Consider the following 72089-nt stretch of genomic DNA (forward strand, 5'->3'; position numbering starts at 1 on the left):
TGAAAATATCTTCACTCTGGTGTAGGTAGTTTCCGCAGTGTACCACAAATTGCTTCATTATTCACTTCGCAACAGACAAAGTATTTGATAGCACAACACGTCGGTAACTATGCAATGGCTACTACACTGCTGTAGAACGTACTCATTATTATTATCATCATTATTATTATTATTATTATTAGTGGCAGTTGTTAGACACAAGGCACTGACAGCCAGAAGTGTCCCAATTTCTGTAAATTTAGGAGTCCAGCGGTCAACTGATTTACGAACAACATGTGTAGTACACACGAACTATGCTGATTTTAAATAGAAGTGTAGGGAATGGGTGAAGCAAGTGTCGCTAGGATGTAAAGAGGTGCAGAGGGAGCATGTTTTAAGAAGTGTCTACCCAGAGTGTGGATACTTAGCTTTTCTGAGAAGGAGTTGTAGGTGTAAGTCGTGATTCACTGAGAAGTGCTTCATCATTCTATAAAAAAGGTTGTCATAAATAAGAGGTACTAATTGTCTCATTGACTCATTAGTTCGTGGTTTAATGAAACAACTACCATATAATTTATATTTGCGTTATTTTAAAAATAATAAGTTTTGCTTCACGCTAATGTTGTGATGATGGGACCAGGAAAGACAGAGTGTACTAGACAATACCAGATTACACTTTGGGATAATGGTCTTAGAAAGTTTGGGAACCACTGGTTTAGGGAAGCAAGAACAGATAAAACTGTGTCATATTCTTCCACAGAAGACCTATTTTCTCTTTCCACCTCTAAGATATTGTAAGCTAATGCAAACAACGTGGAATGAAACAACCAGAGATACAATTCTGAGGTCTCGATTTCAGAGAATTTCCTTGTCAGTACTGATACGCATTAGATGGCTGGGGGTGAAAATCCTTTATAGCTTCGCTACAACAGAAAATAAGGTCAGCCATCTACTTTTGCAAGAATTCAAAAGCCGCTCCTAATTAATAACAAAAAAAGCAGAACTCTTTACGTTCTTCTGTGCCAACTGAATGAAGTTGTTGAAAATCTTCAATACTGTCCATTCTCCCATTATTGGGAAAGCATTAACGATATGCTGAGGGTAACGTGCAAAATATAGACCTGACGTCCAATTTATATGTGGGTTTTGTTTAAGTTACGTTCCACTGATGAAAATATGTTATTACTTTCCGAAATTCTCATTCCCATTATCCCCAGAAAACGCCCTTTCACGAAATTTGATACTTTCCTAACGTCTCAGAAATGTATTAAAAGTTTATCTCTGATTTTTCAGTAGTGCGGGTATCCAACTCAAGAACTTTCGTCTGAATACCATTATTTTTCTAATCAAAATATTGTATAATTATATACGAAATATTTTCAGACACCAGTGCTTACTTGCATCAGTAATTGAACCGAAACTCGGTATACTTTCATTAAACGCATCAATAAATAGTTAATAGAATGAGGAGCAAGTATGCTGTTTATTAATGCACCTGTTTTGTCCCAAAATAAAAGGCTCTACATTCTTCAATTTTGAGGTACAAACCATTTTCAAGACTGATGATGGCGCACTGCATGAAATTCCATAGTCGCCTCTACAGCCTGAACTTTCTTCAGAAGTGGCGAACTTTTTTCTATTATTAAAATGATGCGATATTTAATGAAGTAGCTATTACTTATACTAATAAATTTTTTGTGGTTTTCAACTCACATGTCTCTCAAGATACAACGCGTCTTTGTTTCCAACAGGCCCTTCTTACATAGTTGTGACACACTTCTCATTTCGCCTTACTTTCGCAACGCCATCCCTTAAAGGAAAAACATATTTTTCCTTAATTCATATTAAAATTTACACTTAATCTTCTTTACACTGTTAGAATCACTGCCCAGCGATCCTGAACACACTTCAGCCTACTGCCGTTGGTAACTGCAAGCGCATAACAGTTTCAGCGCCGTAGACACGCAGGTCACTGTTCACTGCTAACGTGATAAATGCGGCAATTTTTCCTCATGCTCTAACCATCGTCAGACTCCAGCTGTCCAACAATGAAACGCTCGAAAAGGAAAATAATCAGAATCGTACATGCCTAAAAGGAGACAAATTAAACAAAACTAATAAAACAAATGAATCAAAATATTTTAAACATTAAATCACGTAGAGTAAAAAGTCGATGATTTTACGAAAATTAAAAATGCTGTCGGATTCTACCAATACGAAAAAAAGAGGACATATCCTCCTTACGCCTGATGAATGGTAACCCTACACGAAATTTGCTCGTCTCCTTTAACCCACTACCGACAGTAGGAATCACAAAATCATGAATAATTGGAATTAAAAACCCGTCCATTCCAATCTCACGTGATCGGTAGCTCGTATAGTTGGTACTCGGCTACCTAGATTTGCTACTGCATACGAAAACGAATAAATTAAAATGTACGACGAATTTAAAAACAAAATTGTAATGATATATTTTGACAAACACGAACATTTATTTTTAAACGCTCTAAATTCATTATCTGCGTTTTTTAAGAAAACCCAGCTATTGACAATGTATAAAATCAGATGGGAAATATTCCTTCACAATTCTCGAACTGCCGAGTTTGTATAATAATATTCCATTTCCTCAATTCGATACCTACATTAACACAAAACCTTAATTCAGTCTGATAACATATAGTGGCATAAATATTAATTAAAAGCAGTAAACGACGAAGACAGCATGATAAACATGTGAAATTAATAATAATTGTAAGACAGTAGTGGCTCGAAGGAGAGCGCAGGTGCTAAAAAGGAAGAGAATATCTTTTCTAGAAATCTCGTTCTATCGTCAATTTTCTAACAGAACCACTGTTGCAGGTGGTAATATACAAACATTTTCAGCCAGAGAGAAATGTAACAGCGCACATGATAAAAGACATGTATTCGAAATATTAAGCGTGTTTAGTGTGATTACATTGTTATTTAACTTTTGCTACAGTGACAGTTTTTTGATTACTGTAATTTTGTGGGTATTCTTATATGCAACTTAGAAATGAGAGTGTAGTATTTGCTCCATCTACGAAATTTCTTCTCATAGTTGTTTAATAGCGCGTAATTAGCTGTACATCTTATGGTAAACACTGGTGCCTCCCTTGTCTCTAATTCTGGCCAGCGTCTCACGTAGCTTCTCAGTTCATCTAAACAATACGTGTGCTCTGTCGTAAATGCCACAACAGCGATTTGCTATCGCCCTTTATTTGCCGAAAACTGGTAAATGAGTTACTAGACCGTTCGCGTAACGAGCGCCGCTGAGAACATGCCAAGGAAGCAGGCGGCATCTGTCGGCAGCGATATGAACTGACACCTCGGTAGGCGTGACCGCGCTCGGGACACGCCCCTCCCTTCGCTCCGACTGCGCTGCCATCTAAGAGCAGATCTGTAAACTTGTACTGCTCTGGATCCTACCTCTTCACGCTTTCTGATGCCCTGTTACAAATCAAGAGCAGATTCTGACGACTACCAGCGGCAGTGTTGCCATATCGCTCACTTATTTACACACACCATCGTTCCCCGTAGAAAATAAATAATGTGATTATACTTGTTAGATATTAGTTATTATCACGACTTTTACCTTATGAAGCAAACAATAGGCTCATCAATTGAACGAAAGTTATTCAAGTTTTTGAGTCTACGGAAAAGGAAACTGTCAAAGTGACGAACAAAGGACGATCTACTTGCTTATACTTTTCTTTTCAAATTAAGAGTTATACTTTTCTTTACAAATTGAGAAAGTTTTCTTTTTATTTCAAAACTTAAACGCGTGTCTGTTGATAGTCTCTCGATATTTCTTACAGCACACTAACAGGGCAGGTTGGAAACCGATCCGGCGATGTATTGCACGGTTAAAAAAAAAAAAAATGGCTCTGAGCACTATGGGACTTAACATTTGTGGTCATCAGTCCCCTAGAACTTAGAACTACTTAAACCTAACTAACCTAAGGACATCACACACATCCATGCCCGAGGCAGGATTCGAACCTGCGACCGTAGCAGTTGCGCGGTTCCGGACGGAGCGCCTAGAACTGTATTCTACGATATTTTAGTTATCTTAAACCTTATTCTGCCATTGTGCGACGCAGAACTAATGGATTTAGGTGATCCCTGCATTGCTTCTTTCGTTCGTCACGAAAGAGGTTTACTCCCACCTCAGGTGAGTACACTTTTACATCAAAGATAGGAAAGACTCATAATCTGGCGAACATCTATCAACCCAATCTTTGTGTTTTTAGGGAGCAGTGAAGAGTTATACTGGTCCAAACCTGAGGAAGAATATCGTCATTTCGACGGTGATGAGTGATTAGGCGGGATTCTATTCCGACTAATTGTGATCTTTCTGAATCAAATAACCAAATAATCGTTTTGAAGAAATTCACTGCGCTGTGGCCATTGGTAAAGGACGCTTATTTCGCAAGTATTACGCCCGTCTTCAGTGGCAGCTACAGAAAAGATAAATCATAATGTTACTGCACGAAATATTGTGTCGACGTTATTTAAAGCAGTGAACAACACAGCAGTACCCGAGAACGATGATAAGTACCGGTTGTTCGCAGGGAAAGATAAGTGATGCGATCTGATCTCTCGCCATACAGTCTGACGGACTGGTATTTTTGGCTCAGATCGCATGGCTGCTCTGGTACATAACGTAGAAAGAAACTATCTAACTACTATCTAACAGTGCGCTGCATATCAGCGACCTAAACACTGCCAAAAGCAATCATAGTAGTAATATTAACATAATTTATTGTATTAGTAGTCGCTGTTGTAAATCAACGTGGCGCTAGCAGTAGTAGTTGTAGCAGTAGTAGTAATACACTGAAGAGCTAAAGAAACTGGTACGCCTGCCTAATATCGTGTAGGCCCCCCGCGAGGACTCAGAATTGCCGCAACACGACGTGGCATGGACTCGACTAATTTCTGAAGTAGTGCTCGAGGGAATTGACACAATGAATCCTGCACGACTGTCCACAAATCCGTAAGTGTACGACGGGGTGGAGATCGTTCTGAACAGCACGTTGCAAGGCATCCCAGATATGCTCAATAATGTTCATGTCTGTGGAGTTGTGTGGCCAGCGGAAGTGTCAAAAGTCAGAAGAGTGTTCCTGGAGCCACTCTGTAGCCATTCTGGATGTTTGGAATTGCCCAAGTCCGTCCGACGCACAATGGACATGAATGGATACAGGTGATCAGCCAGGATGCTTATGTACCTGACACCTGTCAGAGTCGTATCTATACGTATCAGGGGTCCCATATCACTCCAAATGCACACGCCTCCACCTGCTTGAACCGTGCTGACATGCAGTGTCCATGGATTCATGAGGTTGTCTCCATTCCCATTCACATTCATCCGCTCCATACAATTTGAAACGTGACCCGTCCGACCAGGCAACATGTTTTCAGTCATCAATAACCCAATGTCTCGTGCGGTAGCGTTCTCGCTTCCCACGCCCGGGTTCCCGGGTTCGATTCCCGGCGGGATCAGGGATTTTCTCTCCCTCGTGATGACTGGGTGTTGTGTGCTGTCCTTAGGTTAGTTAGGTTTAAGTAGTTCTAAGTTCTAGGGGACTGATGACCATAGATGTTAAGTCCAATAGTGCTCAGAGCCAACCAATAACCCAATGTCGGTGCTGACGAGCCCAGGCGAGGCGTAAAGCTTTGTGTCGTGCAGTCATCAACGGTACACGAGTAGGCCTTCGGAGCCAATACCGATGGTGTTTCGCTGAATGGATCGCACGCTGACACTTGTTGATGGCCCAGCATTGAAATCTGCAGAATTTTGCGAAACGGTTGCACTTCTGTACCGTTGAACTATTCTCTTCAGTCGTCGTTGGTCCAGTTCTTCGAAGTTATTTTTCCAGCCGCAGAAATGTCGGAGATTTGATGTTTTGCCGGATTCCTGATATTCACGGTACACTTATGAAATGGTTGTACGGGAAAAGCCCCATTTCATCGCTACCCCGGAGATGCTGTTTCCTATCGCTCGTGCGCAGACTGCAACTCCAATTTCAAGCTTACTCAAGTCTTCATAACCTGCCATTGTAGCAGCAGTAAACGATCAACAGCGGCGCCAGGCACTTCTCTTATATAGGCGTTGCCGACCATAGCGCCGTATTCTGCCTGTTTAAACATCTCTGTATTTGAGTACGCATGCCTACACCAGTTTCTTTGGCGCTTCAGTGTAGGACTTACTACTCTTTGTAATAGTAATGATTGTCGTTTTAATAATTGTAGTAAATGTACTTGAAGCATGTTATTGTAATAGCACGTGACAAAGGCAATTACAAAATTAGTTACAAGGGACTGAACATTACGAAGTATGTATGCATGGCCGTAAGGGGCAAGATGAGGCATTTGCCCACCCACCACCGTAACTTGAAGCTAAAAATCTGCGTTCATTATGTAAAAGAAATGTATTTAGCAAAATTAATAACAAGGAATTTATATGTTAACGTACAATATTCAAAATTACCACGCTAAATAACGCATTAACGATGATGCACTGTCGATATGCCCCCCTCCGCACGCAACCACATGCGCTTCACGAGCGACTCCTGAGTTGTCAAAATTTAAAGTGCATCGATAAATTAACTGGGATCATTCCCGATGTTTCTCAAGTTTTAGTTGTTTTATATGTTCTTAACGTTCCTGCTTGTGAGTGAATTGTGATATATCTATTCAGTTCAAAGTAGTTTCAGTTAAATTGCAGTCTTCTGACTACGTGAAAAGGATGTAAGACACTTTTCCAGCACTGCAAAAGATAAGTACATACTTGTATTAATACAATTTTCGTAACGTATTCATTAGTTATGTAACGTTTTAGTCTTTCGCTTTTGTTTGGTTTGGATTATTTAGAGGAAATTATGTCGGTGGGTATTATACCTACTTATGAAGATTTGTAAGGAGATCTGGGTAAAGTGAACTAATCTAAAGCCGGCCGCTGTGGCCGAGCGTTTCTAGGCGCATCAGTCCTCAACCGCTCGAGGTGAAATTCAACAGTTTATTTTACGTTCAAGTTTTTGAGATGAACGGCCTAGCTATTGACCGATGTCAGTAGATTTGTTTCTGTGCATCATGTCCGAGTGGCTGCATAAGCTCACTTGACACAGATTCCGTGGAGGCAGAAACCGTTAGTGGTGCCATTACTGGCGCCATCGCTAGCTGCTGCTACGTTCTTCTGCTTCACCTCTTCACCACCGCTATCACTTCCGCCACTACTACAGTTAGAGAATAAAAAAATGATCATGATAGGAAGTAGGTATTACTAACATTCCGCCTCACAACTTCTCCCGCGTTATTCGATTGCCCCGTGGGAATGAGATATCTTCTCGCAGTGAAAAGTAGCCTCTGTCTTACTCTGATGCATAAGCTATAATACTGCACAGTTTCATCAAAATCCGTTCTTCATAAAATTTTGTGTTTCTGATATTAATAAGATGAGATATACTTTGATTGCAAAAAAAATTGATTCTGACAAAAAGTATATAGACGTCTCATTTAGATTAGTTCAAATCAAATGGCTCCATGCACTATGGGACTTAACATCTGTCATCAATCCCCTAGACTTCGAACTACTTAAACCTAACTAACCTAAGAACATCACACACATCCTTGCCCGAGGCAGGATTCGAACCTGCGACCGCAGCGGTCACGCGGTTCCAGACTGAAGCGCCTTTAACCGCACGGCCACACCGGCCGGCCCACTCTGAGGGATCTGCGCCGAATCGCCGTTGTGGAGTGGGACAATCTGGACCAACAGTGCCTTGATGAACTTGTGGATAGTATGCCACGACGAATACAGGCATGCATCAATGCTACAGGACGTCCTACTGGGTATTAGAGGTACCGGTGTGTACTGGAATTGGATCAACACCTCTGAAGGTCTCACTGTATGGTGGTACAACATGCAATGTGTGGTTTTCATGAGCAATTAAAAGGGTGGAAATTATGTTTATGTTGATTTCTACATGTTTGCAGTCATCAATTGCACAACGTCGGTGTCGACGGGCCCAGTCGAGGCGTAAAGCTTTGTGACGTGCAGTTATCAACGTTACACGAGTGGGTCTTCGGCTGCGGAAGCCCATATCGATGATGTTTCGTTGAATGGGTCGCACGCTGTCACTTGTTGATGGCCCAGCATCGAAATCTGCAGCAATTTGCAGAAGGGTTGCACTTCTGTCACATTGAACGATTCTCTTCAGATATCGTTGGTCCCGTTGTTGCAGGATCTTTTTCCGGCCGCAACAATGTCGGAGATGTTTTACCGGATTCCTGATATTCACAGTAGCGTCGTGAAATGGTGGTACGGAAAAATCCACACTTCATCGCTACCTCTGAGATGCTGTGTCCCACCGCTCGTGCGCCGACTGTAACACCACGTTCAAATTCACTTAAAAGTTGATAACCTGCCATTGTACCAGCAGTAACTGATCTAACAAAAATGGTTCAAATGGCTCTGCGCACTACGGGACTTAATATCTGAGGTCATCAGTCTCCTAGAACTTAGAACTACTTAAGCCTAACTAAGCTAAGGACATCATACACATACATTCCCGAGGCAGGATTCAAACCTGCAACAGTAGCGGTCGCGCGGATCCAGACTAAAGCGCCTAGAACCGCTCGGTCACAACGGCCTTCTAACCGATCTAACAACTACGCCAGACACTTGTTGCCGACCGCAGCGCCGTATTCGGCCTGTTTACATTTGAATACGCACGCCTGTACCAGTTTCCTTGGCGCTTCAGTGTATGTCGACTTTTTTTTTTTTTCCCCTGCTGTGCACTGTTTTCGGAGACACCATCTCACCTGTCGCGTTGTAACTCGATGCTGATGAAGGAGTTTCTCGCGAACTTTGTATAAACATTAAAAAAAAGAAACAGACATTCGAGAGGATATTTAAGTGAAACACATCGATTTATTTAGACATTTTCAAAGTCCTTAAAAGTTTAAAACACTGTAATCTATGTAATATTCTGCGAGAGAGGTCGAGCTTTCAATTGAGTAAATGTGACACGGCAACAAAGAAGTTGGAGAATAGTGCAGTCGTGCATGAGCGAGGCAGTGGTGCGTTTACAACAGTAGCTTTAAATGTTTTTTCCTGTACGCATGACTCAGGGTGTGTCAAAAAGAATCATCCCATTTAAAAAAATCATTTCTGTTATGTTATTTGAGATATGTGCGTGAGCAACGTAATGCTGGAAAGAGCGAACTCTCGAGTTTTACATGGTTCCCGCTAGGTAGCAGCAAGGTGCGACCACTTCACATCTAGTAAAAATGATGTCAAGCATTCTGAGTTCTAAGATTTGCGCAGTGCGGATTAGTAATAACTGTTTAGCCTGACCGGTGTGGGTCCTCCTACAGCACAGAGCATTAGACGATAGCATGAACTATTCCGAGAAACTGGTTGTGTAAAAGCAAGTAGCTGGGCCGTCCCCGAGTGTCTGACACAGACGTCGAACGCATCCACCACAGTTTCACAAGGAGTCCGCAGAAATCCGTTCGCAGTGCAGTTCGACAGCTCAACATGCCGCCGATGTCCGTCTGACATTTGTTGCGTCGACACATGAAACCATACAAAATTTACCTACTGGAAGCTCTTCGTAAAGGTGACAAACAACAACGTGTGGAGTTCCGTAATTTGAATACCGCATTGACATATGCCTTGCAATGAACACTTACGAAAAAGTATGAAAAAAACTTTTTGAGTTTTTCCCTCACCAAGAAACAAAATTCATTGCATATATTTATTAGTTTCAGAAATATAAACGTACCAAATCGGATGATTCTTTTTGATACGCCGTGTAATTTCGATTCACATACAAAGTAAACCTGAAAATTGCGCTGTGCAGGCTGTGGTGTAACGCGCTTACTGAGAAAACTGTTTTCGGTGTATAACATGAACTGTTTCCGATCAATGGACGTATATATAAAAATTATTGTCGATGTAAACTATTTTATCAGAACATAACACTGTGAAAGCAACGAAGTCGGTACAGTGAAGAGAGAGGTTTACCAAGATGACTGCATTCGATACACAGCACAGACAGTGAAATTAAAATATGTGTATGCTTCTTGCCATCAAGCAATATTTCATAACTGTTGCGTATTCGGTAAGTAGACTGTTTCTGACACTGAGCACGTTCTGTGAACTGTAAAAATAATTGTAGAGGATATTAGGTCTGCACTGCCGAACACAGGTATTTCAATCACCAGAGAAACTGTAGGCCATTCGCTTACTATTGCCTCGCTACACAAGTTCCCAGTTTCAGGAGTGCAATTACAGCTGCAATTCTTAATAAGCATTGCGTTAATGTGGTCAGTGGGCTGTCAACGTCGAAGAACAACGCACCATTTCATCATCAGGCATTATGACTATTAGGCAGCTCTCCTCTTGCAAATTTGTTTTCTTAAGGCTTATGTATTACTTGACAATTTTTCTGATGATGTCAAGTTTACAACTTGTAAGATGTCGTGGTCTCCTGACCTTCATTGCTTACATATTCCGCCCTCACAATCATATTCCGCACATCAAGACGCTTCATTCGAACCCGAACTCGATAAGATAAAGTCAATGTTGTTTGAATTCATGTAAACGATATGCAAATAACAAGTATGCACCGGGGTTGAAATACTCGCGGCTGGCGTACACACATACATTCCAGACACGATGGTCACAGGAGCTTTTAGTTCGAGAGAGGCAGACCACACACCGGGAGGCCGGTCCCTTCAGAGGACGAGTGAACCTCGGCCGTCCATGGGTCAGACAGCGTGTGCCCGAGCGAAAGGGGGAATGACCCCGTGTTCAGATTAAAAGCAAATTCTACTACATTGTGTGGGAGCGTCCAACCTACACATTCTTTACACATAGCACGCAGTTTCAGAGATTTTCACAGGGAGACAGCAAACGCTAAACACCGATACTACAGATTTCCGGATTGGTCACCTTAAACAAAACGTCATTTTCCCATTTTAGAAGAGCAATGCTGATTGGCAGACGATATTTCTGACGCCTTGAGCTGAAGGAGTAATGAAAGAGACCGAAAGGTATACCCCTTCATGTCTGGTGTGGAGAGGCGCCATTCTGTTGTCGCTCTTGGAGCGAGGAACAAGTCTCTCCTCAGTACTTCACTGGGAGAGCACCTCTGACGAGAGCGAATCGAAGTGCAACTCTATACTGAGTCCTTGGAATTAAGTGTTGTTCACTGTGTTGGCTGACACACTTATTGTGTGGTGTGAACAGACAGAGTTATAGTTAAACGCCTGCAATCGAATTTTTGAGCGGCATCGCGGTGGACTGGTTATCTGACCGGTGTACCATGCCAATAGTTAGACTAGGGGCAAATAGGAATCCTTGACTTCATCAAGGTGTAGGGAGAGTTTGATTGGCGAAGGTCAATCCAGATAGAACGAGAGTTATCTTATTTGTCAGCAGCGAGAGGCGCAGACAGCAGTCATCGCAGCTTACGGTATTGTGCGCTACAGCTATTGCGAGCCCCATATTTCCTCCACAACAGTACACTTCACTGCATTTCACACACGACAGCCTCGACCGTACCTAGCAACATTCTAAAGGATAATTATTCAAGTTGAGTAGGCGCGCCTCTCAGCCATTCCGCCAAGTCAATAACAATCTTAAACTTTGTATAGAAATTTCATTATAGAATCCTATCCTTGAAAGGTAACTTCACATTCCGAAAAGAACCAGGATATAACTTGTTCAATTCTTAACTAAAAGTGCCATTGTGATTTCTCAGAATTTTTGCAAAATAAATAGCAATTTTCGTTAGTTTCAAGTTTTTCTTACACTAACTAGCACTACTCCAGTAACCAAGTATCCCACTAGTTACATAAGAAATTTTGTGAATTTTTGTGTCATTTCCTTACAGTGGACGACTCCAGAAGATATTTATTGCTGAAAGTTTTTCAGGTATTTCTCTTTAGAACGTTAGGAGCGTCTATCTGACTTCTGTAGTAGTATGGGGGTGGAAATTGCATCTTGCAGGAGCCACAGGGTAAAGGGTACATCTCAGATTAAACTGTTGCGCAGAATAACAGAATAGCAGATCAACCCCACGCTCACAGAAAATGGTGACCCTGCCAGGATAGGTAAAATAGGTAAGCTACCAGGATAGGAAAGCGTCAGGATAGTTAGGTACAGCAGGTCGCAGCAGTAGCACTTTGAAGAACTTTTTCTCATGTATTAAATAGTTATTTGCAAAGATTGGAATCAGAATAGATACAGTTAGTGAAGAAAGCAGAAATGTAGGTAAAAGGGCGTGTGTTATTGTGTTGAAAAATTTTGCATTTTTAACTGTTTTTGTGTAGCTGTTAGGGCATAGAATTTTCAGGTTATAGGCACAGACACAGAGTGACACAGCATCATATAAGTTGCCAGCCGCGGTGGCCGTGCGGTTCTAGGCGCTTCAGTCGGGAACCGCGTGACTGCTACGGTCGCAGGTTCGAATCCTGCCTCGGGCATGGATGTGTGTGATGTCATTAGGTTGGTTAGGTTTAAGTACTTCTAAGTTCTAAATTCTAGGGGACTGATGACCTCAGAAGTTAAGTCCCATAGTGCTCGGAGCCATTTGAACCATCATATAAGTTAGAATTAAGAAATAACATTTTTCTCCCTTGTAAGAGGTGTATTACTCCTGCGATATGTAAGCTATAAGGGAATCTGAGACCAAAGAGCAGTGTTGTATGCAGTAGGAACTGAGTAGCAGTAAGTTGTTGCTAGCGAGCAGTCTGGTGTATCGTGTTGGCTGGGCCGGTCGTGGTGCAGCGATGGCGGAGCCTGAGCGCTATAGTATAAGATAAAAGCAGCCTCGCGCATATCTAGTAATGTTATGTGAACTCCCATGTAAATCTTTTAGAAATGTCCTAATAATAATCTTTGTGATATAAAGTAATTTTTAAGAAGCAATAATTTCAATTTAAAGAATTTACTAATTTCTTCAATCCATGGTCATTCCTATTGTTGCAAAAGAAAAATCAGTTGCTTCCTTTCATAAATGAGGAATCTATAGGCCAGCATTGCACAGAGCTGTGCCGGAAAAAGCTATTGTAAGAGCAGATGGTTGGGGACTTTATTGAGGTAAGAATTTTTTGCTTTTTTTATTCAGAATGATCTTACAGGGCCATGACGCAGTGCTGCTGTCGTCCAAAATTTACCAGGTTACTGAATTTATTTTTTATTACGAGGTTTAGGAAGTTTTCTGTTTCGAGCTTACATTAAATGAGGAAAGAATTTTGTGGGTACATTAAATGGGAAGCAAATTTTGTGTGGAGGTTGAATGTGAATGAATTTCTGTGGGGAGGTTACACTAAAATTAGAATCACATTCATATTATTATTATTTAATAAATTTTGTGGGGAGGCTACACTTGGCGACAACCGGCCAGGATCGTATTTCTTTGTGAATTTCTGAGAAGTAGTCATATATCTGCTCTTATTTACTTCAATGTAGTTTGCATCCGACGCAACGCATTTACTAATTTGTCACTCTTTCTTTCACAGATCATTGGCAATTTATTGCTCTTTGTTGTAATTGTGTTCGTTCCAGTTTTTGCTTTGTCTTTGTTTCATTTTTGTGCTTATTTTTGATTTGTGAAAAATGCCGCGAAAAACTCTTAACAGTACATCGCGATGTGCAATGAGTGAAATAGCCGACTCAAATAATTTGGCCGATAATAATTGCGACACACAGTGTAATAGTGATAGTCCTCTAATTACAGATAATCAGTGCCTGCCGATCACTAGTAATGATTTTGATCCTAATGATGAACAAACAAATTCAATGATGTCCACAGTAAATGTAACGATTGATGACGCAGCCCGTTCCGTTACAATGAACGCTGCCCAGCTTGACACACCCGATTTACAAAATTCACGTAACGAACAGATAATTGTTTCTAACGAAGGAGAACAATGTACTCAAAATATGTCAGATTTGTTTAATTCTGGTGTAGTGACCAACAGTGCACGTCCGATTGGCAAACCTTTCCAAGAATCACAGAATAACCAAATGGTTACACAAAACGTGACACATGCAGATACACCATCACAAAGTATAGAGAATAGAGCCGATAATTTTGGCTGGGAGTAAGTTGTAGCGTTATTACTACAACTCAAGAAAGAACAAGACGACCATTTCAAGCAACTTAATGAAAATATCAAACGAATTAATGAATCGTACAAACAACGTAATGAAAATATCGAACAGCGGAATGAAAAACTAAACAACAATTTCAAACAACTTAATGAAAAACAAGACAACAATTCCAAACAGTTGAATGAAAAACACGACAACCTTAACGAACAGAACAAACAACTTAGTGAACAGATTACAGCCGTTACTGTGCAACGTCATGATACTAAATAACAATTACGTGAGGAAATTAAGGCTTGTGCTAGGAACAGTAGTGAAGAAATTAGATCTGTTGCACAAGAATTATGTAATACACATGTAGCCACAACGAAATTACTTACAGATAAAAGTAGTGCAGTTGCTAAACAATGTTCTGAAAAAGCAACACAGTTACGCGACGAGTTTAAATTAATGTCATCAGAAGTTTCACGGGAGTTGATAAGAAATTTGAACAACAGATCAGCCAAATTGACGACCGTTTTAAAGTGACAGAAATGAATAATGTTTCAGTCACTAACACGTCACAGCATACGCCACATTCGGAACATTTGACAGACCCACACAGCCAGCGTAACTTAGGTAATTTACAGAGACTACGTGACGTAGAATCCGAACAGACACAGATAAATAGATTCTCATGCAATCCTGAACCTGTTCAGACATACAGAGACGATAATTTTTATTACAAACACTTTCTATCTGTTAGGAAATTTAAAGTGCTTAATAATGACAGAACACAGATTCACCCCTTGGATTGGATACAACAATTTGCTTTTGAATTTTCAACGGCATTGCCTGTAACGCAGAAACTAAAATTTATTTGCAGCGCGTAATTGACCTCAGGGGATTCATTACACTTCAATGAATATGTGCCGTAGCGTGCACAGGGCACCGAGCTGTAGTAGTGCTGTTTCATCTTTAGTTTTCTGCACTGCTGCCTTCTCTTCTACTATTCTTTATATCTATCAAAACAGCTCTTCAACTATCGATCTATCTATGATAAAGAATGAGTAAAGAAAACCTGATATGACAAGTTTTACTGAAAGTGAAAATTTTCATTAGACACTCCAGAACTACTAGCGTAATTTTAATAACAACAAAATTTTAATTATCAGTATGTACAAAATTTTCAGCAGTCGCAAACGCATTTTGGCAACAATAGAGGGTTTTTCCCGCAACAGCATCAAAGCAAAGGTATGCTAACCTATCCAACAATGTAATGTGCAAGGTCAACCAAGCTTTAATGTTTCACCGCCTACGCGTATAGCGTCGGTTCCACCAAATAATAACGCACAGCAGCAAGGAAATCACTACGTACAGAAGACACATCATGTCAACTCGTATCGCAACGCGCCGTATAACTATGTACAGAAAATACACCATTTCAACTCATATCGCAATGCGCCAAATAGCAATGACTATCATGACAGACGTAAAAATAATGAGCACAATTTTCAGCGTACATTTAATAACAGTCGGTCTTACCAGCAGCAAAATCATCCACAAAAACAGATTATCATGAATGAACCAGACAGTAGATATCATCCCGAACGTAATACGTCAGGACGAAATAATGGAACAGTTCAAATAGTCGAAATGCTACAGCATCCTCCCGCAAATAATAGCACGTCAGACAGAATTTGACTAGATACAGTAGAGGTTGCATCTTCCAGCAACGTAAGCAATACTTTTGACTCACAGACTCTCGTTCACGAAAATGTTATTACTTTTGACGACATTCGAGACACTCTTTTGCATGAAAAACCAGTTATTCAAAAAACCATTTCCCACCCTGTCATTGAAATAAAGATTGGATCATGCAAATTTTCAGCAGTAATCGATTCTGGATCACCTATGTCAGTTATAAATGAGGAAACTTTCAAGAACGTAACAAAGGTAATACCTATCCTACGTTATCATTAGGTAAAACTAAAGTAAAAGGAGCAGTATCTGGTAAAGGAGTAGATGTAAAATTACAGACACATTTATCATTTTGTATTGCAGGTCATACATTTCACTCAAATTTTTGGATTGTTCCCTTATTGACAACAGATGTTATTTTAGGTACGAATTTTCTGGTACAACACGACGCAATTATTGACTTTCAAAACTACTATTTAATGTTAAAGGATGATGGCCTTAGAATTTCAGCACTCTCTATCTGCAGAAGAACAAACAATTAATCGTACAGTGGTCATTTCCGCATCACGTAACATAGACTGTCATTCCACATTGTTCACAGATACGTACGTACACAACTATAATACTCCAGACGAAGCCGACTATGACGTTATACAAATGATTTCTGATAAAGTTAAACAGAGCAGTGCAAGTACAGACGACGAACGCACGCAACTACGCAAAATTCTTTTACAGCAAGCTCCAGTTTTTGACAACGTCCTGGTACTACGTCCGGTTTTATGTATGAATTTCAAGTTAAACAGCACGACACATTTAAAGCCAAACATTATCCCATTCCGTATATTCACAGAGAACAAGTTCAGAAAGAATTGCAAGCTATGCTTGACCAAGGAATTATTGGACCGGCAGTTAGTCCGTACATAAACCCACTTTATATTGTTAAGAAAAAGGATGGTTCACTTCGCCTCGTACTTGATTCGCGCCACATCAATGACATTATTATTAATGAAACAGATCGCCCACAGACACTAGAAGAACTTCTACAGAAAATTCATGGTACTGCTATTTATTCCACGTTAGATTTGAAATCGGGATTTTGGTAAATTCAGCTCCATACGGACTGCAGAAAGTACACGGCTTTTCTCTGTTTTGGTGACTGTTACCAGTTTTGTAAATTACCGTTCGGTTTAACTATTTCTTCAACAGCATTTATTCGCGGTTTGAATAGTATACTTCCGACAGAACTTAAAGACAGAATCACCACGTATGTAGACGACATCCTTATTGCAGAAGTTAACTGGTCTGAACACAATCTGATTCTTGAACAACTGTTAAGAACTTTTCGTGCACAAGGACTCACAGTTAATCTTAGCAAATCACACTTTGGCAAAACTTCTATAAAATTTCTTGGACATGTAATTTCAGCAGAATGCATTGCGCCTGACCCGGAAAAACTTCAAGCTTTACGTGACATTACTATTCCTACGACGAAGAAACAACTACGCAGCTTTTTGGGAATAATTATCTTTTTTCGTAAATTTATTCATTACTCTGCTTTAGACACCCCTAGATTATGACAATTGACGGGTAAAAACACTATTTGACCCTGGGATAGCCAAGCACATTCTGAATTTGTGAATCTGAAAGAAGCTTTGTTGAATGCACCACTTTTATCACATCCAGATCTTAATAGAAATTTTTCCATTGCCACCGACAGTTCTAAAACCGCTTTACGCGTACACGTTTTTCAGGAAATTGAAGAAGATGGTACTACAGTAATTAAAAACATCGCGTTTGAAAGTCGCTTTCTGTCACCTGCTGAACGCAATTATTCTGTTTCAGAACTTGAAACATTATGTGTTGTATGGGCATTTACGAGATTTCGGCATTGTCTTTATGGAAGACATACGACCGTTTACACAGATCATAGAGCGATACAGTTTTTACTTTCAGCAAAATTTACACACGATGTTTTAAGCAGATGGACACTTTATTTACAGGAATTTAATTTTAGAATTGTTCACATTCCCGGTACACAAAATATTGTAGCAGACGCACTATCCCTTTCTCTCAGCAACAATCAGCAAGACATCGCAACCAACTTCTGCAAAGCAAATTTCAGCGTCATGTGTATTCAACAAGTTGCATTTGAAAATTTCATTTCGTCGTCATTACGAGACATAGCACAAGAGCAGAGTAAAGACAACGTATGGAAAGAAATTAAACACCTTTGGCAAGATAGGAATAATTTTACCATCAGAAACCATTACACTGTACGCAATAACATTCTGTTTCGCCGCTCTCACCCTGACAGCAACAACTGGTTACTATGCATTCCTGACGAGCTTGTTAACAAATTAATTTGGTATACTCATTTAAGTTACGCACATTACGGAGCCAGAAAATGTTTTCTTATGCTGAGACAGAACTGTTATTTTGCCAATATGGAGAAACGTATTCGACGAGTTTTAGCGTCATGTAAAATCTGCCAGAAAGCTGTCAGATACGACTTCACATATTCCTCCATTATATCCCATTGTACCTGTTAAATTGAGACACATGGTCGCTGTAGACATTTTTGGTCCGATTCCCAGAACTAATAGAGGTTTTTGCTACATCTTTGTCGCAGTTGAACTCACTTCGAAATTTGTTACCTTCACTCTGTTACGCAAAGCTACGGCTAAATCTGTTTCGAAAGCATTTATAAAACATTTTCTATTTAATGTAGGACATGTATTGAAAGTAATTTCCGACAATGGATCACAGTTTCGATCTGCTATATGTACACGTATGTTACGAACAAGAAACATTTCTCCGATCTGTATATCCAAGTATCACGCTTCCTCGAACCCTTGTGAACGTCTAATGAAAGAAATTGGTAAACTGTGTAGAATATACTGCCATAAAAAACATATTGATTGGGACACACACATACTCTCATTACAGGATGTAATTAATTCCATACCAAATGAATCTACTATGCTTTCTCCGACTGTTATACTGAAAAACGTTGAACCACCTAACAAAATTAAAGAATTAGTATCCTTTCCTACATCTCGTCGACTACGACACCATGAAATAATTGACATTGCGCTGAACAACATCAAACGTGCCGCAGAGCGCCGGAGAAGACAGCAAAAACAGGTTTGTAAACGCCGTGACTTTCACATTGAACATAAGATATTAGTACGTACACACTATTTATCCAACAGAGGAAAGAATAGATGTAGTAAATTTGAGCTTCTATATGCAGGTCCATATCGTATTCGCAGCATTCCTCACCCCAATGTAGTACACGTCGAAACTCTGAGAACCAGAAAAAATAAAGGCAATCACCATGTCTCCAATATTAAACCCTTTATTGAATTAACATACTTTATGATTTATCACACTGTAATGCCATTTCCTGATTTTAATATGACCACTTATGCAATTATATTTATATGATTACTTACTGATGATTATCATATTTTTCTTGGCAAGTGCCCGGCAAGGTAAGGTTAACAGGTTGCTTTTCTTGTCGTTACACATCAGACTGTGCACATTTTTCCAGATAAACTTACACATTTTATGACCAATTATGCAATTCTATCTAGTGACATATTAATTTTATCAAATTCTTTCTCCATTAAAGTCTTCAACTCTCGCCTCTATCAACTACACAACATACAAGCTGAACGCAAAGAAAGTCATTTCTTGTCGTTATATATCAGACTGTGCACATTTTCCATTTTTCATGTATGTATGATTGTTTTCCTGTTTTGTTTGTATGCACTACGAAATCTTTAAGATATAACAAACACCAGTTGACTTTGACATTTTGCCTTACGATATCTCAACATCGTGACTATTTTACATTTCTTTTGCTACTACATTATGATACTCTGTGTGCATTTTTGCTCCTCAACACTGTCTATGTTTTTAACATAATACGTTTTCTGTCATGGTATGCTGTATGCTTAATTATATCACTAGAAACCAGTTTTTATTTAATGGGTATATGATTTAAATGCAAGATATTAATGCTTATTCAACATTTTCAGAAAGCAATTACGTGTAAAAGAAATAAATTAAACAAACCACAGTGGATTACTATGAAATGGGAATTTCACCTTCGGAATGAACGAAAGAAGATGCAATACATCGTCACGAATAGTAAATGGATCAGAATTAACAAACACTAACAAGAATATACTATACACATCGTATGATAGCAGTCTTAACTAATTTTTTCTTTCAGAATACGATGTGATTGATGCAGGCTGTCAGACAGAACTACACATCTTAGTTTTAGTGATGAAATATGCTAGAAATAAGAAACTCCATACAATGAATAGTTGTATGAAGTAAATGGTAAAATGAATAATGAATAATGCAGTGTCTTTTTTGCAGCTGATAATGAATGATGATGAATAGTTATATGAAGAATATGCTGATATGAATAATGAAGTTTTTCTTTGTAGGTGATGATAGTAATGAAGTTATGGTAATATGAATAATGACGTTTTTCTTTGCAGATGAGAGAAGTTTATATATTTACTGTTAGTTTAGAAATGCTATGTAGTTACTTAAGTATTTGTTGCAGTTCGTTTTGACAGTATGTCTTATGTCACATGGTATAATGACTGAATGTTTTGGAAAGGACAGCTAGAGTACATACATATTGAGTACACGTGTCATTCATTACCTGTTAATTCGAAGTTCACTACTTTTTAGCGTAATATGCGTTTCTTCTTTCAGCTCAATAACCCATTTTGTATTTTTTCCAGATGAAGCTTTTCATGCTATTAATATGCTATAAACACTTTGTTATGAAACCTGTTCCAGTAATTGCATTTTTTTCACCCAGTTGTGTCTATCATTGATGAATGTGATCACATATACTCCACTTGTTTCATAACCTTGCTACAGCTGACTCATGACGAATGACGTTACAAATCGTTATTTGCAGCAATAAGTCAAAAGCAAATATTTTCATGCCCCAGCAATTAATTATCGATCCCAACGCAATGCATTGGTAGCACAAAAATAAAATGTATTACCAGTCCCAAATAATGCTACCAGTTTAAGAGAGTTCTGAGTAATACTGAATGATGTTTTCTAACCACAGACCTTGAGTAATAGTTACAGTGTGTTACATTTTAAATATGTCTTATGTCACTGGAATGATGAGTTCTGAGTAATACTGAATGATGTTTCCTAACCACAGACCTTGAGTAATAGATACAGTGTGTTAAATTTCAAATATGTCCTATGTCACTTTAATGATGAGTTCTGAGTAACACTGAATGATGTTTTGTAATAATGCATAAATACTATGCCAATAATTTCTGTAAATAATATTTTTGTTATACTCTATAAATGCTATGCCAATAATTAACTCTCATTTTGAATGATAACTTCTGAATAATACTGAATAATGTTTTATAAAAATATAAGAATACTTTGTAACTGACCAATGAGTGCCAATAATTATTTTAAATATGTCGTTTGTCACTTGAATGATGAAAAATGTTTTCTAATATTCAATACTTGCTACATGTTTAGTAACTGGCCACTGAATGCCACTGTTTCTTATATTTTAAATTTGTATTTTGTCACTTACACGCTATTATATATAAATACCAGTAGTTACATAAATACCAGTAGCTTGATGCTACACTCATTAGCTCCTGTTTTGAATGTTGACTTCTGATGGTTTATAACTGGCCAATGAGTGCCAATGATTACTATAACTAGATGAATTATGTAAATGGTATGCCATTAATTAACTCTTGTTTTGAATGATCACTCTTGAATAATGCATAAAAATGGTTTGTAACTGGCCAATGAGTGCCAATGTTCATTGTAATCAGATGACTTATGAATATTATTCTGTAATACTTCATACATGGTACAGAAATGTTTAGTAATTAGGCAATGAGTGCCACCAATTACTCAAATCGATTGATAGACTAGTGTAATTCTCAATGATGACTAGCATAAGACTTAATGTCCTTCACCTTCTGACCTAATTACCAGAAATTACTGCAATATCCGTTTGTCCTGTCCATCCTTATGATCATGGAGCACCATATTTGGTTTTTGCACTAATTCTACGTTGGTGAAAAAGTGTGATGTTGACACATCATGCTGTCCACCACCTTGAACAATGGAGATGTTATTATGGTTATACTATTTGGTGTACTTAATGTACTACCAAAATGATAACATACAATATTAATACAACATTTCAGTGTCTTGGCTACACTGATAAATACTTCAGGAAGAGAACTTCAGATTGTCTCACTTGGTGTTGTGCTCCTGTAGAAAGATATGGACTTTCAGTGCAGCTACGTGCAACCTACTGTGCTACAACCATGATGCAATCCTTCCCATTCCTTTCCTAGTTCTTGTAAAATGGTAAAGTCTTATACAGTGCGTTTAAATTCTTGTAAAATGATAAAGACATATACAGTGCGTGTGCACTTCATTTCATTTTTTAGCAAGATCAGTTATCTTAAAAATGCTAAAGACTTTTACAGTGCGTGTGCACTTTATTTCACTCCATGATATGTTATGTAAAAATGCTAAAGACTTCTACAGTGCGTGTGCACTTTATTTCATTTTTAGGGTAATCAGTTCTAGTAAAAATACTAAAGATTTATACAGTGCGTGTCCACTTTATGTCATTTGTTAATATATTTTGTATTAGTGCGTGTGCACTTTATTTCACTTCATGATATGTTATGTAAAAATGCTAAAGACTTATACAGTGCGTGTGCACTTTGTCATTTGTTAATATCTTTTGTATTCATTGCACATACATTTTGTCTTTCTTAATATGTTCTGCACTTATCAATAGTGTATATACTCTGTGACTGTCAACTTAGTTAGTTAAGTAGATTTTAGAAAAATTTGTTGCTCATGGCAAGTCCAATTGACTCACCATCGCTGCCAAATTTTATGTTATGTGAACTCCCATGTAAATCTTTTAAAAATGTCCTAATAATAATGTTTGTGATATAAAGTAATTTTTAAGAAGCATTCATTTCCATTTTTTAGAATTTACTAATTTCTTCAATCCACGATCATTCCTATTGCTGCAAAAGAAAAATTAGTTGCTTCCTTTCATAAATGACAAATCTATAGGCCAGCATTGCACAGAGCTGTGCCGGAAAAAGCTATTGTAAGAGCAGATAGTTGGGGACTTTATTGAGGTAAGAATTTTTTGCTTTTTTATTCCGAATGATCTTACAGGGCCATGACGCAGCACTGCTGTCGTCCAAAATTTACCAGGTTACTGAATTTATTTTTTATTACGAGGTTTAGGAAGTTTTCTGTTTCGAGCTTACATTAAATGAGAAAAGAATTTTGTGGGTACATTAAATGGGAAACCAATTTTGTGTGGAGGTTGAATATGAATGAATTTCTGTGGGGAAGTTACACTAAAATTAGAATCACATTCATATTATTGTTATGTAATAAATTTTGTGGGTAGGTTACACCCTTTGCAAGCGCACAGGTAGAGAAGTCACGACGTTGTTGTTGTGTTGATTCAACCAACTGGTAAGTGGTTGTACAGTTATGTAGATAGGGTTGTGGTGTATTGAAAGACTTTCCATGTTAACGAGAGCACAAGCCAAAAGGTTACCTGAGAGACAGCAAGTAGACAAGATGGGGGAGAATCAACCAGATAGACAGCAAATAACGAGCTTAGTGAGAATAGGACAGAAGGTGAACCTGAGAATAGGACAGACGGTGAATCAGAGAATAGGACAGCGGGGGAGCTGCAGAATCAGGAGGCTCAGTTAGACTGGGATAAAATTGAGACAGATCGGACAGATGGGAATCGAAGGGATGAGAACATCGAATTTCCAGAATATGAAATTCCAGGTAGGGCACAATCTGAGCCATAAATAGACAGCCCACGTAGGAAATGGCAAAGATTAGAAGCGAAACGAGCACAGGAAACGCGTTTGTTTGCCGCATATTCAGACACAGAATACGCGTCAATACAGCCAATGAACCGGCAGTTAGCTAACGTTCAAAGAGAAGTAGACAGTGAGGAAGAGGGGGAACATTTAGAATACATCGAACCTAACGTACACATTCTAAATATGCCCCAGCAGCAGACACAGAATTTTGCGGAGCTACGAGCGCCACGAAAAGGTTCCGTAACAGACGCAACTGTACCTGCAAACACAAGACGTACGCAACAGAGAGGGCAGAATGCGGAGTTGTTTGCGCCACGTAATGGTTCAATGACAAACGCAACTAGTCCTCAACACAGACAGCACGGGTTATTGCAGTTATCAAACTTAGAGACGCCACAGCATAGCCCAGTAAACGACGTAACTGGCCGAGTGGAAAACAATAGATCGAGTATACATAGTTCAGCAGAAGGTAGTGTTAGAGGACAGGACGCGATCATGGAGATGTTACAAAAAATGAACGCTAGGATGACGAAACAGAATCAGGATATTAATACACAGATGACAAAACAGTATCAGGAATTGAAACAGGACAATCAGAACTTGAGACAAGAGATAAAGACACAGATTCAACAGGCCAAAATTCAGATGGAAGAAGGGATTGCTAGAATTGATAGTCAGATCACTCAGATAAACAAAGACGCGAAAGAATCTAGAGAAAGAATTCGGGAACTAACACAAGGTCAGCAGCAATTACGCCCTGACGTGGACAAGGTCCAATTGGACATCATAAACGTTGACAAAAAGGTGGAACGTTTTACGAAAAAAGCCACTCGAACAGCAATACAAATTTCGGAAGAACAAGCAGTTCAAAGCAAGGTCGCAAAGGTTGCACTGAAAAAATATGATCAGCGGATCAATAAAATAGAACTTCAAAACAAAGATCAGTTTGAAAAGCTTCGAACAGAGTTGATAGAAACTATCGAAGAGAAGATCGAGACCGATTACACCTGTAGCGAAACAACTGACGCGTCAAGCATTAATTCAGTACACGAACACGCGCCGTCTAAGAAAGTTCAAGTAGACCCAAGGCTAGACGTAACACTCGCGCAGAAATCGCAACAGAAAACCCCGATTAAAGTAATACATGAAATGCCACAGGACCAGGCACAGTACCTGGAAAAACGGAACACATACATTCAGCCGATACCAATTGAAAGACAGGCAACTGAACCAGTAAATCCAACGACACAACATAATAGCAGCACAGGTACTATACCACGAACGACGAGAGTAGAAACACACGAACAACACTTCTGTTCACCAATGACACGATATGACGCGGATGTTGTTGTTGTTGTAGTCTTCAGTTCTGAGACTGGTTTGATGCAGCTCTCCATGCTACCCTATCCTGTGCAAGTTTCTTCATGTCCCAGTACCTACTGCAACCTACATCCTTCTGAATCTGCTTAGTGTATTCATCTCTTGGTCTCCCTCTACGATTTTTACCCTCCACGCTGCCCTCCAATGCTAAATTTGTGATCCCTTGATGCCTCAGAACATGTCCTACCAACCGATCCCTTCATCTCGTCAAGTTGTGCCACAAACTCCTCTTCTCCCCAATTCTATTCAGTACCTCCTCATTAGTTATGTGATCTATACATCTAATCTTCAGCATTCTTCTGTAGCACCACATTTCGAAAGCTTCTATTCTGTTCCTGTCCAAACTATTTATCGTCCATGTTTCACTTCCATACATGGCTACACTCCATACAAATACTTTCAGAAACGACTTCCTGACACTTATATCTATACTCGATGTTAACAAATTTCTCTTCTTCAGAAACGCTTTTCTTGCCATTGCCAGTCTACATATTATGAGTCAGGAAATTGAGAATAGGCAGACAGGCAGTAGATTACCAGAGAATAAACACGACGACACAAGCAGTGGCAGATTATTTGAGTCCATGAATCAGCCACAAACCTGATTTATGAGTAGATATGATACAGATCACTTCTTTACAGTTAGAAAATTTCAACATTTCAAGGAAGAAGGCGGTAGCTTTCTTCCATGCACACACATTCGTCGACCAGTTTCAAGTAGGCTTACCAAACCACTGGAGCGTAGCTCACAAACTTGACGTCATTTGTGCACACACGTCAGGGGCAGTGGCAGAGGTGATGCAAAAGATCGCGGCTACCTGTACGTCTTACCTGCAGTTCAGAACAGCATTTCTCGAAAGATATTGGTCCAAGTAGGCGCAAAACAAAATTAAATACGAGTTACTTCAGATGATACCATATGAAAACTCAGGAGAGAAAAGCGTGGTAAAATTCTTTGATACAATGGACAAAAAGAATCAATGCCTAGACAAACCATACAGTAACGGAGAGCTGATACGTCTGTGTAAAATGAAATTACCGGTAAAGTATCAACAGGCGACAGTAGGAAGAAATGGAAATACCGAAGAATTCAAAGAGGTTTTAAGGGAACTTGAATTTATGTTTAAAGAAGATGAAGTGAAAGGAAAAAGAAAGTAAAGGGAACAGCAAAAGGAGAGGACTAGGAACGAATATTTCAATAATAATAACAATCGTAATCCTAACACTAATTATTTCAGGCAATTTAACGGACAAGGACAGTGGCACAATGGAGACAATTGGCATCGAAACGATAACCAGAATAATTGGTAGCAAAATAGGAACGGTAATGGACACTCATACAGTGGCGGATATAGATTTAGGAATCAAAATGCCAACGGTCAAGGGAACTTAGAAGGAGGTCATGTTGTTAGAAACAGCAACTGGCGAGACCAGGGCGCGAATAATTACCGAGGAAATTACGGTCCACAAAGAGAAGAACAACACAGCGAAGAGAAACCAGATGTTGAAGTTAGGCCACCGAATACCGCAAAACGTAAATATTGAAGTGAAAAATTACGGAAGAGGTTAGGCAAACGAATGTCCCCCCTGTCTTATACTAACCACTAAATAAAAGTTAAATAAATAGAATCAACAAAAATGACACATTAATAAAAAGAAAAAGAGACACAATACACACTAACAATCTCTTGTAGTATCAAGTACATTACAACATGCACACAAACAATAAATGGCGCACAACACTTAAAAGTGGCAGGACATAATTAGAATAAAGAAAAGAAATCATATCTATACAATAATTTTTGCCACTGTCAGAAAATTTTTGCATTATATAAAATCTGAGTTTTTTTGTGAATAAGAAATATATGTAAAACAAAAATTGTAAATATTTCTACGCGTCAGAGGGACATCGCCACGAACACCAATCACCAGCTCCCTTAACACCAGATGCTTCGAAATAGCAACGGAGAGGGTACAGACATGTTGAGAAAGCACTTAGGGCAATAACAACAACATGAAGACCAACGCCACACTGGAAATACATGTTGCAACCAGGTTGGACTTCAGGAGGACAACGCGCAGCACGGACATTTCATATGTCACGACACTGCTACATAACAGAAGAGCGTGGGGAGAATCATAATATGACGAGACGACAATGAAGGTACAAAAACTTACTAAGATCTACAAACTCATCCAGTAACCGTTGGAAAGGCAGTCAGATCCTACAAATCCTGTACCACTCCTGCACTAAAATTCACATATTCCTAGCCCAAGAAGAAGAGAAGAATGCAAGAAAGAAGAGAAGAACAGAAGATGCAAGATGAAGAAGGGCAGAAGACAGCAACATACCTTTCTTTCCTTTTCTACAAAACAAATTGCTACAAACGTCTATCCATGAACTTTGAGGCATAGCAACTACTACAACCACCTCTCCAAAAATAAACCTGAATCGTCAAACAAATACAAGCGAACGGCAAACGGAATATTAAGTAGTACCAACCAACATTTTCTAGAAATAGAGTCAGCAAAATGAACAGTATTCTCCCTACCACATCATCAAATTGCCATACAGAAACAAGGTGTGAAGTACCAAGACGTCACAGCACAATATTGGGTGACGATCGTCAGTAGTCAACTACAATCATCGAACTGCCATATCGTCCCAGGTGTGACAACAAAGGAGTACCAAGACATCACTGTTTATGCAGTAAACCACAATCATCATCATCAGTTAAAAGTACCACTCCATGATGGCAATGTCAACAAGTAAGACCCGGCATCGCTTGCTAGAGTGCTTCTCTCGTGATTTGTGACAACCATACAAATGAGTCGACGCCTTCCAGTATTTCAGTGGGGATCGTCAAGCACAGAAACTGACGCAGCAAAAAAGGGAAAAAGTCATAAAACACAAAAGTAGAGTTAAGAAAATGATATATTTGTAAAAGTATCTTTTTCCTTTCTTGTAAAAGTAATTATTTTTATTATGAATGTAATGTCCACAATTTATAGACACCTTAAACCTTTTGTAAAGAAACTTAGTTAGTATAGTTATATAATCTCACAAACTCATGGAAAGTCTATTTATTTCTTTTATAGGTAAAATTAGAAACGGATTTATGTAGGAATTTTCCACTTTAAGTAACATTCAAAAACACCTTTTTGGGTACCATATTAATACCGAGGATAGAATTAAGAGGAAACACTACTTCATTCTTACAAAAAAAAGTGACACATAAAGAAAAAGATAATGCCTAAATAAATAAAACAAAGTAACACAACAGAGCTTTTGCGAACATTTAGGCGAAGCTTAACTAAAGAAACGATATGACCACATTAAAACATGATACACTGTACACTAACGAGTTTAGAAAAATAAATATCGTAAAAACAATTTTTGGAAATGAAAAAGAAAAACAGAGACACGGACTGGCAACAACAAAGAATAACAACCTTTGTATAGTCTATATTTGCCTAACAACAAAACATAAATTGTAGAATTAAAAAATTGAAACAATAGCTATAAAGAAATCATTAGAAAAAAAATTGTTAAGAATGGCTGAGAAAAGTTTATTGCAAAATCTAAAAGAACAATTTTTGACTGCTTTTGTTAATGTTTTCCTCGGCATTGACAAACCCCAGAGAAAAATTTTGTAAGAAGGAGGGAGGTATGTAAGACGTCGTGGTCTCCTGACCTTCATTGCTTACATATTCCGCCCTCACAATCATATTCCGCACATCAAGACGCTTCATTCGAACCCGAACTCGATAAGATAAAGTCAATGTTGTATGAATTCATGTAAACGATATGAAAATAACAAGTGTGCACCGGGGTTGAAATACTCGAGGCTGGCGTACACACATACATTCCAGACACGGCGGTCACAGGAGCTTTTAGTTCGAGAGAGGCAGATGACACACCAGGAGACCGGTCCCTTCAGAGGACGAGACAACCTCAGCCGCCCATGGAGCAGACAGTGTGTGCCCGAGTGAAAGGGCGAACGACCCCGTGTTCAGCTTAAAAACAAATTCCGCTACATTGTGTGGGAGCGTCCAACCTACGCGTTCTCTACACGAAGCACGCAGTTTCAGAGATTTTCACAGGGAGACAGCAAACGCCAAACGCTGATACTACAGATTTCCGGATTGGTCGCCTTAAACGAAACGTCATTCTCCCGTTTTAGAAGAAAATTGCTGATTGTCAGACGATATTTCTGACGCCCTCAGCTGAAGGATTAATGAAAGAGACCGAAAGATATACCCCTTCACGTCTGGTGTGAAGAGGCGCCATTCCTCCACAACAGTACACTTCACTTCATTGCACACGTGACAGCCTCGACCGTACCTAGCAACATTCTAAAGGATAATTATTCAAGTTGAGTAGGCGCGCCTCTCAGCCGTTCTGTCAAGTCAATAACAATCTTAAACTTTCATTATCGAATCCTATCCTAGAAGGTAACTTCACATTCCGAAAAGAACCAGGATATAACTTGTTCAATTCATAACTCAAAGTGGCATTGCGATTTCTCAGAATTTTTGCAAAATAAATAATAATTTTCGTTAGTTTCTTGTTTTTCTTACACTAACTAGCACTACTCCCATATCCAAGTATCCAGCTAGTTACGTAAGAAATTTTGTGAATTTTTGTGTCATTTCCTTACAGCGGACGACTCCAGAAGATATTTATTGCTGAAAGTTTTTCAGGTATTTCTCTTTAGAACGCTAGGAGCGTCTATCTGACTTCTGTAGTAGTGTGGGTGTGGAAATTGCATCTTGCAGGAGCCACAGGGAAAGGGTGCATCTCACATGGCAGATTAATCCGTTGCGCAGAATAACAGTATAGCATATCTACCCCACACCACAAACTTCGCGTTGTTGTTAGCTATCTCACCTATCTTACTTACAAGGCACTTCACATCAGTTTCTGTAACTTAAAAAGATTAAACTGAAATAATATATTTCATTAAATGATTTTTTTTATAGAAAAATACTTCATCTTTCGACGTTACCATTATTCTTGTGGAATTTACGCCTGCTATAGACCCAAATGCAGTGGTGCAAATTTTTAATGTTATATTTTCTTCATCTTTTGCTAAATATAAAAGCGTGATTACAGTGTTTGTGGTTACTCCTTTCGTTTCCATGTTATGCAAATTGCGTATCGAATTTGGTACTGTTTTGTGCAATGTGCTATTACAGTAAAATTTATACGTCGTGTAGCGTCTGCATTAAGCTAGTTAGCTACTTCGAATCAGGAAAAAGTAGCTGGATTTTCAAAATTTTGAATCTCACAGATTCGCATTGGCTGGCATCTGTTTACAGTTCAGAACTCGTCTTGATATGGTATTTCGGTGTCATTGTGAGGATTTGCTTACCGGCTTTGCTAAATATTTGTAATTTCTCAGAGTGAGTATAATATTAATTGAATCCGGGGGATGGTACAAATTTTATGTATTTAGTTATTCCAGAACTACAAACTAGAGATCTTATACTCCTTTCATTAGAAATGTAGCATGGTTCCAGCCTTTTTAATGTTTTTTTTTCGGCCGAATTCTGCTTCACATTTAAAGAGCAGTTATCTTTATTATAAACTCTTTTGTATTTATGGTATAAATAATATCACAGAATCTCCCGTATCATTGCAAGCCCTCCAACGCTTAATAAAGTAACCTGAGGGGTTCGAAACGTGGGGAATTTGCGTTAAGGCAGTCAATTTCCGTATTGTCTTCAGGAAATTAGAAGTAGCCAACCGATAGCAGCATAAATTTCGCAAATGTGATACGTACATCTACAGAGCGGGTGGGGGGTGAGTTGCCGTATCTGCCACGTAACATTCTTAATATAAAAAAAAGGTTCAAATTTGGTGAATTAATTGCTATTTGTGATCTCTATAAGTATCCAGGGTGTTTAAATATCTGAAGCCATTGTTGCCAAGAATTTTGTGTATTTTTTTTTCCTTGCATGTCGTCAGTTTTGAAACTTAAATAGAAGGAAGACAGCGAAAAAAAATGTGTTGTAGTATGTTTCAAAGCAAGGATATCTTACAAACAAATAACATAGCGCTTTATTCTATCCCGTGAATTAACAATTTGACAAATTTAGTGGTTATACAACTGTAGGCATGAAGGTAACGGCCTTTTTCGTAGTACGAAAAACAATGTTATGGTTGCCCTGTGCAAGTCTTTGTTCACACATTTCTTAATCCACACCAAATTGCCAATGTGTTAGGTAGGCGAAAAGCCTGTTTCACGTCTCTGTAGGATGTGGTTGTCGACGTTCTTCCCTTGCTTCTCCTGAGCTACGTTGTAAGGCAGTTCCCACATTTTCCATCTTGGCTGTCAAGTGTCAGCACACTCAGTCACAACTACAGCTCACTAAAGACTGACTATGTTCGCTCAAACACCCTCTAATCAAGGCAACGATGCTGAAGTGACGTGGCTCGGAGCATTGTGATTGGTGCATACAGGTTGCAGATTTTGAAATGGAAGAAATTAAATGTTCTATTCACGTTACGAGATTTGCAACTAGCCCCAATATTCAGAACATTATATTAGAGAAAGTGATAAACTTATGCAAGATTGTTTTTCAGCACATGGTGGAGTTTGATACCGATAACCGGATGGCGTGCATAGCTCAGTATGACCGACATCGTCATTCTGAAGCTCAATACCTCAGCTACGGACAGCAGAAACTAAAATCCGGCGAATGAGGAATAGCACCATCACTTGTTGTTTGAATGGTTACATTTATTTAACGGCCAGCATGAATAAATAAGTACAATAATTACAAATAATTATGAGCGACAGGGCAAGGCTAATCAGTTGCTTGCAGCAATAATCGGATTTAACAACTGATTTTATCTCAACAAGCCGCAAAACACAGTGTCAGAATAAATATAAAACAGTAATTTTTTTAGGAAATAATTCTTTGCTTATAAAACAGAATTATTAATTATTTATTATTATTAATTATATATTAAACTCGATAGTAGAATTTAAATCTGTCAATGAAAGGCTTTCAACATTAACCTTCAAATCAGTAAACAAACTGTATACCATTGTAAACTCACATGCACCAACAAATGAGAAAAACAGAACGCAAAAAGAACAAACAGAAATTTTTTGGCAGGAACTGTCAAACACCTTAGACCAGATTTCATCCAAAAACACAATAATATTGTTGGGAGACTTTAATGCTCAAATCGGCAAAGAACGTCATCACCAATCCATAGTAGGCAAATTCCCTGCACATAAAAGAACCAATGCAAATGGAGAAAGACTTATTAGTTTATGCTGAGATCATGACATAGTTCTAAAGTCTACATATTTCAAAAAACTCCCTAGAAAACAATCTACATGGGTATCCCCGAATCCAGTCTGTGGGGAGAAACAACTTGACCATGTTGCTATAAGCAGACTGTCTGCATCAGAGATACTCAATGTAAAAGTTGCTAAGAGTGCAATTTTAGATTCAGATCATTATCTATCTGTCGTTAAATTCAAAATTAGACCAATATATAAAAGAAAGAGCGAATATCAACCTAAAAAGTTTGACACTCAGAAATTAACCAAGGAACACAATTTCAGGACACTTTTGGAAAAGAAAACACCTAAAACATGGGAACAACTTCATAAAATATAGTACAGACAGCAGAAGAAACCATTCTCCTTACTAAAAAATGGAAACATGCCTGGTGGAATGATGAGTGTGACAAACTAATCCTAACAAGACAATGAGCTTGGAACATTTGGAATGCCAACAAAAATGATAAAAATAGGAACTCCCTAAAAGAAGCCCGGAAGCAAGCTTCAAAAGGCCTTAAAAAGATCCAAGTTCAATACATAAAAGACCAACTAGCATCAATAGACTCCAACTTCAAACAGAACAATGCTAGGGACTTTTACAAAACTTTCAAAAGTAACTTAAAGAAATACTCTCCTCCTAGTCTATTTTTCACGGACCCAAAAACGCAGAAAACTGCATACAATAGCATAGAGAACTGTAGAATACTTGCTGAATATTTTGAAGAACTACATAACTGTTATCCACCGAAAGAAAAATTTAATTTCAATATTGTAAACCCAACACCACCAGACTCCAAGCCGCCAACCACAGAAGAAATAAAAGAAATCATAAAAGAGCTTAAAAATAATAAAGCCCCTGGAGAGGATAATACAGTTGCTGAACTATGGAAGTACTCCAGTGACAACATGATACAGTGTCTATCAGAAACACTGAAAGAAATCTGGACTACACACAGATTACCACCAGACTGGACATCTGCATTAATACATCCACTACATAAAAAAGGGAAGAAAACAGATCCTAGCAATTATAGGGGAATCTCCCTCTTACCAGTGACCTATAAGATCTTGTTTAAGGCGCTTTTAAAAAGAGCAGAAGAGATACTTGACAAACAGCTAGGAGAGCATCAGGCTGGATTTAGGAAGGGAAGGTCATGTGCAGAACAAATACTAAATTTAAAGGACATATTAGAAATGAGGAAAATCAGGAACTTAAAATATGTAATTACTTTTGTGGATTTTAAAAAAGCCTATGATTCAATTGACAGAAATACACTGCTTGATATCTTAAAAGAATTGGGACTCGATGCTAAAACAACTGCAATAATTAAAGTACTTTGACAAATACAAAAATCGAAATTAAAATTTAGGGGAGAGCTCTCAAAATCGTTTGAAATAAAGTCAGGTGTTCGACAGTGAGATGGTCTGTTACCTCTGCTTTTCAATTGTGTCTTGGAGAAGGTAGTTCGAGAATGGAGGAAGGCCATCAATACTAAAGAGATTCAACTAGGGAGAAATCCAAACAAGATCACTGTCGACTGTTTAGTCTTCGCAGATGACATGGCACTGATTACAGTTTCACTAGACAATGCCCAAGAACAAATAAGAGAACTACAAAAACAAGCAGCCAAAGTAGGACTACAAATATCCTATGAAAAAACAAAGTTTATGACAAACATCTGTGATGCTCCTCAAAATATTGCAGTTGACAACAACACAATACACAAAACAGATTCCTTTAAATACCTAGGAGAGTGGATTACATACAATGCCAAAGAAAAGATAGCTATAGAAACTAGAGCGCACAAAATGGAAAGAGTGTTTCATATGACCAAAATCGTTTATAATAAAAAATCCTTGTCCTGGAACACGAAATTAAGACACTACCAAACAGTGGCCAGAACTGAAGCTCTCTATGCGGCAGAAACACCTAAACTAACAAGAAATGGAGATCTTGAGAAACTAGAGAAGGTCGAAAGAAGAATTTTAAGGAAAATACTGGGAGCTAAAAGAAACGATAATGCTGAATACAGGTTAAGACCAAACAGAGAGCTATATCTGAAAACGGACAAACTAACTGATGTAATGAGGAAGAGGAGACTACAGTTTTTTGGACATATATTCAGAATGGATAACAACAGACTAACCAAGCGGATATTCACATTACTCAATAGCTACAAATCCAAGCCAGCATGGTTCATAGAGACTGAAAAGGACATTGAAAATGCTGGAGTTACAATAGACACAATAGAAAGCAGAACACATTTCAGAAAGGCAGTTCAAAAGGCAGAATTTCAGGAGAGAAAGAAAATAACTAGACGAAAGTGGACTCAAGAAGAAAGGGAACAACACTCTAAAAGGATGAAGGAAATTTGGAAACTGAAGAAATCTAATACAATGAAGAGTAGTCAAAGTTGATTCATCGTACCCTCCAAATGGGTTATTCGAAAGAAAAAAAAAACAGAAGCTACTTCAAGAGCAAACAGCAAAGATAACTTTAAGACAATTTAAGAAAAGGCCGCTTAAGGCCTTCAAAGCATTTTTGGAAAAGTAATTATTTTTTTAATCGAAAGGCTCTTAACACACAAGACGGCAAACACTCTGCTAGAACAAGCATAAAATCTACTGGGAGTTTTATCAAATACCAAAACAGATAAACAGATCAAGGTCATACACAGATGGGGCAAGTACAATCCCAATCTATGCTGAGACCAGCAATTATGGTTAAATGATTTGTAGATATTTGCGTAACGTTATAATCAAGATAGTACCTTGTGCTCAAGCAAGCTTAGAAAAACTTAGCGACCTGAAATTAATAACATGGGCAATACAAGTTTATCCCAAAGGAGATGTACAACTTACATAAAACCTTAAATAAGATTCTATAGATCAAAACATTAAGTAATATAGCCGCTACTTACAGGGCAACAGTTATTGAACTACATGAAATAAAATAGTCATAACTTGTGAATGGTTTGCGTTACAACATTGAAACTGCACGGTTGGCCGCAGGGCGTGACAGGAATTACGTGCCTTGTTTTGGTTTAGCGACGAAGCCCACTTTCGTTTGGATGGGTTCATCAATAAGCAAAACTGGCGCATCTGGGGGACTAAGAATCCGCATTTCGCGATCGAGAAGTCTCTTCACCCTCAACGGGTGACTGTGTGGTGTGCACTGTTCAGTCACGGAATAATCGGTGCGATATTCCTTGATGGCACGGTGACTACCGAACGGTACGTGAAGGTTTTGGAAGATGGTTTCGTTCCCATTATCCAAAGTGACGCTGATTTCGAGAAGATGTGGTTCCCATTGAAGTAGGAGAGTGTTTGATGTTCTGGAGGAGCACTCTGGGGACCATCCTCTAGCTCTGGGGTACCCAGAGGCCACTGACATGGACCCCGATTGGCTGCCCTATTCTCCGGATCCAAACACATGCGACTCCTTTTTGTGGGGTTATATTAAAGACAAAGTGTACAGCAATAACCTCAAAACCATTGTTGAGCTGAAAACAGCCATTCAGGAGGTCGTCGACAGCATCGATGTTCCGACACTTCATAGCGGGTCATGCAGAATTTGGCTACTGGTCTGCGCCACATCATCGTCAATGATGGCAGGCATATTGAAAATGTCACAACCTAAATCCGAACATCTGCAGTGACGTTTACATGTTGAATAAAGTGTTTGGACGCCATAGTTCGCAACTAATTTACTTTTTTTCAAATAGTTCAATAATTGTCACCCTGTAACTTAAAATTTATTGACAGGCAGCGTAAACCAGCGCGCTAAGACAATTGCGGACCCACCTCGAAGGCAGCCAATAAAAACCAAGGCGACGTGTAACAGCAACAATTCCCCGTGCCACTGAAAACCCAGCCGCGAAACTCAGAAGACTAAGTAGCTCTGTTAACATAACACCACTTATATGAACCATAAGCCAAAGGAACAATTTAAGCAAATATTAATGGCCACATTCTCGAGAAATGGTCAGCATAAGGCCTCTTTATATGCGACCAAGTTTCAAAAAATTTACAAAATATCAAGAATTCGTCGGGCGGAGAAGGTAATGTCTCTTAAAACATTTATCTGAATGAAATTAGATACAGGAAAACTTAATAAACCCCCAGACGACAGGATCTGACGGTAATTCAGCCAAACTGGATGTCAAGGAACCTTGCGTGAACCAGACAGTTACGTAAGGAAAATGACAACCTACCTCTGCGAGGTGGTACTTAATAATTAGATCTTACAAGTAATGCTTCTTCCATGGTATTTAGACATGGAAATCTATAATACAATTTTAACACGTATATTAAATACAAGAAATTAGAAAGTACCAGAAATTAGTTATATATGGTAACTTCAATATTAATTTTGTATATCATTGTGGAAGAAAGAGGATGTTGGTAGATCTCCTAAATTCATATGATCTGATGCAGACTGTGTTGTATCCGACTAGGGTGCAGGGTAACAGTAGCACAGCCACAGACAATATTTTTATTAATTCTTCAATGGTAGATGGGCATTCTGGTAGTAAAAGGGTAAATGGCCTTTCAAACCATGATGCTCAAATTTTAACACTAAAAGGCTTTTGTACTCAAACAAATGTCACATATAATTACAAACCATGTAGGAAAATTAATCCAACGGCAATAGAGGGTTTTTTAAACCTCGTCAAGGAACAAGAGTGGCAGGATGTTTATAGTGCTGATAATATAGATGACAAATATAATGCTTCCCTTAACACATTTCTCATGCTCTTTGAGAGTTACTTTCCATTAAAACGTTTTAAACGGGATACTTACATTAAAAGGCATCTTGTGTGGCTGACTAGTGAGATAAGGATATCATGTAGAAGAAAGTGGTAATTGTACCAAAATTTTAAAAGTAGACACAATCAAGCTACAGTAGTCCATTACAGACAGTACTACAAGGTGCTTAAAATGTTATTAGGAAGGCAAAGAGTATGTGGAACGCAAATAGAATAGCTAATTCACAGAATAATATTATAACCACATGGTCAGTGGTAAAGGAAGTGTCTGGTCGGCAGCACAAGGTCGACGATATAAAGTCAGTTTGTATTAAAAATATTTGTGTTACTGAGAAATGAGATACATGTACAGTATTTATTTTCTGATTATTGCTGGAGAATTAAACAACAATTTAGTTTCTACAGGGAATCATATAACTCTCTTGACAAATGCCTTTCCGATATTGATGTCTGAAATACTTCCCTGTGACACAGACAAGGGCGAGATTGAGTCAGTAATTAAATCACTGAAGACTGAGGACTCCGATGGATATGGTGGAGTGCCTAGCAAAACATTAAAGTATTGTGCTGCACGTGTTGGCCCTGTATTGAGCCACATTTGGAACTTTTCCTTTGGGAATGGTCAGTTTCCTGAACGATTAAAGTACTCAGTAGTAAAGCCGCTTGATAAAAAGGGAGAAAGGGACAATGTAGACAATTTTAGAGCTATTTCTATACCATCAGTGTTTGCTAAAGTTATTGAAAAGACTGTTTATGTAAGGATAATTGATCATTTGCTATCAAATGTACAGTTTGGCTTTAGAAGTCGTTTAACAACTCAAAATGCATTTTTTTTCTCTGCGAGGTACTGGATAGGTTAAACAAAAGGTATTGAACGCTAGGCATATTTTTTGATTTAACTGAGGCGTTTGATTGTGTTGATCGCAAAATATTGCTGCAGAAGTTGGGCCATTACGGAATACGGAGAGCAGCTCACAATTGGTTCACCTCTTACTTCAGCAACAGCCAGCAAAAGATCATTATTCACAGTGATGACAGTGACTGTGATGTGGGGTCTGTGTGGGGTACGGTCAAATGGGGGGTACCCCAGGGATCAGTGATTGGGCTACTCCTGTTCCTTATTGATATAAATGATATGACCGCTAGTATTACGCGTAACTGTAAAATATTTCTGTTTGCTGATGACACTAGTTTGGTAGTAAAGGATACTGTGTGCAACACTGGCTTGGTTTCAAACAGTGCAGTTCGTGACATAAGTTCATGGCTTGTAAAAAATAAACTAACGCTAAATCAAAGTAACAGGCAGTTTTATTTTAGTTTGTAATACACAATTCAACAAAGCCTGATGTTTTATTTTCACAGAATGGCCATATGATTCGTGAAACTAAACAGTTCATATTTCTAGATGATCACATAGATATTAAACTGTCGTGGAAAGCCCACGTTCAGGATCTTGTTCAAAGACTTAGTGCTGCCATTATTACTATTCGAACAGTATCTGAAGCAAGTGATCGTACGACACGAAAATTAGTCTACTTTGCTTAATTTCATTAGCTTATGTCGTATGGTATTATATTTTGGGGTAAATCTTCTCGTTCTTAAAGTATATTTTTGGCTCAGGAACGGGCGGTTTGGGCAATAAGTGGTGTAAGTTCGCGAAGCTCTTTTCGACCCCTGTTCACCAATTAGGGTATTTTGACATTGGCCTATCAAATATATATATATTCCTTACTGTCATTTCTTGTTAATAATATCAGTTTATTCCCAAGCATAAGCAGCTTTCACTTAGTTAGTACTCGGCAGAAATCAAACCTGCATTTGGATTAGACTTCCTTAACTCCTGTGCAGAAAGGTATGTAGTAAGCTACCACAAGAGTTCAAAAATCTTAGCAGTAATCCACGCGCTTTCAAATCGAAACTGAAGAGTTTCCTCATGGGTCACTCTTTCTATTCTGCCGAGGAGTTCCTTGAAAAATTAAGCTGATGCTTATGTAGTATTGTTGACTGTGTTTACTTAAGCGTACGGCTTGGCTTTTTTGGGTTCATAAACATTTTATTTTTATCTGTTATTACTTTTACGTTGTAATTTCACGTACTGACACGATCCATGACCTCTGAGATTTGTTCCTCAATTTGGTCCTACGGAACCTGGTACGTAAATAAAAAATAAATAAAAAAATACTGTTAAAGCAAACAAAATATAAATTAAGAGATAAAATTTACAATCTTTAAAAACAATTAAGATCACAACTGAACCGGAAAAATGTTTGCCACGTCTTATTGCCAAAACTCTTTCCCAGAATACTACGGCACAAAAAGGCCGACAGCCAAATCAAGGAGAAAATCAAACATTAAGGCTAACCATTGAAGTTACTTTCACACTGCGTATAACCGACAGACACTACAATGGAACTCTCTAGTGGTACTCAGAAATCCACAGCGTAGGCACAATTACATATACAGCTAAATATCTGATTGATCAGAAATATAAACAATCTGAAGCAACAGAGCTTTAGCTCAGATAATTACGCTCAAACAAATATTTCAGTAAGCTACCAAGCGCAGACAATAGATGTGGGCATATCGTAGTGTGAGAAATATTGACCATAATCGCACGATGTGGCAGATATTTGATAATCCTGGAAATATCCAATGCGGCAATCAGTCCGTCACAGCATGGAACAACCAGCAGGCACAAACAGAAGGACGCCGTACTAAGCTCAGTGTCGTAACTCCGCCTTCACATAAACAGAGCTAACGGCCGGCTGACCCACTAAGTCTGGAACTCGGCTCGTAATTCCCTGTAGTCCTCTGTCACTCGCTGGCTCGCTCCTACTGGCCCACCAACGCTGCTCAAGGCCTACTTTAGGACTCGCTCTGCCAGAGATAATTAGCGACAAGCTGCAGTCGATTCGAGGTGCCAATATATCGCCAGTGAACAACGCCCAAAATCAGGGCACACGATATCAATTGAGAGCCGCTATAAAATGGTGTATACAAGGACAGCACTCTGGGAAAGGATATTTTCGGTGCTATCGTCGTATGAGATCTACAGTAGTGCCATAATTGTATTATGCATATGTCTCTAAGACTTCTAAACTTTTTGAAGCTTCATCACCTTTGTTTCCGTTTGTTAGATAGCACCTCTCCAACGGTTGTTTTTTCTTATTACAGCCTTTCTGTACGTAACTTTCCATCTGTAACGCTGGTCGTTAGTCTCTGACATTGAGGAACTCATAGCTCTTGCACAACGCTTTTGATTCAGACTAAGACATTGATGTACACATTTCACTGTTATTTCGAACTGCTGTAGTGAATTCCCTGGGTGCTTCCACGAAAACGCTGCAGACGTCTGGTACCAAGAGGCATCCTGATGAGATGTGGACTTTAAAATAGTTACATCAGACTGCTTTATGAATCATCAGTAGCCAAAAACTGATGAGTGATCATCAGTCTTGCCATAAATTGCATCTATTTATTGGACGAGTAACTTTTGCGATATATTCAAAATCGTGTTTAAATTTTTTGGGAAAGGTATGTATTCAACATCAGTTCACTAGTCAAAGTTTCAATAGTAGCTCAATTATCAAAGGTAAAAAGAGAGAAAGAGACTCAGAGAGAGAGAGAGAGAGAGAGAGAGAGAGAGAGGGAGAGAGAGAGAGAGACAGACAGACAGAGAGAGAAAACACATTCGCCATCCGTGTTCCTTTTTAACATGCTAAAGTTTTTTCCTCGTGGAATGAAAATGCACGAGAGCCACATTCATTTCTACTAACTTACTTTCGTCCAGTTCCGGACATACTGTAGTTTGGGGACCTGGAAATATTTCGCCACATACTTTGCCAGGCAACAGTGGCCGTCAGTGTTGTCTAACGTGTGGTGGCAATTCGTGTGTCCAGCGACATCTCCGACCTATACCCTCGGCAATCTGAATATTTTTATGCCCCGTGAAAACTTTCCTTAATCACGTCACCATTTCCAGTAGGGTCCTCATGAACGCCTGTCAGCACTGTAACTCACTTTTTGTAAATAATATATCACATCAATCACAACAATAGCTGCAAAGAACTGTATTCAACTTGCTTAGTGGTTCTTTGGTGGCAAAATGAATGTTTTCATGGCGTGCAGTTCACACCTGGTTGGTAGGTACTCAGAAAGCGCACAGGATGAGGTTACGATTGCGGATGGGGCCGTAAACAGTTACTGTGAGTTGCACAATCAAACACACAGCTTTATTTTTCTAAGAACCACTTATTTACACATTGATTTAAAAGATCACAATTAGAAAATACGGCTGAAGGCCCAGTTAATGAAAAATTAAGATGCTTTTTGGGCTGAAGGCCCAAAACTACACCAAAACAAGAACGGCTGAAGGCCTGGCTTAGAAATCAAAAGCAATTAAAAAACTAGAAGGTAAAACTTTTAAAAAAATATGCAGTTGAAAACTATTAGCTGCTGAAGGCCTACACTACACGTTTAAAGGTCAACTATATAAACAATTTTGTCTATCCAAGAGATTTCTTTTTAAACTTACAACAAAATGGCCGAAAGACCAATTAAAGAAATATTAACTTATTGCACAGCTGAAGGCCACAAACAAATTTAAAACAACGACTGAAGGCCTGAACAATAAGTCAGACAAACAATTTAAAATAAACCCCTTCTTTCTTGTAAAAAAATTTTCCTTTGAAGAATACACACGGCTGAAGGCCTTATTAAAAGGGGTTGACGTGAATCCTCGGCTGAAAGCCACACATAACACATCGAACAACTAACGGCTTAGGTCCTGGATTACAAACAATTTCAGATAGAACAGATTTTAGTGGAAAAAATATTTTTTAAAAATAAAATGAGTCTTCAAAATTTTAATTTAACACTGCTGAAAACCTTCATGTAAATTTAAAAAGAACTGAATAAATACATAGCCGAAAGCCTTGCACAATACTTCAAACTAAAATGAAAATCACAATCTAAAACAAACAGAACAAGTGGTGCTCAGAAGTGTTCCAAGGGTCAGCCTGAGAAGGTAGCTCAAACGTAAAGTGAGGTCAGACACGCAGTTGAAGTTAAATAATCGGATGGCAACCCAAACTAGGGACGGCCCAAGGACCGACCAACTATTTAACCAATTCCCTTCCGTCAGACCAACGGCACAACGGTGGGAAATATGGGAAATATCGGCCGAGGATGACGTCTCAAAATTGGCGTCTAAAAACAGCGAAGGGAACAATAACCACTCTAAGCAAAATATGAACCAACGAACTTAAAAGGCTGTCGAACTACACACACTCCAAGCGTGCTGGGCCCATAACCCAGAGGTCCGTGGATCGAAACCACGCTCTGCTACCAGTTATGAACCGTAAAATTACTACTGGTTCACCAAAGGTTATTAATCTCAAACAATATGCAAAATGTAAAGTGGAAGTAGGTGCCAAGGAATAACTGGTGATATTACATACAATTTTCAGTAACATTCTTTACACAAATTTGGTGCAAGACTTTACGATATTTAAATAAAAACAACAATCATTTAACAAATAAGTCACAATTTACGGTAGGAAAGGACTTTTAAATTATTAAATTATTATAAAAAATTTAACGCCAGTAAAAGGCAAGTACAGGCAAGCAACTTAACATATACAACGCGACGGTGCCAAGGAATAACTGGTGAAATTACATACAATTTTCAGTAACATTCTTTATTCAAATTTGGTGCAAGACTTTACGATATTTAAATAAAAACAACAATCATTTAACAAATAAGTCACAATTTACGGTAGGAAAGGACTTTTAAATTATTAAATTATTATAAAAAATTTAACGCCAGTAAAAGGCAAGTACAGGCAAGCAACTTAACATATACAACGCGACGCTATATAATATTTCAAGCTCAGCTAAATTACAGGTGAATTTCACTTCGTTCATTAAATGGCGCAGAATCTAGCTTGTCTGAAACATATAGAGACAATACTGTTTACAAAAGTTCTCAAAATAGAAAAACCAAAACGCATGAGTCATACACACGGGGGGACATTCACATTCACAGTTAATAACATTAACATTTCCAAAATATATAAAAAAACAAATTTCTGCCAGTTAACTTAGGCAAACACACGCGCTCACCAGGTAGGACTTGTAAACCTTTACAACATTCTCCTTTCAAGGCAACAATTTCTACCCGTAATGAAATGGCAAACTTTTCCATGACAAGAAAACGCACTAATAACCAACTACCTGTATAAAACACATAAGCACGTTCAGTAAAAGCCTTAAAAGGTATTGAATTGGAAAAACACACAACAGTTTTTGCTGACTAGAAACAATATAAAAAATCCACTACGGTGTACATTACTCTTGCTTGATTATAGCCAAATATACATAAACACAAATTTACGTAAGTTACAGCTTCCAGATGAGCAGGATATCGTTATGCAATTGCCTAGTTCTTACCACGAGGCAAAAGGAATTTTTCTTCTTTCTTATAGTACCTTTTACACGTGAGTCTAGTAACACTAGATATGGCAGGCGAGTTTTAAACAGCACAGTCATTGGTGCCTTAGACTTTCACAGATATGGCAGAGGCTAACAGTCGAATAAACCCGTAGGTAATCTGGGAGGGGAAAGAATCAATCCGAACCACAGATTTACTCTGACTCCCCCCTTTTGTCCTCAAAATCGGACAAACTGACCACCCTTTCTAATATTACCACCTTCCCGCGGGTGGGCGGACGAGAATGAATGGCGGAAAACCCCCCAAAAAATACGGCTGGTATAATTAACAAGAATAAGTAAATTGAAGTCAATTAAACTTCATAAAATCTGTTAACAATCAATACTCAACTTCTGGTGCGTTACGACTCACAGGAGTGAACCAACGCAGCCGTTTCAACGGAGGCAGGAAGGAGCGCCGATTTTCAGAACCTCCTCGCCGGTCGACAGCATACGACCGAACTGCATATTAGGCCCCTTGCGGACCATCGCTCAGGAAGATTCCTTTCGCGACGAGCAGTTAACGCCCCATACTACGGAGCCGCTGCTCGCGACGCTTGCGCTGATGCCGCGATCTGCGTGCTGCCCCTCTAGCACCGAGAGAGAAGTCGCTTCTTGATGCCCCGACTGCCAACTCTCCACGAGAGCCCATACAACCACTTCTTAAACCCACGTGAGCAGCCCACTTTTCCCCTTTCCCGCTAGAGGGAGGCACTGAAGCCTTCAATTGCGACAACGGCGCCACCGCCAGGAAACGGAGGGCGATTGCTTCACGCTACGCGCTGCGGCGCGCTTTTCAAAGCTAACTTGACTACGGCTCAACCGTGCGGGACAGCATCAACACGAGGAAGAGCAAACTGCTGGAAAACTATGCTAACGACCAGGGCAGGTAACTAGGGCGTTAATAGCCGCAGGCAGAAAATACCGCTGGTGCACTTCACTGTCAAGTAACAGTTTAATAATTAATCACAATATAGGAAGAGGGTTGCAAGATTTCGCCGACTCCAACACATCATACATTGCTGATAGCCCGAATGGCCCAGGGAGTAACAACTTGCAAATGAACGAACAGATGTCACAAGAGTTGAGGTTTCATAACAGGTTAATTGATCACCCAAAATTAGGGTACGGGTTCGGTGAGCAACGAACTGTGTTGCTCTTACAGCTAGCGCCTCGTGAACCGACAGTGCGTGCACGCCGTCAGTGGTCCCGGCCTGGCCTCGGGCTGCAGAGACTTCCTCGCTGCTCTGTCCCAATCGACTGACCCCCACATACTCCACCACCATCCGGAAACACTAGCGATCACACCAAAGATAGGACGACAGTGCTAGTATCGATAAGCGCTGCTGCTGCCACTTAAGGAGGCAAGACAGCAACTTCGTTATGACAGTAAGTAAGGAAGAAACAAGACGCCACTCAATGTGGCAAAATGTCAAGGAAGAAACGGCAAGAACGCGAGCTGCACACGGCTCAGCAGTGAGGTAAATTTTTTTGGATTACGGACAGCGTTCATACACAGTGTGTGTTCTGCATGAAACTGTATACACGCATCCCATCTTATGATGGTGAATTTCAAGAAAGAAGTCAGAACTATCTTCATAGTTGGTTGGTTGGTTGAAGAGAGCAGATGACTGTGCCTGCCCTACCACGAGAATAGAAAGTAAAAGCCAGCCACTCTGCGACACATTAAAACATCCAGCCTAAAAGCATTAAAGTGGAGAACAGAAAGGGACAAAGGACTTGTGCAAAAACTTATATATAATGATAAGACCAACCTTCATGAATAAAACGTAAAACTAAATTAGCCGATGAGGCATTGTCAGCTAAAATTAATGGCAACGAGTCCAATAACAGAAGAGTCTATCGCAGGGCAGCCAAAGAAGGACAGCTCACTAAGATATGGGCCACTGTCAGCCGGGCACCACACCGACACTGAGGTGGGTCATCGCAGCACCGGAGGTAGACATATCTCACCCAAGTGTGGCCAGTACGAACCCGACAGAGAACCACAGAGTCCCTGTGGGAGGCCCATTCTTACAGCTGGTTCATTCACTAAATAGCCACACATAAATTCTAATCTGAGCACTAACGATCAGTTGGGAGGAAAACAATGACAGAATTGATGAAGCCACCTTTGTGGATGAATGTCGTTGCCAGAATTCTTAAATGTTTTGAATTTATGTGTAGTAATGAACAGCTTATAGTCAAAGTCATCATGTCGGCGAGTCGCACATCAGTCATTGTTACGTCGTGTAGGAGGTTCCATCTCAAAATTCGGTGCACCTTGCCAATTTCTTTCATAATTTCCGAAATGCCCTGAGTTATTATTTTGTGGCTTTCCTTTACCAGACTATTTCTTCTTGTTAAGATTTAGTAGAGCTCCTTAGTACTGCACTGCTTAAATAGTATGTATAATTCCTTTAGGTGTTTTTTTTCGAATTTTCATTCCTCTGGTTTGTTGATTATAGAAGTATTAATGTATTATAGTCTCTTTCTTCCTTCAGATAAATGCCTGAATTTCCATCAGTCATAGTTCTTTCAGGGACTAAAATCTTTTTTACACCCTGAGGACATATGGGAGTTTTGACTGTTATCTGTTGATTAAATATTGTTTTTTATATCTTTCAAAGGAGAACCTACTTCTTGACTGAATCCTCTTGTCATTTTCGCATTTATAATTGGTCTGTTTTATTTTCTTGTTATTGCCAGAAATATGTCTGGATCGTTGCACCATCATTTGTTTAGAGTCTTTTTTCCAAAACTTTGCAATGTCTGTAACTTGGTATACATTTTTAGAATATGTGTTTATGACCTTGAACAATGGTATGCACCTACTCAGCTGTTACACTGATCACCTAATCAGCTGTTACACTGTTCACATTTGAAGTTATGAGTGTTTTTTTTTTATACTAGCTTTTCCATCATCCCATGCTACGGGTAATCGGTTTAGATGGACTACCTCCCAGGGACGGATGGACCTCTGGTACACATTACTAAATCAGGGTGTAACACAAGAAGTACAGGTTATCAATGGTATAAACATTATTTATCTTCAAGTATAAAGTTACAAACCTCTTGAAAATTGAGAAGCATAGGGTTGTAGAGGGATGAAAAAGCATAAGCCAATCTGATAGTCAATATACGTAGAAAATGTAGGTAGTCTACTTTATATTCACATGGTTCAGAACATTTAATCATTCTGCAGTCATCGTCGTTCGAGAATCTCACTTCCCACGGTAATCGCATTTATTTTCGAATCTTGTGCAGCGTTCATGTGTCCAGAGCATGACACACACTCGATCCAACTGTCATCTCGTTTTGTTTCACTGTAATTCTCTTTACACTATACAAAACCTTCACGTCAATCACTTTCATAAAGATTATCGTTGCAGACTGTATTAATATCAATATCTTCAGATTCTGAGGATGACATAAGTTCTTTCTGTTTTTGTGTTCTATTCCTTTTATTAATCGTTGTTTGCTTCTTATTCTCACTTTCTCCCTCTAACTTCTTTTTCTCTCTCCCTTTTCCTCTCTGACTTTCTACTTTTCCTCTCTGTCTTCCTTCTTTCCATCCATTTTTTTATACTTTTATCTTGCTCTTTAACTCTTTTTCATCCTTTTTTCTTTTCAGGGCAATTATGTTTACCGGGGAGTTTAAGGCTGTTGGTACAATTTGAACCTTTCTTTTCAGAGTCTGAACTTTATTGACACAAGGCACTGGTTATATTTTGTCAAATAACTTCGAAGGGGTTACATTTTCAGTTATGGCCTCGTATTGTTCAGAGGATCCAGACACAGGAACATCTTCATAGCTTCTTGAAGCACCAGCATTACTATCATTTCTTGAGCTACTAGGACGAGTAACAGCAACATCATTTCTTGAATTATTGGGACCAGCAACAGAGAGAGCGGTCATATCTATTTTGGGAAACAAGAAATGTGTCCATATCACTGGAGTGTATGGATTCTGACAGAAAAGCATAGTATAATATTGCATCCGATTCAAAAGGAATGTTTCCACAGGGTCTAAAACCACTAATTCCATTATCTACGTTTGCTGACTTCCCCACAGGTAAGCTAAGGAGCGCACGAAACTACAACCAGGTAATCTTCATTGAGGGATTATTGGCCGCGTTGTTCAACAAGCACAATAGTGGTTCGTTTTTAAAGATATCAAAATGGAACGATCTAATGGCTGAAGCCAATGGCTGGTGCGGGGAAGAAAAATCATCAAAATTAATTCATTATGTTCTGCGAACTCCAGCATTTCAACGCAGCGAGTATTCGATATGTATCCACCTAGAAGGAGGAGTACCTTCCCAGCTAGTTTCCTTGGAGTAAAATGGGTTTTCATCCAATCAAAAGATAACTCACTATTTACGTAGCGACTCTGGAGACATTTTTACTTACTAGGTGACAAACCGCCACAAAACTTCTGCTTTAGATTCTTCCCTTTCATTGTGCAAAAAGTTGACAAGAATGTGCCCTCTCCACTTACACATGTCAGTACTGAGATGGTTTTATCCTTTTCTCCCGAATTAACAGAAGTCACGTTATTAGAATCATTCAAGGCAACTACTTTTCCAGGTTTCATGTTCATTTCCAAACCTGTTTCATCTATGTTGAAAATGTTTCCAGGTTTATCTATAACACCATTTTCTTCCAAATTATTTTTAAGAGATCAAAGTACTCTTTGACAGCTGTTCTACTCCGGCTGTTCGCTCTTGCGATAGAAACCGCTTCAGAATGCCGAATGGAAAGTTAAAGACTGCGTACAACAAACGAAGAAAACCTGTCGTAGCCTGCTTGTTTGGTCTTGTGATTAAAATTGTGTTTTAACTGCCGGCTTTCTGCTAAATAATCTCTAGGTGAAGTAAACATCATTGATTGTGATTTTTTAATATGCCCAACTATTTTCTTTTTTTCGCTTTCAGTTCCTGACAACGAGTTCTTCCCCGTGGTACATTTATTAAAACTCTGTGACCTAAGGCGGATTTTAAAAGTGATTTTCGGTATGCCAACGCCTTTGCTGTAGCATAAACTCCCATTTTCTTAGTCTCAACAGATTTGACTGCATTTTTCAAAATGTATTCAGACTATCCTCCTCTCTCAGATTTGCCTTTTCTTTAATGAAAAATAGGAATTTTTCTGCAATAAAAAAGACTATAACTTATCAGGGTAAGCCTTTATACTCAAAATAATTATTATAAGTATTATTTCATTTCTACAGAAGGTTCGGCCCTGATGGGAACATGGTCCGACAATGCCAGGTTTATACGTTGGCCATCTATACCAAATTTCACTGTTCAGTCTATCCCAACTGTCGGAGTAGATGGACCAGCTCCCCGTTCAGACAAATAACGATACCTACACGCCTATTTAGGTTAAGATTGTGCTCAACTATAAATTTAAGTTATAGCTTTAATCTTAAGTCGAAACCATTTAAGCTAATGTAACAATGTAATGGCTCTGAGCACTATGGGACTTAACATCTGAGGTCATCAGTCCCCTAGAACTTAGAACTACTTAAACCTAACTAACCTAAGGACATCACACACATCCATGCCCGAGGCAAGATTCGAACCTGCGACCGTAGCAGTCGCGCGGTTCCGGACTGAAGCGCCTAGAACAGCTCGGCTACCACGACCGACTGTAACAATATAGCAATCTAGTAAAAAATATTTTCCAACTAACCGCAAGAAATAAATTTTCTTCTAAAATTCACATGAAACTCCCCAGCAAAACGAAGCGTGGGTCCGATTACGCAAGAATAACTACAGACACCGACTTCAGCGCTGTTGTGGCAGATCAGCCAAATATTCGACTGGTCCCCCTGTACCAGTGGTCCATTTATCCCGGACTTACCCTGCAGCACTGAGAATCAAAATCGGAATGGAGTATCTACTGTCGAGATTCGACTGGGAACAGTCCTCTCGGAGCGGTACCCAGGGGCAAAAAGCAGCGATATTGTACTTAACATATTATGTGAAAATTGTGGCTAACATAGACCAGCGGTGAAGGAAATTTATTGTAACTGTTAGAGACAAATGGATCCGAACTTCCGGATTTAGTGAAGACAGAGGCATGAGTCAGCAGTCACAAGTCTGTTATGTCAGAGCTAACACTGATTTCATTTGTAAAGTAGGATCAGAAAATGTGCTACCTCAACTGTTAGTAGTTGGGATGTAGAAGATGACTGAGTATTACAGGTCATTTGATCCTTGAGTTCTTGCTGTGGGATACAGCGAGGGATGTGAAGAACTCAAAATTGTTAAAACAAATTAGAAAGTTACTACAACAGAGAACTGTGAGGTAGATTCAAAAGAATATGAATCCTGGATCACTGTTATTGTTGTAATCTTCAGTCAGAAAACTGGTTCTCTGTGTTAGTCTACCGTGTGCAAACTTCTTCATCTCTACGTTGCTACTACAGCCTACGCTGTCTGATGAAAAGTATCAGAAAACACCTATGTAACGCGTAATTGATCACTACGCGTCACGAGAGGCGGACCCGCCACTTTAAAAGATGGCAGGGAGAATCGTGTTGTCAGTAGAGAAGCAGTAACAACACAATGGGTCGATCAGGGACGCTCACTGACTTCTATCGTGAATTAGTCATTTGATGTTACCCAGGTAACAAATACATCAGGTACCTTTCAACCCTTCTAAAGCTGTCGAAGTCTACTGTTGCTGATGAGATTGTGAACTGGAAACGCTAAGCGGCAACCAAGAATGGGTTACATTGAAGTTATTGCTAAGGAGTGATGAATCATGCTATACTCTGTGGGAATATGATGGAAGGGAAGTGTTTGGATTTGGAGAATGTCCTGAGAACATTATCTCTCATCGTGTGTAGTGCGCCAACAGTGAATTACAGGGGATGTGATGTGAGGGTATGAAAATGATTTTCGTATTTAGGTTCTGATCCCCTTACTGCGCTTCAGAAAATGCTGAACGTACAAAGCTTTGAACATACACTCCTGGAAATTGAAATAAGAACACCGTGAATTCATTGTCCCAGGAAGGGGAAACTTCATTGACACATTCCTGGGGTCAGATACATCACATGATCACACTGACAGAACCACAGGCACATAGACACAGGCAACAGAGCATGCACAATGTCGGCACTAGTGCAGTGTATATCCGCCTTTCGCAGCAATGCAGGCTGCTATTCTCCCATGGAGACGATCGTAGAGATGCTGGATGTAGTCCCGTGGAACGGCTTGCCATGCCATTTCCACCTGGCGCCTCAGTTGGACCAGCGTTCGTACTGGACGTGCAGACCGCGTGAGACGACGCTTCATCCAGTCCCAAACATGCTCAATGGGGGACAGATCCGGAGATCTTGCTGGCCAGGGTAGTTGACTTACACCCTCTAGAGCACGTTGGGTGGCACGGGATACATGCGGACGTGCATTGTCCTGTTGGAACAGCAAGTTCTCTTGCCGGTCTAGGAATGGTAGAACGATGGGTTCGATGACGGTTTGGATGTACCGTGCACTATTCAGTGTCCCCTCGACGATCACCAGTGGTGTACGGCCAGTGTAGGAGATCGCTCCCCACACCATGATGCCGGGTGTTGACCCTGTGTGCCTCGGTCGTATGCAGTCCTGATTGTGGCGCTCACCTGCACGGCGCCAAACACGCATACGACCATCATTGGCACCAAGGCAGAAGCGACTCTCATCGCTGAAGACGACACGTCTCCATTCGTCCCTCCATTCACGCCTGTCGCGACACCACTGGAGGCGGGCTGCACGGTGTTGGGGCGTGAGCGGAAGACGGCCTAACGGTGTGCGGGACCGTAGCCCAGCTTCATGGAGACGGTTGCGAATGGTCCTCGCCGATACCCCAGGAGCAACAGTGTCCCTAATTTGCTGGGAAGTGGCGGTGCGGTCCCCTACGGCACTGCGTAGGATCCTACGGTCTTGGTGTGCATCCGTGCGTCGCTGCGGTCCGGTCCCAGGTCGACGGGCACGTGCACCTTCCGCCGACCACTGGCGACAACATCGATGTACTGTGGAGACCTCACGCCCCACGTGTTGAGCAATTCGGCGGTACGTCCACCCGGCCTCCCGCATGCCCACTATACGCCCTCGCTCAAAGTCCGTCAACTGCATATACGGTTCACGTCCACGCTGTCGCGGCATGCTACCAGTGTTAAAGACTGCGATGGAGCTCCGTATGCCACGGCAAACCGGCTGACACTGACGGCGGCGGTGCACAAATGCTGCGCTGATGAGATTGTGACGGCCAACACCGCGGTTCCTGGTGTGTCCGCTGTGCCGTGCGTGTGATCATTGCTTGTACAGCCCTCTCGCAGTGTCCGGAGCAAGTATGGTGGGTCTGACACACCGGTGTCAATGTGTTCTTTTTTCCATTTCCAGGAGTGTATTTTACAGAATTGTCTACTGCGTGCAGTAGAGGAACAGCTGAAAGACGAAAACTGTATCAGCACGATAATGCGTACTACCGTATAGCAATATTCGTCAGACAATGGTTTGTGGAGGGGTAACATTTCTGAAATGAAGTGGCCTGCCCAGAGTTCCTATCTAAATCCAATGGAACAACTTTGGTATGAGTTAGAATGTCCACTTTGTTCCAGAACCCAATCTCCAACATTACTACGTCTCTACATCTACATCTACATCCATACTCCACAAGCCACCTGACGGTGTGTGGCGGAGGGTACCCTGAGTACCTCTATCGGTTCTCCCTTCTATTCCAGTCTCGTATTGTTCGTGGAAAGAAGGATTGTCGGTATGCTTCTGTGTGGACTCTAATCTCTCTGATTTTATCCTCATGGTCTCTTCGCGAGATATACGTAGGAGGGAGTAATATACTGCTTGACTCTTGGGTGAAGGTATGTTCTCGAAACTTTAACAAATGCCCGTTCCGAGCTACTGAGCGTCTCTCCTGCAGAGTCTTCCACTGGAGTTTATCTATCATCTCCGTAACGCTTTCGCGATTACTGAATAATCCTGTAACGAAGCGCGCTGCTCGCCGTTGGATCTTCTCTATCTCTTCCATCAACCCTATCTGGTACGGATCCCAAACTGCTGAGCAGTATTCAAGCAGTGGGCGAACAAGCGTACTGTACCCTACTTCCTTTGTTTTCGGATTGCATTTCCTTGGGATTCTTCCAATGAATCTCAGTCTGACATCTGCTTTACCGACGATCAACTTTATATGATCATTCCATTTTAAATCACTCCTAATGCGCACTCCGAGATAATTTATGGAATTAACTGCTTCCAGTTGCTGACCTGTTATTTTGTAGCTAAATGATAAGGGATCTATCTTTCTATGTATTCGCAGCACATTACACTTGTCTACATTGAGATTCAATTGCCATTCCCTGCACCATGCGTCAATTCGCTGCAGATCCTCCTGCATTTCAGTATAATTTTCCATTGTTACAACCTCTCGATACACCACAGCATCATCCGCAAAAAGCCTCAGTGAACTTCCGATGTCATCCACCAGGTCATTTATGTATATTGTGAATAGCAACGGTCCTATGACACTCCCCTGCAGCACACCTGAAATCACTCTCCATTGAGAATGACATGTTGAAGACACTCACTACAGCACTCCTCGAACACCCGACTGTCGTGCAATTTCCGAAATGCTCCTGTCGAACTTTCTGGCCATCACAATGTGCCCTCGATCAAACTCGGATAAATCGCGTGCCTTCCACATTCTGCACACGTACAGCACGCTCGCTGATATTACATGTACCGTGCGTGTTTGTGACTAGTAGTCATTCGTCGCCAGGTGGCGCTGCTATCGCCTGGACGGGTTTATATCGATAGTAGGTTCGTGGTCATAATGTTCTGGCTGACCAGTGTATGTTCCCGCCTTTTTAATGTAACCAAACAAATAACGTATATGTATTGAAAACTGCGCTTTTTCTGTTAGCGCTTTTTTCCGCCAACTCCTTCAGTTGTGGCATGTTAACTGAAATGGAAGCCATCTGATTTCTGGGTGTGAGGATATACGAGAAACTCTCGTATAATTCATGACACCATGAAGAAACTGAATGCGGTTACCTTTGTACTCAGAACATTGTTAACACCAGCTCATGTGATATAATCGAAATAGGAAACTTGGTGTTGTTTCAATTCCTTTATGCCACTCTGGGTAATATTTTGGTGTAACTTAGTTGAGCTACAAAGGATACTTTTCATCTAACACTTTTACATTAGGGTCGTGGGTTGTGTTAAGTTATGAACTTCATGTTGCCTACTAGGTAATAAGCTGCGAGTTCTTACTTCTTTTTATGCTCTACATCTCTCTCAAGCACCATGGAAGTTATTTCTCGAAGTTTTAACACCTCTTATCATCCTGTCCCCTCTTCTTGTTAATGGTTTCCATATGATCTTCCCCTTGTAGATTCTGTGGAGAATCTTCTTGTGGTGTCACCGCCAGACACCACACTTGCTAGGTGGTAGCTTTAAATCGGCCGCGGTCCATTAGTACATGTCGGACCCGCGTGTCGCCACTGTCAGTGATAGCAGACCGAGCGCCACCACACGGCAGGTCTCGAGAGACTTACTAGCACTCGCCCCAGTTGTACGGACGACTTAGCTAGCGATGCAACACTGACGAAGCCTCGCTTATTTGCAGAGAAGATAGTTAGAATAGCCTTCAGCTAAGTCAATGGCTACGACCTAGCAAGGCGCCATCAACAGTTCATATTCTTTATACCGTACCGTCAAGAACGATGTATACAAATGATGGATGAAAGTTAAGTATTCCAGCAGCTACGTACTTTTCTTTATAGCATTCATTCCGTATCCTGTTTCAGACCTCACGCCAGCCCGCGCGAGTTTAACGCGTGCATTTCGGCCTCCTCTCTCAATTAGTGTGCGTAGTGTTGGCTAACTGCCAACACTACACTTCTCATCCCTTACCCTATCAGTCCACCTAATATTCAGATCCTTCTATAACATCACATCTCTAACACTCCGATTCTTTCTTTTTCAGTTTTGCCAGAATTCTTGATTCACATGCATACCACGCTGTGCTCCAAACGTATTGGATTGGTGCATAAATTCGTAGCGTTTTTCCATAAATTAAAAGTACAACAGATGCACATAACACAGGCCTTAATAATCAATAATATATTTTCTTTCACTATTTACAACAGATTGCCAACGGTGGGGTAACTTTTCGGTTCCGCAACTGTAGAAATCACGTGGTTTTGAGGCGAAGAACTCATCTAGCCGTGCTCGGACGCTTGGGGCATTTCCATCCGGAAAGGAAGTTCCTTGAAGTTTGTTCGACACAGAGCGGGAAAGGTGAAAATTTTAAGACGCAAGATCAGGTGAATAACGTGGGTGCGGAATGACGTCCCGACCCAATTCCTCTGAAGTGTTCTGTCAGTCTAGCAGAATGCGGGGTGACGTCATCGTGGAGTATAATTGTTTAACGGAGTCTTCTAGTCGTTGTTCTTGAATTGCGTCTGCTAGTTGTTGACAAAGTATGTCAACAGCGATGGTTACTCCTCGAGAAAGCATTTTGTAGTACACCACACTGTCACTGTTCCATCAGACGCATAACATTATCTTTTGTGGACACGCGCAGGTGGAGTGCTGCCTTGTTTGAGCTCAGCCATTCCTTTCTTTGCCTTTCTTAACACAAAGATACCATTTCTCTTCGCCAGTAATGATACAGGATAGGACTGGTTGGTGTAGTTCACGAGCCAATTGATGAAGAGCAAGCAGAGATGCATATATAGCCACCCGCTGATTTTTGTGATTTTGGCTTAGATCGTATGGTACCTATACATCTGATTTTTGAACTTTTCCCATTGCGTGCAAATGCCACACGATGCTGGAATGATCACATTTGGTGGTTCTCGAGTACACTGATTTGGATCATTGTGGGTTAATGCGTTTACGATCTTCATCAAACCCGGAAGGTTTTCCTGAATGCGATGAGTCACTAATGTCAAAACGATCCTCCTTAAAAAGGGAAATCAATTTTCAGACTGCCTCCGCTACTTTCACCCTACTGTTGAACTCCAACAAAAGATTGTATCAGAAACGATCCGATCCTCCACTTGGCACTTCAATTTCTGGCGTACACAGCTCCACGCACTAACTCCAAATGACAAAATAACAGTATGTTAGACAGCAGCAGTGGACAACAAATCGAAAATGACAGTCGATGAATAAATCCATAACAAGTGGAATACCAAAAAAACAAAGACACTGGGAACTTATACACCAACTTTACACATTCTAGGAAATAAGGCTGATGTTTGGCACTAGCAGTCTCCTTCTTTTGGCTAGGAATTGTCTCCTTGGTCATGCTAGTCTGATTTTAATGTCCCTGATGTGGTATTCCTTAGCTGCAGAATTCCTTTATCTAGAGTACTTCATAGTGTCAATTTTGATGTTAAGCGTATTGTTAATCTCGTTTCTGCAAGTCCTCATGACTTCTTCTATCTTCGATTTACTCTCAGTTCATAGTGCGTGTTCCTTAGACAGATTTCTTTCATTCTTCAAGTCCTGGAATTCTTCCTCACCTACAATGAGGATAGCTATGCCTTTAGTCGATCTTATTATTGATATCCCTTCACCCTGAATTTTAATCCTACTTCTGAAGCTTCCTTTTATTTCCTACATTGCTGCGTCGATGTATTATCGAACAATTGGGGCGAAATGCTCCACTACTGTGTTATGTGCTTTTTAATGCGAGAGTTCGTTCTTGGTCTTCCATTCTTAGTTTTCTTGGTTCTTGTACGTATTGTATACTAACAGTCTTTCTTTATAGCATACACCGATTTCCTTGAGAATTTCGCATATCTTGCTCCATGTTACTTTGTCTAACGGTTTTTCTAGGTCGAAAACTTCTACTAACGTCTCTTGATTTTTCTTGATTCTTCCTTCCATTATCAAACGCTATGTCAGAACTGCCTCGCTGCTACTTTTACGATCCCTAAAGCAGGATTGATTGTCACGTAACAGACCCTCAAATTCTTTTCCATTCCTCTGTATATTATTATTAGCAAGCTGAGCTGTTACGCTGATTGTGGGACAGTTCTCACACTTATCAGCCGTGTGTGGATGGTATTTTTCCGAAAATCTCTTAGTAAGTCTCCAAACTCAGGGATTCTATAAATCAGTTTGAACATCAGATTGGTTGCCACTTCCCCCAATGATTTTGGAAATAGGTTGGATTTTCTTAAACGATTTACATTAAAATATCGCGAAAATAATGTTTCTGCTGTAAAACACTATGTCATAAGCAAACGTGACGTATTTCAGAGACCAGTGCGTTAACAGTGCACAAATACGGTGAACACAGCAGTAATGCAGTAAAGCAATAGTCAATACCTCGTTTGCGCTCTTTGTGTGTATGTGTACATCGCAAACGTCAGAGGTCGCTTGTGCAACAATAATTAATTATATAAATGAAATTACTTTCACCCCGCAGTGTACATTGGAAATAATCTTTATTGGCGAACCCGGAATGGAAACCAAACACCGATTGCGGGCCTTGCGTTGTTTACTCTTTTATCCACTTATCTGCTGCCTCCAGGCTCATCTGCTCAGCTGACGATCATCAGAGAGCTCATTATCTAGGGAATGATCGAAGAGCTCATTTCACCGATACTTAACTTTCTCAAGAGAATAAGATTCGATATTTACACGTACGATTTTGGTTTTACTCTAGTTTCTTTTAGCATTATCCCTAAAAGGCCCCAAAAGTCTTAAAAATCCCTAGACTTTGGGCGAATAAAAACGACAACACATGATTTCACATATTTAATAACACGAAATGTCAATAGTACAGTATACAAAACGTTCATATATTTTCAGGATACGGAGTTAAAGTATTACTTTTATACCTTTTCGATGCATTACCTTGGTACTGTTAAGTTCTAAAATGTTGCTAGCATTTCGAGGTTTCTGTGAGACAACCCGTCAAGGGTTTCGATGGAAAGTCCGTTTCTTTTCTCTATTTTCAAATTTTTGAGAACACTGAATAATCTGCGTACCTCAGTCTTTGAAGAAGGAACTGCTACCAAAGGCGAAACGACTACTTCGATGTTTTCGTAAGTAGAATTATTATAAAGACCTTTCAAGAGTAGCACTGTATTCCAGTAAATTTCAACTGGCAATTTTTTTTACTTTTTCCTCACCTTCAACACCAAAATGCTTGGCTTCGATAAGACTGTAATGTCTCCGTTCATTGCCTGCTTTTCGCATATTGCTTTTTTCACCAAAAAACGTAAAATGGCTATACACATCGTTGACTGACTGCATCTCCGGATTTCGTGCTACTTGTGGATCTACATATTTCAATAAATCGAAAAGTTTCTCTAGAAGTGCTCTAGAGCACTTGCCCGGGAAGGGCAAAGGTCCCGAGTTCGAGTCTCGGTCCGGCACACAGTATTAATCTGCCACGAAGTTTCATATTAGCGCACACTCCGCTGCAGAGTGAAAATCTCTTTCTTTCCAACAACTTGTTCTTTTCTTCCTTTGGGGCTTTAGTTTTTAGAACTTCCAGTACCGCATGTGCTCTGACTCCAACATAAACATGGTCTATACTTAGATAAATCTTGTAACATCACAACATCTTGCTGATTATTGTGACTGCTCGTCTAAAGTGCCTTATTTTTGTTTTAAGGAATGTCCATACATACATTAGGTACAGTGAATGACATGTATAACAAATTTTCGGCTTTAGATAGCAAAGTACAAGCGGTGTGTACTGTATCATTAACTGTATCTAATTCAGTACACCAGATTAGATTTAGTCATATGTTAGATGGAACGGACTTACGCTACATGAATCTTCACGTGTTTTCGCAGCAGATCATCCATTAGTTTTCGGGCGTGCAGCCCTAACAAGATTTAAGTGTTTCTGCTTTTAGGAATTTCGCACTTTTTTTAGGGCGAAACACCTAAGGTTATATGTGAGTCAAGCTTACTTTATTTTAACAGGGATTTAGGGAAATTTGGCGTAACATCGAACTTAAGGTGGTACCCTAATATTTGTAGTAGGAAGCACTCAGTGTAAACTTTACTGTATGGCCCCACTGACTTACTAAAGGGGACTCCCTCAAACAAAAGTCATCTTCAAAACAATAAAAGATGAATTTTCCGGACATGAAACACCATTTATTCACGTCTTCAGATGCCCATATGATACAATGAACGACATGATGGGAAATCACAATTCGGTTCAGGAGTTAAAAGAAATTCGACATCTTGTCGTTATAGGGTGCTGATGCCATTTAATTCGCCTTGCGACATTACATTCCTCCCGCAAGCTTTCTAAAAATGCAAATTGGGCGAGCAGTTTGTTCAGGCTTCATTCGCACAGAGGTACCGATAAACAAAGATTTTTCGTACTCTGCTGAACTTTTCTCGATAAACGTTTTAGCCAGACATTTGTCAAAATCTGGTCGCAAATGAAAACAGTGTGGGGAGATTAAAATGTCTGGCATGATACATATGTCTTGCGTACCTCCTTCGGAATAGTAGTGTCAGACGACGCGGCATAACGAAGAATATCGTGTTCAATTGCCACTCGATGACTTATTCCGGGCCCTCTGTGCTTGAAAAGCAATTCAGGTCCTCTGCAGTAGTCGACAAGTATTTCTGACAATTGGCCCATACAATATCCTTTTGAACAGAACAACTACTGCCAAATAATTTATTAGATCTGCCAGAGCGATGAGTGATTGATTGCAATGCTTTCCTGATGTTCCCATATCGATTTGTTGAAATCCCATGCGAACGCTCTGGAACAATTCCCGACCAATGAACCCCTACATCATTATGATCATCATTTGCCATTTCACATCCATTAGATATTGCTTTCCTATAGACTCTCCCGTCCGTTGCGTTGTTGGGCTATAAGCATTCATTTGGCTTCCACGTGATTTCTAATGTACTTTGACTACTTTCCCTCAACCTATCATTTCAGTCCCTACTTACGTCTTACACCCAACAAACCTGTTCCTCGATGCACTTACCGTCTATTCGGCTGGCTACATGGCCCACATGTCTCCATTTCATTGTCATTATCGTTATGGTAACATTTACATGTTCCACTAGACGATTTTGTTCGGTTTCTTGTCTTTTCTTAGCGATTCCTAACATTAATCTATTGACATTGACCAAAACTTGGTTTTTCAACAGTTTTCGCATTAAATGTTAAAGCCGCAGTGTCATAAACTAAAAGTGGTAAATATATTACCAGAAAAATTTCGTTTCAGACATATTGAAATCTTCATGTGAAAAACTCTATTTTGTGTACGAAAAGCAATCCAGGCCCTTTTTAATCTATTGTTTTTTCCTTTTTTTGTCGCTCTAGCCTTTGACTTAAAGTAATCAGTAAACCCTACCATACGGCTTAGTAACTTCACTCTTAACTTGTACAATTTTAATTCGATGTATCCAGTGTGCATTATTTTAGTCTTAAGGCGCTTCATTTTCTGGCCTACTTCCAATATTGCAATTTTATATTAAGCAAATCACCTTTGAAGCCTATCAGCACTAGAGACAAACAGAACAATATCATCAACGAAGGGAAAGTTCTTCAAATGTGTTAACACGTATTGCTACTTCTTTTCCATTTCAAGAATATGGGAATCACCTCCATGAGTAATGAGTATAGTTTTGCTGATACAGACTCTTATGTGTGTATAAAGGAAACTACTAAGGGATGAAACGGAATATAAGTGGACTGCCTGTATATGTATATGTGTGCTTGTGTGTCCGTCCTGAGTGTGTATGTATTGAGCTCTATAGCTGCATGGTGGAAACGTAGTCTGTGTGTGGATGTGCAGAGTGACGAAGAAATTGTTTCCTAGTTCGTGTATTTCTCTTCACTACTCTGCAAGAGATGAAAGGGTGACTGCTAGTTTTGCATCTGACGGCGAATGTGGATATGTGGTCGATGATGGCTAGTTTCCTACCATAGATTTCTTTGACCACTCACTGTTTCCGTTGTTAAGAAAATCCAAAGTATCTCAGTAAAAAATTTAAGGCCTTTTAACGTGTCTGTAGGCAGCAATCTATTAATGATAACTTATAAAATGTTCAACACGCGCTATTTGTTGTGGAGGGATATGCTTAAAGTGTTGAGCTGGGGACTGAACGGAACTGGGAAGGATGTGTGTAAGATGTGTGAACATGGATCATTTCGCGAGAACAGCTCTCAAGGGAGGGTCGTGTTCGCCGCGCGCATGAACATTTGTGTTTCTAGAATTATGTGAAGCGCTTCACGTAGTCACCAACGAGCGTATAAACCAAACTGCAGGAGATTCACGTATCTGCACTGACATTTTAACATGCCCAGCTAAACGTGTGACTAAGAATTCGAAAGATCTTTCAGTTTTGTAATTGCTATACAATAGAATTTAAACGCTTAACGCAGCACGAAAAATCAAAAATTAATAAACAAAACTTGAAAAAAAGTCAGATGTTCATGAAATCATCTATCTAAAGGTAAGAAATGAAATAAATTAGAGGAACAGTTGCTGTCCCGTTGAATGACGCTCGAAATCGTGTACAATAAATGTGGTGGCAACTGAGAATTTAAACTGCAGTATTTAACTTAAAATCTTAGAAGTTGAAAGAGTTCTAGAGGATATTTGTCTCGTGGATTATGCGGATCGTGCAGTCTGCAGTTGTGCAGCCTTGATACATTTCTATCATCTATGCCAGAAGGTGCAAGAAATGTTACAACAATTTCTGTCGCAAAAACTTCTTCAATAGGGAATCCCTAAAAATCAGAAAAAGGAATGCGTTTGGCGCAGGAAGTAAGGCCTCCCTTATAAGCGCTATCATCATTATTGTTGTTGCTCAAAACAATTCCCCGATAAAATTAGTACATCATATCGAGCATCGTTCAAAGGCGTGTAAAGTGTTTCTCTAACCTATTTTATTTTTTACTTTTAGGCAAATTATATCACAAAATATTTTACCGTTCTTCTTTTAAATATTTTTTCAAGTTTTGTTCAGAAGGTATAAAATGCAATTTTTTTCGATATCGATCTGTATTTTATTATTAAAAAAGTAAACACATCAAGAAAAAATAAAGAAGTTTCAATTTAACCTGTAATTTGATGTTTTTTTTTACTTATCACCATGACAGAAAGAAATCCACAATGTGTGACGTGGTAAGAAGTGAAATTCTGATCAAGTCTTTGAGATGTTCGACCTTCATGCTCACTGTTGTCTTCGTCAAAGAGTTGGACTGACTGACGTTATTTGTAGAGTCCGCGACAGTCTCGTAAGTGATGGGTGTAGTTCGCATGTTTATAAACGTGTGCGAAGACTTCAAGTGTGTCAAGGTGAAATACCAGTTGAAAATGTTCAAATGTGTGTGAAATCTTATGGGACTTAACTGCTAAGGTCATCAGTCCCTAAGCTTACACACTATTTAACCAAATTATCTTAAGGACACAGGCACACACACACACACGCCCGGGACCAGCGGCACAGTCAATGACTGCAGCGCCTCAGACCGCTCAGCTAAGTGAAGTACCAGTGATAGAGGACATTGTTACTTCTGCTTCTGCGATGATCTGATCTCACAGATTATTCAGTCAACTTCTTACTTGGAAATGATATGGCGGCAGTAAACACTGATCGGTCCTAGGTACGCGTATGGCCTTTTTTCATTTTAATATTCATCGAGTTACAGCTGTCCCTTTTGCACCAGATGCGGTAGAAACTGAACTGGTCACACTTCAGAATAATGCTATAAATAATGGCTATAGGCCTCAGTTGGTAAGACAGATGTATAACAAGAAAATAAATAAAAATAATATTACGTCTTCCACCCTAGGGGTTGCGTTAGATGACAAACAAGTGGCAACGATATCTATCCCTTACATGGGCAATATAAGTTACAAATTGGGGCGTTTACTCAGAGTCCATAATTTCAGAGTCGCCTATTCTACTAATAATAGTTTACATAGGAATTTAATCCACTCCTTACAGCAATAGAGCGATAAACTTTCCCAATCAGGAGTATATAAAATTGTATGCGGAGATTGTCCAAAATTTTACATCGGGCAAACGGGACGAGCTCTGGGTCTCAGGTATAAAGAGCATATTCCTACTAGAAGCGGTGACGGTACTAAGGGCTCTACTTCGCGGAACACCTCGTGCAAACGGCTCATGCGCCGATCCCTCCAGTTAATATCGAGTTACTGCATGCCTAGGTTAAGGACTTAAAGCTGGATGTTTTGGAAGAAATGCAGATCTTTAAGCATCTGCAAATTGCTAAAGACAATATCCTTAACGACCGACTCCTACTAAGAAACAGAAAATTTTTTGAAGGTTTCGCACCTTTAATTTGTTCTTCATTCTTGTAAATCTGATGATCTGGGGATTTTCACATGCGTGCGCTGATTGGCGAGCGCGGTTGGTCAAGCTGTTCATCTTTTTTTCTTTTTTCCTCATTTCCTTTTACGATGAAGGTGATTTTAGCCCGTTGAACACCTCACGTTTTATCCCTATATCTTTATTACCACGACGTCTTTACATTACGTCCTCTCAGCCAGCCCCCCCCCCCCCCCCCCCACCAGGTTAACTATTGGCTTTAGGAATAGTTTTGAAGAGTTACTCCTGTTGTCATAGGTAGCTTCTTATATGTTTCTTTCCTAGCATAAGCAACCGTGTGCGATTATTTTTAGGCTTCATCTCCTATTCAGCTCGTCACTTATTCTATCCATTCCATTTTTTGATATTCGTTGATCCACGGGTGGGAATATATGGGCTATTTAGCCCCGACCCATGTATAAAGTTTTTCGTATTCGTATGCGCATGTGCATTCAAGTAACTTCCCTTGTCTTGCGCATGTGCATAGGTAGCGGGTCGGGTTTGTAAGTGAGCTACCATTTGTAGCTGCAGTTTATGGCGGGTCATGGCCCATCGAACATAGGCCGGTGTGAGGCGGAGCGTACACCATTAAGTTAAGTAGTGGTTTTGACTTTGTACATATGTACTGTTTGTGTTTTCCTTTTCTTTTTCGTTTATAAATGTATAGCTATGGTGTTCTTTTAATCATTGACAAAGGTCTTCTTAGGCACTTGTGGGTTTTATTGTTGTTCTGAAGAAGGTGTAGTTATCTACGCCGAAACCTGGATTAACACTTAACACTAGGTGCTTTTTTCGCGATCGAGGTGGGTTTTTAGTTTTTTTTTTAAATATATTAACCAACGACTTCTGACGCACTGCGATGTTGAAGGTTCTTAAGTACGCATATGCCTTCAGCACCGTATATGTGTTTGCCACAAGCTGGCTTCTCTGTGAACTACCCCGTTCACTAAACTGTAGCGACCAAATCAAGTGGTAGACTTGACGAGAAATATATTACCACCATTCATGGTACAATACTCTAAAATAGTGATGTGAGGAGATTTAAATTATTTCCAGCAGCTGCCTGGCTCAGAATATATGTGGAGAAGGAAATGTGGGTATAAGTGTAAAGAAACTAAAAGCAATGTGTGTGTAACAAAAACAAAAGAAGAATGAAAATCGTGGAAGCTGTTAGAAAGTGCACATTGAGACCTATAATGAAATACACAGCTTGACAAGAAAAGTGAAGCACCCAGGAAACCGTCTATGTTACTTTTTACACGTACACACCAACAACTGATTTGTAAATTATTACAGTCGCAAAAAAAAAAAAAATGGTTCAAATGGCTCTGAGCACTATGGGACTTAACTTCTGAGGGCATCAGTCCCTTAGAACTTAGAACTACTAAAACCTAACTAACCTAAGGACATCACACACATCGATGCCCGAGGCAGGATTCGAGCCTGTGACCGTAGCGGTCGCGCGGTTCCAGAAGGTAGCGCCTAGAACCGCTCGGCCACTGCGGGCGGCATTACAGTCGCAGCTCTGTGTGACAGGTAGAGCGGCTACCAAAGTGCATCAGCGTTGTTCGTGTGTAGTGTCGTTCCCATGCGTTGCAGGGTATACATGTAGAAGGGACAGCATCACATGTTGAGTGGTTACTGTGAATGATACGGAGATGCCGCGTACTCGTGAGAGACAGCTTTATCAGAGCCTGATAGAATATGTAAGGGGCCTCATTGCGGCCTTCAGTGGGCTACCTGCTCGAATCGTGGGTAATCCAGATTTGTGAGGCACTCGTATGTGACGAATGCTCTGTGCTGGACTACGTCAGGGCTCTCATACTCATCATTAATTTTCCAGTGGACCACATCTGACTAACACAACAGAGCATAACAGTTTTGTGCACCAAGCACATCGTGAGACCTTCACATCTGCATCTGCCTTTCGAGAGCAAGAAGTGGACAACTGAAACATTCTGCGTCATCCCATACCATTGTTCTGAGGCAAGCAACAGCCCGACTATCGAATTACCATCTCTGCCGTTAACATCGCAACGCAGCTGCGTCCCAGTGCCGGTATCCTGGAAGTCAAAGAGCAGTCTCATCAGTTCTGAGTCAACTTGTTCCAGGAGAGGATGCAGTGGCATTACGAGACCCTCCATAGCAGAATCAGCGCACTCATCCAAGCCAGAAGGGGTACAATGTCATAGTGCCAAGTGGGCTCGTACTGCCAAGTTCTTTGTATATTTTGACTCGACTTTGTAATCACTGCAATAACGTGACATATCGACTCAACATGTGAAGTTTTCTCATCCCTTTCTGTGTGCTTGACTTTTTTTGTCAGTCAGTGTAGTATGAAATAAGGTACATAAATGACCTTGAGATTTTATTCTTTAGAGGTCAAGAACGCATTCAGAGGCTTTCGCAGAAGAAGTGGGAGGCTCTGGTCTGTAGTAGGGATGAGACTGGCAGTCGCTGTAAAATTCGCAACATTAGGTGCCTTCGCCAGAGTGAAGCTTGATGTCACCAACAGAGGTCATCTCAGCCGCTCGAAATGGTAGATGGCAATGACATGAACAGCTTATCTTCGAGCATGACGCTACTACCAAAAGTAAAGTGGTGATTAACCACATGGATAAAAGACGATAGAGGAAAGATGTAGTGTAATTATCACATGCTGAAGTAAGTAGTAAACTCAATAACTTTCATTTAATTGCAAAAATTGTAATAATTAACGACATAGCATAGGAAGGAAGCCCACTGGTGGAAACAGATCCTCATGACTAGCCAGTTTGTTCCGTCTTTCTTGGGAGGTAGAGGACAATTTCAAGCAGGAACTACTTCCTGGCCAGCAGATCTGAAAGTTAAAGAACTTGTTTCAGACAGAGGACGGAAGCGTGTTGCATAGGCTCTGGCTTCGTTGTTCAGGCAGTCGAAGCGGATCGACTGGCACAGTGGTTGGTGGTTTGATTGAGACACTTAAGAGCATTTTCTGCTCCTCCCATGACTATTTATTTCATTGTTACTGGTTTTCTCTGGTGGTTACGTGACGAGCATCGATATAACAAAAGTAGCTGCATTTCCAGGAGATGTCCTTACGCTTAGATACGACTCAGCAGCGATGTTGCAAATCACGTAATACGACAAGATTGTTCGGATGGCGACACCTCATGCGAGTATTCTAATCGTTTCAGCAGTGCTTCCCACAGTCCCTCTGCATAACATGTTTGCACATCTGTGAAATCAAAAGCTGGGTAACGGGTAACACCGTGTTACTGCACATAGTGCACTGTAAAGTGCCTGGACGTGGGTATGCTCACCACAAAATGGTCCAGGCGTTGCCGCCCAAGCCCTGTCGGACTCTTCAGTGGTCGCCTTCCCGAGGTTAACCAGTGTGTCAGGAGCGCTCCTGCGACGGCGGACTGCAAGGTTCAACTAGTCCCAAGAACACTCAATAGCGTTCATATCAGGTCATCCCAGTAGCTTCATTCCTGATCTTAGTAGAAGAGTTTTACGAATGGCAACAGCGTGCTCGTGCATTGTCGTCTTGAGACTCTCTAGCCGAAATGTGGACTGCTGAAGCAGACAACAGGCTGGAGAATCCTGCTCGATCCCGTGCAGCTATCAGTTTAATGTCGATAGCAAGAAGAGGTGTCCAGCGTCCGGGAAGGACAATACACCGAAACATGCCTGAGCCACCAAAAATGTTAACACCTTGGGACTGCACGTCTGTGAAGTGCAGTTTTTAACCGGCCATTTCTACGTTGTCTCACGACGACAATCACCCCCAAAAAAGTAGAGTTACGTCGTACACATTAAATTCCCGTACCAAAATACCGTATCACGCCATGAGAAGTGCCAAAAACAAAATAAAACAATTCGTAAAGTGGTATACCATGCCGTGATTCGTTTTCTGCATTTGAGGTGAACCAATGCTGTAACAAGCCATGCTATTCACATCTATATCTACATCTACATGTATACTCTGCGAATCACATTTACATGCCTGGCAGAGGGTTCATCGAACCTCCTTCACAATCCTCTATTAATTCAATCTAGTATAGCGCGCGGAAAGAATGAACAGCTATATCTTTCCGTACGAGTTCTGATTTTCCGTATTTTATTGTGGTCATCGTTCCTCCCTATATAGTTCGGTCTCAACAAAATATTTTCGCATCGGAGGAGAAAGATGGTGATTGGAATTTCGCGAGAAGATTCCGTCGCAACGAAAAACGTCTTTCTTTTAATGATGTCCAGCCCATATCTTGTATCATTTCTGTGACAATCTCTCACATATTTCGCGATAGTACAAAACGTGCTGCCTTTCTTTGAACTTTTTCGATGTACTCCGTCAGTCCTATCTGGTAAGGATCCCACACCGCGCAGCAGTATTCTAAAAGAGGATGGACAGGCGTAGTGTAGGCAGTCCCCTTAGTAGGTCTGTTATATTTTATAAGTGTCCCGCCAACAAAACGCAGTCTTTGGTTTGCCTTCCTCACAACATTTTCTATGTTTTCCTTCCAATTTAAGTTGTTCGTAATTATAATACCTAGGTATTTAGTTGAATTTACGGCTTTTAGATTAGACTGATTTAGCATGTAACCGAAGTTTAACGAAGCTCTTTTAGGACTCATGTTGATGACCTCACACATTTCGTTATTTAGGGTCAACTGCCACTTTTCGCATCATTCATATATCTTGTCTAAATCGTTTTGTAGTCTGTTTTGATCTTCTGATGACTTTATTAGTCGATAAACGACAGCGTCATCTGCAAACAACCGAAGACGGCTGCTCACATTGTCTCCCAAATCGTTTATATACATAAGGAACAGCAAAGGGCCTATAATACTACCTTGGGGAACGCCAGGAATCACTTCTGTTATACTCGATGATTTTCCGTCAGTTATTACGAACTGCGACCTCTCTGATAGGTAATCAAAAATCCAGTCACATAACTCAGACGATATTCCATAAGCACGCAATTTCACTACGAGCCGCTTGTGTCATACAGTGTCAAAAGCCTTCCGGAAATCAAGAAATACGGAATCGAACTGAAATCCCTTGTCAATACCAGTTCTTAGTAGGGTGCGTGATCATCGTGGATGGCAGTGCGTGCTCTGCAACGTGTTCTCACGCTGGTTACAAGGTTGGTAAGGAGTTGTTATGATAGGACTGGCCATTCCTCCAGCAGCGCGACTGACGACAGCTGGATGGTCATTCGTGCATGCAGATGCGTTTCAATACGTCTCCTCAACGGCTCCCACATCTAATCCATGGAATTTAAGTCGGGGGAACGGGAAAGCCAACCATTCGACAAATATCCTCTTGTTCCTAGAGCTTCTCCACCTGCGCAATTCGATGCGACCGTGCATTGTCATCCATAAAAATGAAAGTCAGGTCCGAATGCACCACTGAAAAGAAATACGTGGGGAAGGAGTACAGTATCACGAGAACGTCGACCTGAGAGAGAAACGTGCGCAAAGACCTGGAGTCAGTACGTCCAGCCATTGTGCCTCCCCACTGAAAAGAAATACGTGGGGAAGGAGTACAGTATGACGAGAACGTCGACCTGAGAGAGAACCGTGCGCAAAGACCTGGAGTCAGTACGTCCAGTCATTGTGCCTCCCCACACCATAACTAGATTGTCGCACAGATGACAAAATGGTATATATCAAAATAGACGACAGAGGGATAGAGAAACAATTAAAATCGCTTAAAAGAGGAAAGGCCGCTGGACCTGATGGGATACCAGTTCGATTTTACACAGAGTACGCGAAGGAACTTGCCCCCCTTCTTGCAGCGGTGTACCGCAGGTCTCTAGAAGAGCGTAGCGTTCCAAAGGATTGGAAAAGGGCACAGGTCATCCCAGTTTTTAAGAAGGGACGTCGAACAGATGTGCAGAACTATAGACCTATATCTCTAACGTCGATCAGTTGTAGAATTTTGGAACACGTATTACGTTCGAGTATAATGACTTTTCTGGAGACTATAAATCTACTCTGTAAAAATCAGCATGGGTTTCGAAAAAGACGGTCGTGTGAAACCCAGCTCGCGCTATTCGTCCACGAGACCAGAGGGCCATAGACACAGGTTGACAGGTAGATGACGTGTTTCTTGACTTCCGCAATGCGTTCGATACAGTTCCTCACAGTCATTTAATGAACAAAGTAAGAGCATATGGACTATCAGACCAATTGTGTGATTGGATTGAAGAGTTTCTAGATAACAGAACGTAACATGTCATTCTCAATGGAGAGAAGTCTTCCGAAGTAAGAGTGATTTCAGGTGTGCCACAGAGGAGTGTCATAGGACCGTTGCTATTCACAATATACATAAATGACCTGGTGGATGACATCGGAAGTTCACTGAGGCTTTTTGCGGATGATGCTGTGGTGTATCGAGAGATTGTAACAATGGAAAATTGTACCGAAATGCAGGAGGATCTGCAGCGAATTGACGCATGGTGCAGGGAATGGCAATTGAATCTCAATGTAGACAAGTGTAATGTGCTGCGAATACATAGAAATATAGTTCCCCTATCATTTAGCTACAAAATAGCAGGTCAGCAACTGGAAGCAGTTAATTCCATAAATTATATGGGAGTACGCATTGGGAGTGATTTAAAATGGAATGATCGTATAAAGTTGATCGTCGGTAAAGCAGATGCCAGACTGAGATTCATTGGAAGAATCCTAAGGAAATGCAATCCGAAAACAAAGGAAGTAGGTTACAGTACGCTTGTTCGCCCACTGCTTGAATACTGCTCAGCAGTGTGGGATCCGTACCAGATAGGGTTGATAGAAGAGATAGATAAGATCGAACGGAGAGCAGCGCGCTTCGTTACAGGATCACTTAGTAATCGCGAAAGCGTTACAGAGATGATAGATAAACTCCAGTGGAAGACTCTGCAGGAGAGACGCTCAGTAGCTCGGTATGGGCTTTTGTTAAAGTTTCGAGAACATACCTTCGCCGAAGAGTCAAGCAGTATATTGCTCCCTCCTACGTATATCTCACGAAGAGACCATGAGGATAAAATCAGAGAGATTAGAGCCCACACAGAAGCATACCGGCAATCCTTCTTTCCACGAACAATACGAGACTGGAATAGAAGGGAGAACCGATAGAGGTACTCAGGGTACCCTCCGCCACACACCGTCAGGTGGCTTGCGGTGTAAGGATGTAGATGTGGATGTAGATGTAGACTATCAAAACGATCATGTACCACAACGTACCTGGTTGCATTGCGTGTTCCCACCTCTTGTTAGATTAGGATGTAATTGCTGAACTGATTGAACTTGCTCTCATACGCGACCGTAATCCCTGTTGGTCCATTCCCTACCCATTTGGTACCAAAGCAAATGGTGCCGATGTGCGGGTGTCAACGGAATACAAAGTACTGATCGTAGGGTAAAGAGACCACCCCCATACAGTTGCCGTGCCACCCTGGAGTGTGAGGTTACGTGCTTTGCAGGCTTGTGAATTGTTTAAGATTGGTCTTTTCTTGCAAGTTACACAGCGTGACAGTCATCTGCTGCCGTAGTTGACCATGGTGGACCACAACCTCTCCTTCGGGCAGCAGCGCTTGTGATTTGGAACGCTCCTTAAGCAAGTGAAATAATGCTGTGAGCGATAGCAAACTGGAGTGCACTCATCACACTTCGCTCTTCTTCCAGTTTCCCGATGGTTTTCCTCATATGAAGCTATCTAAATGTTGTCTGCAGGACGTACTGTGATGAAGAACGCTACAACTGTACACTGTAACTGGTCGCTAAATGGCACAGAACCTTTCCCCGTTCCTTCAACTGCGGGACCAAGCACATTTGGTACTATAGTCTCACTGACTTCATGGCTTGTGGCGTCCAGCTCTATGTGCATGACTGTCAGACCTGTGGAAACTGCTAGACATTCATTTTTTCCAGCTAGTTGTTACAATGCTAGTTTATTCATCTTGTCGGTAATTTTTGCACATCACTATACTAGCATGTCAAAATTGGTTTGGTAGTGCAGATGCTTCCAGTGTGGTCAAACAAGTCTGAATGACGAAAAGCGAAGTGGCAGAACGTCTTTTTGCTAATAATCTGGAGTCTCAAAGGAAATGAAGGCATATCGCAACCGAGGAGGGAGTGGAAGATGTGAAAATCGGATCAGGTCTCAACATCTTCCACAATTTTTGAACATGAAAAGAACGCTTACAATATTTCTAAAAACTCGCAGAACCGAGATAATAGCAGAAGTGTCAGGCCAGCACAGATGATTCTTCAGCCACCTAGTACATACTGACGAGTGCTGGCTGTGTCACTATGATTCCGAGACAACGGAAGCGGCGTAGCAGACATTTCTCGAATAATGATGAGGTGATTTTAGGGGAGGAAGGTTTGTTGAACAACCAATATGCCGACTTCTGCAAGAAAGGCGTTCGTCTAGTCATTCGTAATGGGGAGAGAGTATCTAGAGAAGTACTATTGGGTTGGTGAATAAATTGCTACAACACAACAGATAAACGTAACCCAGACTTTAGGCATCAATAATACAGGGTGGTTCTAAAGTCACAACATTTCAGTGATATAATAAGTCACTATACATTTCAGTGATGCAGTAACGGAATATTTGTTTCTTGCAGGTGTTGTGGATTGGCATGAGAGCCTACCCACTAATGGTAGAGGAAGCCGAAAGGTACGCGTTTTAAGCTCACGCAGGCTGGCGTGAGGTCTGGAACAGGACAAGGAAATGAGAACTTACAAAAACGGACGCAGATGGTGGAATACTTAACTTTAATCCATTAATGTTGAACGTAGCTCTTGTCTGTACATTCTTTACAATATCAATAGTAACTGATAATGGGGCCTTGCTAGGTCGTAGCAAATGACGTAGCTGAAGTCTATGCTAACTATCGTCTCGGCAAATGAGAGCGTAATTTGTCAGTGAACCATCGCTAGCAAAGTCGGCTGTACAACTGGGGCGAGTGCTAGGAAATCTCTCTAGACCTGCCGTGTGGCGGCGCTCGGTCTGCAATCACTGATAGTGGCGACACGCGGGCCCGACGTATACTAACGGACCGCGGCCGATTTAAAGGCTACCACCTA

This window comes from Schistocerca piceifrons, chromosome 5 (assembly GCF_021461385.2).
Source record: "Schistocerca piceifrons isolate TAMUIC-IGC-003096 chromosome 5, iqSchPice1.1, whole genome shotgun sequence".
Classification (NCBI taxonomy): domain Eukaryota; kingdom Metazoa; phylum Arthropoda; class Insecta; order Orthoptera; family Acrididae; genus Schistocerca; species Schistocerca piceifrons.